The sequence below is a fragment of the Pygocentrus nattereri genome, chromosome 7 (assembly GCF_015220715.1).
Source record: "Pygocentrus nattereri isolate fPygNat1 chromosome 7, fPygNat1.pri, whole genome shotgun sequence".
NCBI lineage: Eukaryota > Metazoa > Chordata > Actinopteri > Characiformes > Serrasalmidae > Pygocentrus > Pygocentrus nattereri.
In genome coordinates this window covers 3872006-3925000 of record NC_051217.1, presented here as the reverse complement: position 1 = coordinate 3925000, position 52995 = coordinate 3872006, and the positions used below count along the sequence as shown (strand labels likewise).

Here is a 52995-nt window from a genome sequence, read left to right as displayed (position 1 = left end):
TCAGTGAGGTTTGTTGGGGGCAGGGAGGGGGAGGGGTGTTTATGTACCGTATGTTTATACAGATGATGGAGATAGCGCTTTGTCGCATATTAGTCGACACGATTCCCAACGTAATAGTCCCTGAGAGGCTCTTGAATGGAGTCGTTCGCCCCAACTCACCCCGTGCGCTCACCCGCCCTCAGAAACTTTCTTATTAATGGGCCCATCTCCCAAATTCTCTCACATTCCCTCTTTCACCCCATCCAAGCCCATTCCCGCTATCCCTCTCAAATAAACTTACAAAGAAAGAGAAATTAACAGAGCAGAGGTTTTTCTCCCTGTCGTCCCCCCCTCCTCCCTCCCTTTCTAGATAGTGGAAGAGGGAATAAGAGAGAGGGAGAGCGAGAGAGAGAGAGAGAGAGAAAGAGAGAGTGTTGGGGGAGAGAGAAAAAGATAGAGACAGAGGGAGGGAGAGAAAGAGAGAGAGAGAGAAAAAAAACATAATTTATCTGTGTATTATCAAGAAAGGCAGACACTTTAATCAGTCAGCTATGAAGTCAGTATTTCCATTCTTATCTGTCGCAGGAGTGGAAATGGAGAGCAGATAGCGCGCTGGGAGCCCATCGGTGGGCAGGAATGATAATGGGGGAGAGAGGGCTGGCTATTGGACCGCTGTGTCAGCTCTATCTGCACCCATTATCAAGGGCCTTATCGGCGCTGCCATCAGCCAAGCTGTAATGGGGCCAGTTCAACTTTCCACATTATCATACCGCCAAGACCTGGTTCAGTGAGGCTAGAGGTCTGACTGGAGACAGAGGGAAAGAGGGTGGAGGGGGGAGAGAGAGAGAGAGAGAGAGAGAAAGAGAGAGAGAGGGAGAGGGAGAGAGAGAGAGATGGGGGGTAGGCAGAGAGGGAGTGGGGGAGAAAGAGTGAGATAGTAAGAGATAGAAAGAGGAGAGACTGCTGGAGCAACGGAAAGCGGGTCAGATATAGAAGAAGAGAGAAGGGAAACAGAGTAGGACATTGAGGGAGAGGGGAAGAGAGGAAGAGGGGAAGGGCACAAAGCACGAAAGCAAAAAAAAAAAAAAAAGGAGTACCCATGATCCTCTCTTTCTTAGAGCCAGAGGGCAGGACATGCAAACAGCCAGGCCAAAAAGGCCAGAGTCTTCACCAATTAAAGTGCTGCCATCAATATTCCACCAAATACAGCGTGGCTGAAAATCTAATCATTAACAACAATCTTAATGAAACTGAATTGCATTGTTTTTCTGTCATTTCATTTCTTGATTGATCAGAACATGAGCAGAGGTCACGACCTTTGATCAATGCAGGATCTTTTTCTTCTTTTGAAAATCTGAAGAGCAGCGTGTACTGCACGTTCTGTAGCTGTAGAGGAGACAGAAGATTCTGTTTCAGAAGAAGCAAGAAGCAGAAGGTAGAATTAAAGCAGTCATATCAAATATACTCCCTGAATTTTATTTTCTTCTGAGGTCCACTTATTCAGTTTGAGTAGATTTATACGCCATAAACAAACCTAATTCATTTCTCATGACCATTTTCCAACTTCTCATTACAATTATCTCCCTTAGAATTAGGCTGTCCCTTCAAGATTGTCCCTTCAAGATTGATGCATGCAAATGATCTCTGTTCTGTATGGCTGTATTGTGCCCAAATTACAAAAGCAGTCCAGGTTGAAATACTCCTCATAACTAATGTGAATGGGCAAACTAAGCTATAGAACGTACAACGTTCTGTTACAGCACCACAAACAATGAATGCAAAGCAGGCTGATTCTGCAGTTCAGTTTCAAGGGTACGCTTTGAAAGAGGGATGCGCAGAATCTTACCTGGATTAGAAATATGGAAAAATGGTGCATTATCTTTAGGGTTACAAATGGAGTAAAATTAATAACATGCAAAACGTTTAGCATAGTAGCCCCATGTTGCCTAATGTTCTCCTCTTCTAGAGTACAATTAATACTTTATCAAGCCTATATTGAAATATAGGTCTTATCTAAGCAACTGCCGGACGCAAATCATTTTCTTAAGTAATTACTGGCCAATACTGATACAATTTCAATATCATTGTGCATCACTACTTTGAGGCCTTAATAATGTTTACATACTACTTAAACTCTCATTTCAAAAAGGTAAAGGTTTTGATGATATATGCCCTTTAAGTTAAAAACTAAAACACAATATTCATTCATATCTCATCCACAAACCCTACACAAAAGCAGGTTCATGGCCTGATTTAGTTTGTGATCCTCAAGTGCTAAGGCACAATGTACATAGCACCCCATTAACACTGGACAACACGCTATTCAAATGTGTAATTTGTAGTCCTACATTTCAATTGCGATGGCACAGTTTTCATGCTGATGCAGCTCCATTACTATTTGCTTGGCTAGCTATGTGTTTGCTGTACTGGGCACCAAAACACTTCAGCCAATTTAGGCAACACTCTCCAGGAAGTGAATCATGCCAAAAACTAGTGAAACAGACCAATATGTCAACATCAAGTCTTTGCTGCAAAACATACTATATGGGATGTTACCATGTTATGGTTGGTGTCATTTCACATCTTCTTTGGTTTAAAAAAAAAAAAAAAAAATTACACCTTCCTAAGCCTCGACCTCTGAGTGACATGATTACTAAATCAATTCCAGATCTTTATACAGAGACAGTGGGCCTATACCCACTTATTCTGGACACTATCACAGACAGGCTATCAGTAACACATTGCTCATATGGTTTACACAAGGTATCAAAACCCAAAGCTGAGATCACTCCAAACCCACAGCACAGTGTGGAGTGACTCACTGTGCACACATCTAAGCCCAGGATAGGAGAAAGGGGAGGGTAGTGATGGGGAGCCAGCCCCTGGCTCTCTATCTCCCCATTCTGTGGCCGGCCAAGTGGAGTGTGTGAGAGCAGAAAGAGGAGACACTTTGGTCTAGACCACCTCTGTTAAGGGGAGCTCCCTGGAGGCAGTCTAACCTCTCCTCTTTCTCAGGCCTTTGTCCCAGTCGCCCTGCTGTTCTTATCTCTCCTCTCTCTTGCCTCCTCTTCTAAACCAGGCCCAGCGCTCTCTGCCTACCACAGCTCTCCCTCTTTAGCACCCAGCCAGGCCTGCTTTAGTTAAGTCAGAGAGTGCCCATGCCAAGAGGAAGAAAGACAAGTGTCAGCATCACATTTTGCAAGAAGTCCAACTGTTTGGTTGACGCGCCATACCTGTGTGACAGTCTCTGGAACGTTCTCCCCCTTTCACACCATTGTAGATCGTCACTCATTCACACTGTTCCATAATGCCCCTCTCGTTCACTCCGCCTAGAATGTACCCCCTTCACTCTTCTAGAACGTGCTCCTCCATTCACAACGTTCTAGAATGTCCCTATCATTCACAGTGTTCTAGACTGTTCTCCTCATTCACAAGGTTCTAAAATATCATCCTTTCCGCCAACATTAAACTGCTCTATAATTCTGTCATTTACACTGTTCTAGAACTGAGTAGAAATCTAATGGAGAAACCATTCACACTGTTCAATAGTACAAAGGTATCTACCAACATTAAAAGTCAGTGTTTGTTAAGCAATACTGGGTCACAGTGCCATGTCTGTATGTCATGTCATGTCCACATTTCACTGGACTACTACGCTCAATGTGGTGCTAGCTTCTGCTTTGTATTTTCTCTTTCTTTTTTTTATGAAAGTTATTGTCATTTCATAATTGCCTAGTTTTGATTAGCAACAACAACAACACAGATCAGCTTGGTATAGTTTTAAACTAAATTCAACATCATATTCTGACTCTAAGTAAAATGTACTACAATCTGTCATTGGCCTGAAAGTGTTTTTGCCATTGCTCTTCAAGACTTGTCCAACAGAGCATGGATATATCAATTCCTCTTTCTCATAACAACATAACTTACACGTCTTGTTTCACAGTAGTTAACAAATGACTCATACAATGCGATTAACTGAAAAATAAGCCTGTGGTCTAAGGAGTTAAACATACACTTTCAAATAAGAACCACACCTCCACCCATGTGACACTGGTCAGGCAGTAAGCACAGGTAAGGTTCTGCACTGTACTTTACAGCCGCACTCTGCAGCTGTAAAAGGGTAGGTCAGCGAGGACTGTTTGCCCACAGAAGGCCTTTTTACACCCTGGAATACAGAGCTGAGCACAGTAGGAGAAAATGGCCTCTTATCACCTGTTTGTGTGTGTGTTGGAAGGAGAGGTGGTGATGGGGGGAAAGGAGGCTGGGACTGTCATAACAATGACGCACACACCATCCATGAGGCAGCAGACTGCACACATCCACCCACATACACCACAAACCACATGGCCTTCAGACTATACCTGTACCCATATGAACATCTACACTCACCGGCCACTTTATTAGGTGCACCTGTTCAATTGATAACACAAATAGCTCATCAGCCAATCACACGGCCGCAACTCAATGCATTTAGGCCTGTAGAGGTGGTCAAGACGACTTGCTGAAGTGCAGACCGAGCATCAGAACGGGGAAGAAAGGTGATTTAACTTTGAACGTGGTGTGGTTGTTGGTGCCAGACAGGCTGGACTGAGTATTTCAGAAACTGCTGATCTACTGGGATTTTCACGCACAACCATCTCTAGGGTTCACAGAGAACGGCCCGAAAAAGAGGGAATATCCAGTGAGCGGCAGCTGTGTGGACGAAAATGCCTTGTTGGTGTGAGAGGTCAGAGGAGAATGGGCAGACTGGTTCCAGATGATAGAAAGGCAACAGTAACTCAAATAACCAACCAGAATCTCTGAGGAATGTTTCCAACACCTTGCTGAAAGTGTGCCACGAAGAATTAAGACAGTTCTGAAGGCAAAAGGGGGTCCAACCTTTTACTAGCAAGGTGTACCTAATAAAGTGGCCAGTGAGTGTATTTGTTATTATTACGCTGTAAAATCATACATAATGTCCCTGACGTAGAGCACCAGCATTAAATCTTATTGCTCGGTTATAAGTGTAAAATCCCTTTTTAAAGAACATCTCGCTCCTTTTCAAGCAAATAGCTGCACATAAAATCAAGACATCTATTCAAAACAGTGCCACTCCCAAATCCTCCTGACCATGTTCCACTGCCACATGAAATTGATCCCCCCACACCCCCAAACACGGCAATTAAGCACATCAAATAGAAGAACATGACATCAAACTAAGCATAGAAATCGGCCAATCTAATCAACCCTGTTAACCGTGATCCCATCAAATATGGCTCCTCCACATGGACACATTATCATATCTCCAGTCTCCATAAAGACTAACTCATTAACTACAACCAACTCCATTATAAACAGTGCATTAAATCATCTCCATTATCCGGCCTTCATCAAAACAGAACCCTCCCACTATGGAAACTTCACCTCTGTTTCTAATGAAAACACCACACCAAATCTCTCCTCTCCATATGATTCCATGTGACAGCAGCATATCATGATTACTCTCATTGCCTTTCTTTGTTTTGTTTTTTTTGATGCAGGAACGCTGGGGGCTACAAGCTCCCTGCTAGCACTTATATTTCCTGCCGATCCGAGTCTACATCTCCACTCGTATCTGACAGTGTGCTGAAACTTTCTGTCTCTATTTTCAGAATACTAATGGAGTGTCGAGTGTAACATCCAAAGGCAAGGATTGGTAAAACCTGAAGTTCAGGCAAGCTGACACAGAAAACTAGAGAAGAAACCCGAGAGTCACACAGAGTGACACTACTTACCAGGTGTGCTTTGCATGTACATTACTGAGGAGTTATAAAATAAAACGCAGCCTGGCTGATAGCTATGTGTGCACAGTGGGGAATAAAACAGGGACAAGTATGTCATCACTTTTATGAGTATTGCCAGCGAGTTTTAGTTGCAACAGTAAGTAAGGTTTGCACAAATGGAGTGTAGGCCATTTCTATTTTGGGACTGCAATTTTAAGAAGAAATTACTTTGAGGCAGTACAACTGGAAATGAAATGTATCCTTCCCGACATTAAGGCTATAAAACGCGCTAAACACAACAAAGCCTGCACCGCCTTTGTTTAAACCCTACCAGAAACAAGTAACCCCAATGTTAGGAGTGCTGAGGGGGCAGGAGAGTTTGTATGTGTGAGGTTGTTCCTCATAATTCATTCTGGCTTGTCCCCTGTGTAAATAGCAGGAAGAAGTAATAACTCTTCACAACACCACATAGCTTCTCGTCTGTCACTGTGGCAACATCCAGGCACTTCCTAAGCAGTAAATTTTCATTCGTAGGCAGTTTAATGTGACCACTTCGTTACCCCACAGTGAAGAAAACTGAAAAAATGATCAACAACCAGTCAACTCAACCAGCCAAAACTGAGCAACCAAATCAGCCCAGTCAATTAACAAATCAACAGTAAATCCATTAACGCCTGCTCACTCCAGGAGAACACTGAGCAAAAGTGATGACACCTCTTACAAAGGAACTTTTGCATAATTTAATCACTGAGATGTAAACAAAGTAACTTAGAATGGTTTGATGTGAAATGGAGCGTTGTAGTGATTGTAGCCAGGGGTCAAAATGTATATGACACAAATATAGCCATTTTATTTACTATCCAAAATGACCAGTGAACCTATATGTGAGTTTTTATATGCAGTGTTAATAATAGTAAAATAGTCACAAACCCAAGGAGATAAGTTTTTTTTTTTTTACTTTATTTTTTATACTTTATCTTTTTTCCCTCCAATACAATGCATGCATCTCATCGATTTGAATATATATATATATATATATATATATATATATATATATATATACATACATATATACATATACATATATACATATATATATATATATATATATACATATATATATATATATATATATATATATATATATATATATATATATATATACATACATACACATATATATATATATATATATATATATATATATATATATATATATATATATATATATATAGTTCAATCACTTCAAATGTCTGGTTCCTATCACCACCAGTGTAAATAATTCTGACTTGACGAGTTTTTCTACATCATCACATTTCATATGAAATCACTCTGAATGACTGTGTTCACATGCGCATAATGTCATTTTGTAGAGATTATAGGAAAAATTATGGAAGTCCCCTTTAAACTGAAGTTAGGATTAAAACTCCAGGTTGGGTATCAAACTCCATCCAGAAGGTCGATACTGAGATGACCTTGGTGAATAACCTAATGTATAGATTTTCTGCTGAAAGCAGCAGAGTGAAGGATAAAATATCCAGACAGTGAACTTAGCTACAGTAAATCTGGCGATTATACCCTCTCAGTTGGCTCCTGCAGAAATTTCTCACGTATCTCCTACACACACCACAAAACAGGTCCAAAGTAAAATGTAATAAAAGTATTTAAATCAAAAGGATAACTCCTAATTTCCTGGTTTTGTATACACGTTTATTCTATGCCAACTATCAGGTGAATCTCCTCAGGCCCATCTGCAGCAGTAAAGGAAGCTTGCACCTGCAGCATGTCACTGAGCACTCAACAGAAAGGTATTTAGAAAAGGATGATAGTTATCTATCAAAAAGTCCTTTCTAGGAAAAACACAAGTCATATGCTGAGAATGTATTTTCTTCCTCCCACCTCAATTTCAGAGTATGAAAGCTATGCAGCCGCTTTATAATTATTAGCCTGCTGGTTTCCCACAGCTTGTCTGTCTCTTTTTAAATAAAGAAATCAGTAACCATCTGTAATCGTATTCTTTCAAGACAATCTTCTGCTAGTGTTTATGCTACGCTACAATGCTTCTTCAATGTCCAAAGACTTAAGAAATGTATCACTCAGTATCTAATAACTCGCAGCAAATCAACATTAGAGCCCACACTGCTGACGCCATGTTCTCATTTCCTTTTTAATTTCTATACATGGCTAAGAGCTGGGTATTTTTTCTTTTACTTTACACTAAAAAAAAAAAAAAGCTCTCCACAGATAATCATCGAGGAACAAAAAAATCCCCCACATCTCAATGCTATCTTATACAGGATCTACAGTGAGTAATATGTGGAATTAGTTTTAATTAAATTAATCGACTATGATGGTTGTTAGGAGAAAAACACAAAGGGGCGGGGAGAGGGGAGGGGTGCGAGTGAGGGAAAGAGGAGGAAGGGGAGAAATGCATTCACACCTATCATCTAATTATACAACAGCATTAATCACATTAGGGCTGGAACTGATTGCCAGGGTCCAGGGCCCTGCTGCTTCTATGTGTCGCTTTGTTATTGCAGCAGAGTCTTAGCTCCTGCCTGCTCTGGCCTGATAACAACTCTTATCACACTTGGCAATCTCTATCTGCACCGGAGATCAGGCCCCAGGGCTTATCAAAAGTTCACATCGAGCTAAAAGCAGAACAAAGAAAAAAAAAAAACACAACACACACACACACACACACATATCACACACACACAAAGGCAAAAGCCACCAAGAAGCTATGCAGGGTGTGTGTGTGTGTGTGTGTGAGTGAGAGACGTATGTTAATGTTTATGTATGTGAAACTGTGTGAGGGTGTGTGCACATACCAAACTGTGAGTTTGTATTTGTGTGTAGAGAACACTGACTATTAACTTCTAGATCTTCAGCTGGGGTCATAAATGTCCCAACTTAGTCAAAAACAAGGGACAAAAAAAAAAAAAAAAAAACACATGCTGATTTTTGCCTTCACCCCTGTGGGATTCTAGTGGTATATAAGCAGTAAACTAACAACAGTTCACATGAAAAGTTTTTTGAAAGTTCTAGATTAAATGCAGACATGCTATGTTTTACTTGAAACTTGTAACAGATAAACTGACATATATTTTACCTCCTAGCTGTTTTACTGTGACTTCAGTAAAGAGCAGAAACATAAAGCTACCACTGTTTTCCAATTCTAAGAACCAACTGAAACACGATGGTTAGGACACCCCTCAGTCAGTGATGTATCTAGGACTTCCAGCCATTTTTCCCCTCACTAATTTTCTCACAAGTTTTTTTTTCCCTTAGAAAACTGGAGATTTTACTATCAGTTCCTATTTATGTTAATGGTCTTCATTTCAGCTCCTAAAGTCCAAATCAGCAAGAGAGCTCAATGGGCAGTATCTAAAAAAAAATCGATTTGATCATTGTCCACTGTGTGTTTGAAGAGCGTTTGCTGGGCATTTGCTTCCAATCAAAATTTCGGTGTATTAATATAATATTCGCAGAGTTTAAATACAACAATCATGATAATTACATTAAAGGGCACATATTGTGGAAAACTGATTTTTTTCCACATTATTTCTGTGATGTCACAAGAACCAACTCATTTAAATCAATTCATCTATTCAGCCTACAACAGTTTAACGCTACCCATTCATACTAAAGTTCTTAAGAGTGTTTCAGCTCTGAGTGTTTTTGAATGAGGCACAATACAGACAGGCCAATCAGAACAAAGCTCATTTAATATATTAATGTTGAAGACATGGTAACAAAAACAGCCTGTTTAATTCTAAGAAACAAAGAGGTTGGAACATGACCCTGTGTAATTGAATTATGACTGCTTTTGGTGCAAAGCTATAAGTGGACCGGAAAAAAAATAACAAGAAAAATGTAGGGCATGGGCCTTTCAAAAAAAATGAACTAGAAGTAAGTTTTGTCTTTTTTATTACACAAAAAACATGAGGCCCCACTGTATATCTGTGAGGGTGTGCACACATACTCAACTATACATATACATACTCATATATATATGTATGTATGTATGTATGTATGTGTGTGTGTGTGTGTGTGTGTGTGTGTGTGTGAGGGTGTTTATACTTGACTATGTGTGTGTGCATGTTTTCTTTTGTCCAGTATGATGCTTTTGTCAGGATATTAGATTAACCCCCAGGTCAGGTGACCCTTTGAAAAAAAGCTGAACCTGACAGCAGCAAACACCAGAGAACAGCTTCAGCAGGGAAAAAAAAAAAAAAAAAAAAAAAAAAAAGGAACTGCAGATATGATCACATGTCCACACTTTTAAAAGAGCAACTTGAACAGTGTCTGCGAGGTGGTCACTCAAATGAGTGCAAATGTCTGACCACCGGGAGCTCGGTCAGCGCTCAAGTCAAATGTGCTTGGGCTGCTGACGTCAAACAGCGTGACCCCATGCATAATGCACAGTGACCTCAGAGCCGCTTGAATGATGTCAGGCGGCGCAGAGCTATCTCTGGTATCTCTCACCATCTCCACGCTCTTATCATAGCACCCATCTGCACGGCTGCCTTATCAGCCCCCACAATCTCAGTGAGGGAGCTGCTTTTAAAACCCAGAATACATCCATCTATCGTTTCTGTATTCCTGCCTCTCTCCCCGAGCCCTTATCGCTTCTGCCATCCTATTCTGCTCTTATCTGCTCCTCTCTCTCTCTCTCTCTCTCCCTCTCTCTTTTTTTTTTAACTTATCTGAAGATACACCCAGCCAGTCCCAAACAACAACACAAACATGACAAAGATGAGAATGCAGCAGCCAAATGTAATTATAATGCCAATTCCATCCACGCAATCGCTTCCATCTGTCTCACGCCGGCGCTATCGGCACAGAGATCGCCGCCTCACTTATCTCGTCTCCCATCTCAACCGCCAAAATACAAGGCCTGGGATCCAGCCCCGTTGGGCCGCACAGCTAATCTCTCAATCAGGGAGGGATGGGCTAATCTATCGGAGCGATCTTCACCATTGGGAGAATGACGCACAAAAGGCACACACAAATATTTCCTCTGAACACAGACTTCCATGATACCGTATACTTGCAGCTGAAGGCCTGGATGGCAAAATCCCCCCAGGAGAGGTGTCACAAAACAGAGCACTCGCACATTAATAACGCCTGGGTGCTTTTCTATATGTATCTGCAAAGGACCGCCATGAACCAAACAGTGCCATGACATCACAGGGCTACTCTTTCTGCTGTGGATTTGAGGAGACATTCTGGTACAGGCCTAAGTGACCATGATATAGGTAGAAGGAACTGCATTGTTTCCCATCCCCTAAAAGATGATCTAATGTATGCTTTAACCAGGCCTTTCCAGCCTGCCATAACTACCACACTAGCATCTGAAAAATGTATAGGGCCCATCCTATGTGCAAGAGCTTTTCAGCCAATCCATCTCCAACCCTTGTCCAACACATTTTGTAGGAGAAATATTTGACAGCATAAGTGTAATTAGACCTTAATGGGCTTGGCCTAAAGTATTCGTGTTTAGATAATCTAGAACTCAAGAAATGATTCAATCTCAGAATAAACCTATAATAAATAACACTTGCGTCGCCTGATCATATCTTACGTAGCTCCTTTCTATGGAAAGATTTCTGTAAAGCTAGTGATTACCTTTCTACAGGCAAGCACAGGCCACAAGTGCTTTTTCTGCTTGACCTGAAATAGGTGTTCAGATAGCACAGCAAACACAGATAATATTAGGTAGCTGTCACTGGGTGAGAAAACAGGGAGTTGCTTAAAAAAGCAGTGCTGGGCTGAATAAGACATGAACATCTCAATTAAGAGCAGCACTTGAGGTTATTGGCATGACTGCCCAATAATGCAGCTTCGCAGCCGCTTAAACAAATCGTGCTACCGCCCTTTACGCTCAGTGGTATATGCTAATGTTGCCTTATCAGACCATTTTTCTTTCCTTTTCAAGAGTCGCTTTCTGCCTTTGACTCACATTAATATTTATTTTTGAGCAGCCCTTTCAAACTCAACCTCCAAGATATTGCTACTGCGCTTATCACATCAAAGCATCTCTTCTGGATGAAGAACTGAAACAGCGCCTGGCACCAGAGCAAAACGACTTTTCAGCACTGCTGATTCTTTTGAGGGAGAAGGAGAGAGAGGGGGTGGAGAGAAAGACAGAGATGGGGGGGGGTCGAGAGAGAGAAGGTGAAGAGAGAGAGAGAGAGAGAGAGAGAGAGAGAGAGAGACAGGGAGAGACAGACAGAGGGAGAGAAATGGGGAGAGGGGGAGAGAGAGCAAGAACTAGAGGTCTAGAGACAGACAGGGTGGTGCTGTGGTACTACATTTTATTTTTATAACAGAACTGTATCAGCTGCTGGATCAGAGATTTGTTGATAGACCTTCGCATACTTCTAAACAGGAAGAACTTGTCAGCCTCAAGCCAGTCAGCCGTAAGCGTGTATATGAAGAGGTGGTGCTGCAAGCGGCGCCTCTACATTATAGAGTTAAAAGCGGAGATGGGGGGAGGATCCAATTGTAATCCGCTATCAGGCAGCGAGATCAGCAGGGCGCTATCTCACGGCCCATCTCTGGAGAGAGAACTGAAAAGCCGGGGGAAAATGCAACGCCAGCCTCGCTGCAGCCACAGACAGAAAACAAATAAAAAAAGATCCAATTTTAATCCTTATCTCGCATGAGATCGGATCCCTTGTTTATCTGAACTCACATCAGCTTTCTTGTTTTTTTTTTTTTTTTCTTTTTTTCAGAGAACAGCGACGTTTCCACAACAGAGTTAAACAGGAAACCACGGCTACACTTTTCAACCGGCGATGGAAAGGTTGAAAAAGAGAGAAAATACGGTTTACTGCACCCACCACCATCGGTAAACTCGCGCAGGGTCAAGTTAGACACATCACTGTATTTACACTCCGCGTAATTAAAGCTGCCGGGTGTGAAAAATGAAAGCTCATTAGCTCACTCCGGTGTTATTTATGAAACTAGGCTACGGTGTGTTTTTTTGAAGCTTGTCATTATTATTATTATTATTATTTATTATTATTATTTATTATTATTATTTTAATTCGACGGTTTAAAACTCGTTCCCAGACGCAACCGGCTCTGCAAACCGACTTTATTAATACGCCTGCATGTTTTTTCACATTTCCTTCTACTTTTCTTCAAACGATCAAGCTGTGCGCGAGCGTGTTGAAGCGAGGAGCGCGCGCGCTCGTATGCGCACGCGGCCACGCTCGCGCCTATCGGAACGACTCAACGGTTTCCAAGAAACGTTCGCGAGCGACGCGGCGGCGGCGGCGGCCGAATGACAACACGCTACCGACGTTAGCAAGTTTCTTGACGTTGCCATGGTACCGGCTGCCGCTGAAGTAGCACCGAGAGAGGAACTGAAAACTTTGCTCTTACGTTTGATCTGGCGGGGCTTGCTCTGCTTTCTTCGGGACATGGCCGTCCGTCCCCCCCTTGGTTGCCGGTCCAGCGGGCGCGGAGCGAAATCGGTTCGCGGAGAACTAGCAGCACTGGAACACGGCTCGCCGTCCGTCCGGAGAAACCGGCATGACCCGTGCTCTGGCGCTGTTCGCCGGAGAGGAGCTACCTGTAGCCGTGAGCGAGCTTCAGTCAGTCAGGCTACTTCTCGACGGGAGCCCGGAGGAACCGTCTTCGTTTTCCGCTCACTCGCCGCGCGACGCTGCCTCGCTGCCACGACCTGAAGAACTGACTGTTCTCCGGCGCTGCCGGAACGTGTGACTGGCCGGAGAAACGCGAAGCTACAGCCTTTATTTTTGTTGTTGTTTGTGAACACGAACTCGCCGCTACGCTCCAGAGAGGGCAGTTCTCAATGGGCGCTCGCTCGACAAGCTCGTGAGGCAGTGGAGCTGATCGGCGGGGCCACGCCCCCGACACGCCCCCTGCGTGATGATGCCACGGCGCTGCTGAGCAGCTGCAGCCCCCCAAAAAACAAATGCTTAAATATTCCTCACAAAATCGGGCACATTCTGTGTGGCTGCTTTGCATTGCGCTTCTTTTTAGACGTGAACTTCTCTTCTTCTCTACTGTTATTAATATTATTGCAGGCCTACACCGATCAGCCATAACATTAAAACATGCTCCTGCCCTCATTGTCCATTTGATCAACTCCACTTTCTAGATGCGTTCGCTCTGTGCTTCTCTGCAGCGACCGTGTGGAATGAGTGGCTCAGACACAGACGAGTGTGTAGTCCGTTAACCAAAAATATCCAGACAACAGCATCCTGATGAAGGACTAGAAGATGGCTAACACAAACTGTGCAGCCACAGATGAGCTATCATCTACTAACAAGGCCTAACAGAGTGGACAGTGAGTGGACACAGTGTTTGAACACTGCAGCAGCTCTGCTGTGCCTGATCCACTCGCTCCAGGACACACACACACTAACACCCCACAAGGCCAGTGTTACTGCAGTGCTGAGAATGATCCACCAGCCAAATGATACCTGCTCTGTGGTGGTCCTATAGGGGTCCTGAAGAACACCACTGAAGAACAGGGTAAAAGTATGCAGAAACAGATGGAAGAAAGGAGGAAGAAAGGAGATTTTAATGTCATGGCTGTGTATTATGGAGTGATAGCTGTGTTGGTCCAGCGTTTACAATAGGGCTGGGCAATATGGCAATGAAAAAATACAATACTGCAAGACATTTTCATGATACATGATATGTGACATGATTACATTTTCCTGAGGTTTGATGAGTTGGAGCAGAAAAAAATAGTGTAATATTAAAAAAAAATCAAAAACTATGAATGCAATGACTTTTATTCAACATTTCACACTGCGCTGCTCTAAATCCAATTTGAAAAGACTAATTATGCTCTCATTGCAACAAAACATGCAGTTGGTTTATGTTCTTTACATACTGACAAAATCCACGATATGCTCAGAAAATCTTATTGTAACAACGTAATGATGACAATAGATATTTCATATTACCCCTAATGTATGTTTTTTTCCTGGGGATTTTGAAATGGTTTCAGCCTCCTAGTGACTATAGTTCCCCAGGAAAGGTTTATCAGAAGGTTTATGTCTTTATTTTCCTTTTTAATTTCACTTTTTCAATTTTCTGTACAGTTCAATCGCTGCAGTGTAAACAACGTGATTCAGGGTGGTTTGATGTGAAATGGTTCGTTGTAGAGCAGCCTACAGACTCTGACTTCTTTACAGTGGTAGTGACTGGACCAGTAAACCTGGGTTTTAAATGTAATGTTGACTAGGGAAATTCATGATAAATCTATAAAAAATATGTTACTTCTTCTGAGGACTATTTGCCTTGTAACACCCTGCATGTACCTCCACTCCATAAATGGCTCTTAAAAATACATTTCAGGCCATAATCTAATCTCAAAACTATCACAAACAATGTTTCAGGAGTCAGGCCTGTGTATTCATAATCATTTCTTGTAATAGCTTTCTGTGAGGGATGCTTTTAGAGGCATTAAACTCTTCAGACTCTATCACCACTACTGTAAACGATTCTGGCTCCAGAACAGAACATTTCATCGAACCACTCTGAATGACTTTGTTTACATCTTAACATTTTACGTCCTTTCCATTTTAATCGTTATAGCTAATCCCGAGAATCTGACCATTCTTTGTGCCGCTAAAGACAGTTTACAAAGAAAATGTTTAGAAATGAGTGGACGTCAGTGTTATTACTGCAAAGGATGTAGTAAACAGTTTGGACTGATTTGGTAACTTTGGTGTGCACATTCATCTCTCAGACCAACACACAAACTCACTACTTCCATCTAGTGACCAAGACAGAGTTCTCCCCACTCTGAAAGCAACATTCTCACCACAAATATATGATATCTTTGTGAGAGTTATAGGACCAACCTCAAACAAACAGATATGTAGTGCAGATTTCTGGTGTTGTCCTCTCAGTAAGGACAGTTTAATCTGATTGCCTGATTGCTGATATCGCTCACAGAAGACGCATCACAAACACATCCTGTTCTTCTCTTGATTAAACAGGACAGCGTCAGCTGACTAAGATGTGTTTTTCACAACTACACACGGTAAACAGAAGCTTTTCGTGGCATTGTCAACAAATGTTATCAATATTTAATTCCAAGTAAAATCAGCGTTCCTTTTCGCTGTGTTGCATCGACAGCATTGATTAAGTCTCTTACATGTATGGCTGAATGTATGAGTCGTTTTTATAATCACAATTTAAGTGATCATTTTTAAAATCGTGGCCTGTATCATCAAAAATGTTATCATACGTTCTAAGTGGGGAAATTTAATCTAATAACACAGAGCCTTTGAACTGCCTGTAGATAAGTTAGAGCGATCCAACCAAACCTTCATACATCGTGACATCGCAACCACAAATTTACTGCGGTCTGGCACGTTGCATTCAAGTGTGAAGTCTCACGCATATAAAAGTGTACATTCTAGTCTTCTTGGCCACAAGAAGCAGACATGAACTATGTTATAGAAAAAAAAATCCCAGTTTAAATCATAGTGAAAATATTACTCAGAAAAATCGCAATTAGACATTTTCCCCAAATCGTTTCACTTTAATTTGGGCCTATTTATATGATTGGCCATGATTTGCATTTGTTTTCGTCCTACCCAAGTAATAATTGTTTAAATGAAAAAAAATACTCTATAGATTTTATGAAGCAATAGATTTATTCTATTAAGATTTAACTGTTTTTCATATCAAAGACTTTGATTCTCAGAGTCGCCTGCTTCTCATTTGATCATTTGAGGCTGCATTACATTAGGACGCCACTAGAAGGCATTCTGCTTATAAATTACTGAGGCCCAGATACATCTACATGCTCCAAAAACACTCAATGCCATCTCGTTTTCAGTGGTTATCCTCATAAACATTAAAAATATCAGGACGTTTCGTTAAAATGACTAAGACGTAATGTTTTCTAAAGTTTTAATTCAATGCTTTGGTTAACTTTCTTTGAGTTTACAAAACATTAAAGAGATTCATGAGTTAAAAGCAATACAAACTCATTCTTTCTAATATGAAAAAAAACAACAGATAACTCTCAGTAAGTAGAAACATATGAACACAGCAGTAATGAGCATAAGGTAAAAATGATCTACTAAATTTTTATGAATATTATATGACTATAAATGATGTGGTAAAGTATGTTTACTAATTAGGGACATGCTTTGAGGCTCATATGAATGACCATTATGGAAATTTCTGATATCTGTATACAGCCTGTGAAGCATACAATGAAACGCCGGACCAAGTGACATATTTTGCTGCTTTTTGCAGTGTAAAGAAGTAGGTCTAAACGCAACCTCTGCAGCCAACTATTCAAAGAAAATAGCATTTTCCTGCAAATGTAAATGCAGTTATTTATGTTTGATTAACTTGAAAACAAAAAAAAGTAGTAATTGTGGCATGTGCAAATGTTTGGACACTCTGCTAAGTCAGTACTTAGAGATTTCACTGCTTTCAAAGCTTCAGCCTGCTTCTTGAAATAGTTCATGCTGATTTTTAAGCTATGTTTTGGATCACTGTCCTGCTGTAGAAGCCAGACTCTTTTTAGCTTTTCGGTTTTCTGCTTCCAAGTTAATTGATGTTTAGTGGAATCCATTTTTCCATCTATCTGTGAAAAGTCCCCTGAGCCACTGGCTGCCTTGCAATATTACTCCAATATAAAGCAGCTGGCAAGGTGTTCTTTTCATCAAATACTGATTCTTTATTTCTGGATGGATGGATGGATGGATGGATGGATTAATGGATGGATGGATGGATGGATGGATGGATTAACATTTGTAAAATTTCAGTTTGTTGCACGTGTCTACTTCATCACTTAAAACATCAACAAAAAATTGGTTAGAGGTGCCCAAACTTATGTACACAACTGTCTAAAATGCGATGATTTTTTTCTAAATAAATAAATAAACACAGAATATATAAGCCTCTGCTGCATAAGTAATCTTAACATAACTTTATCTACCTGAGTATATTCGATTTTTGACCTTCATGTTTACAAGAGTAATATGAGATCAACCTGTCCCTCCTTTTACTCACAGGATTTCTGCACTTCTTTCACCACTGCATACAGTATGTACTACTAGACGAAGCTTATCAAACATCGGTTAGCCATAACTTTGGGTGGGGCAATGCTGATAAGGAGAGCATGAAGCCACTACAAGGACATGAGCAGAGCTATACAGCAAAGCTCTTTGATCCAGTGCTTCTTCTGTAATACATCAGAGACTTTACTACATATCCCACTCTCGACAGTGTTTTAAATCTTGTACATTTTATTATCGCTGCTGTCGTGAACAAAACCTTGTATCTCCACTTTTGTCGTTTTTCATTGTTGACTTAATTTGAAAGTATCCATGGTCCTTTACATTGTGTGTAAATTTTATGATGAATGGACCAACAGAAATGACCCAAAATGACTGGGAAAGAAGTCTGGTTCCATTGACTTCCATTAAAAGCAAGGTATGTTTTTTCCTTTTCCTGTAAAGTTACCATTTTGGAGATACAAGGTTTTGATCCGACAACAGCGATACGTACTTAAATCTTACCAATGTTCATGTTATAATTCAGGGTAACTACTTCACTGAATTGTTTATATTAGTTGCTTATTGCTCCTAGCAATAAGAGTATAAACAACAAAAGTGAACCTCAGCTGATGAGACTGACCTTTACAGCTGTTGAGTGTTAAGCACAGTGATACATCACAGGAAACAAAGAACGTCTATGGACGTCCAAAATGTGTTCAAAAATAGTCGGTCAGTCGGGGACAATTTATGAGCGTCAATAGACGTCCACAATCCATTTGAAATAGCCAGTTTATTGGTGACCTGTTAATTACGTCCAGAGATGTCCAAAATCTGTTTTAAAAAGTCACATCTCTTTAATATTGTCAATAGACGTTTCAGTATAACACAATAATAATGATAAGGATCATGATAATAACAGCACTAGTCCACTGCTTCTAGCCTACTGTTACAACAACAACTACTACTAATAGTAATAATAATCATAATAATAATAACAAGAACAACAAAAACAACAATAATAATAGTAAGACGAAGAAGTTCTGTTTGCAACTGCATTTCCACCTCCGGAATGATACATCCATTTCCGGATGTATCAAATGGTTTAAAAAAGACGGGCTATCCATCTGAACTGCCACCAATCAATGCCCCTTTGGAAGGTTCTTGTTTGAGAAAGTCTTCAGCAAGCCCCCCAGCATACGGTGTTACTGTCAGCATTGATCCAGTAGTAAACTAAACGCTAGCTGACCGTTTTAGTTTGAACTTTTGACATATACAAGTCAGTAAGCTTACAACGAATCTTTAAATATTTGTATTATCATTTGTTTATGAATAGAGGGTATATGTTAGCCAGCCAGCTAGCTAGCTAGTATTTTATACAAGTGCAGAAGCTGCCTTGCTAAAGTTAGCTGGTGCTAGAAAAAAGCTGTGTTAACTACGTGAAACAGCGGTCGGTGGTGCACATCATTAACATAGATTTAAAGATTTGCCTGTATTGGCTGAATATAGTGAATTTAAAGCTTATTAAGGAAGGTAACAGTCATTTTATTTCCCTCAATTCAGTGTCATTGATGGTGAAGGTCCTCATAACAGCTAAGCTCACTAGCTAACGCTCTTGGTTCATCACAACACACGTTTTCTGACGTTAGCTGTTTTTGTTGTATTTGCTAATAACTTCTTAGAAACACAATCATTCTAGTTAAATGCTAATGTGAATTGTAACTGTAGGTTGTGTATTTGGTTAACCAGTGGTTGGTTGGTGTAGTGGTTAACACCGCTGCCTTCTACACTGTAAACTGAGGTTCAATCCCCCACCAGGGCAAGCACCCTACACTATACCAATAAGAGTCCTTGGGCAAGACTCCTAACACCACCTTGGCCTCCCTGTGAAAAATGACCAAATTGTAAGTCGCTCTGGATAAGAGCGCCAGCCAAATGCTGTAAATGTGTTTAGCACTTCATATAACATGTTAAAATTGGATTTTTGCACAGGCTCATATGTAAAAGTTAGTCATTAGCTTTAATGGCACATTAGGACACAACTGAGCAGCAGGATAGAGTAGCCTAACTTCATACCAGTGTAACACACACTAACACATCACTGCCATGTCCATGTCACTGCCTGGCCAAGAATGGTCTACCTGTCAAATAACAACTGGCCAACGCTGGCCTGATGGTGGTGCCTTTCCATCAAAGGATAACAGGTGGACGATTGACCAGTTTGGGTGGGGCTCGTCTCTCTGACTGCACACGATGCTCGCTGTCATGTGGTCCTCTGTGCATGCGCATAGCTTTGGATCAGATTACATGCAGTGTGCATATAGCATAGATACATTGCTACCTAGATGTTGTGTTGCCTGTTCTCTCTGAGGCAGTATGTCTGCATGGCCGCACTGTTGGAGCGGTCAAGATCCACTCATGAACAAATTCACTTGTATTGAGAAATAATGAGTTCTCATGATTAAATCGACAATAACTCCCTTATTACTCAACCCATTTTTACCAAATTTGTTTGGTGTGAGTGTGTGTGTGATTGTGTGTGTCTGTCTGTCTGCCCTTCGATGGACTGGCGACATGTCCAGGGTGTAACCTGCCTTCCGCCCGATGACCGCTGGGATAGGCTCCAGCAGCCGCCCGCGACCCTGAGGGAGAAGCGGCTCAGAAAATACACATAAAAATAAAATAAACCCCCAAAACACAAAGTTGGCTTCTTCTTCGTGTTTTCCCGTTCCACCTTGAATGGTGCAGTAGTCACTTTCTGGTGCCGGAAGCTGCACCATTTAAGGTGGAACGGGAAAATTCGAACAAGAAGCTGGCAAATAAGAAGCTGACTTCGGGTTCGTGTAAGAAGGTGCTAATGCTAATCTACAATGAATATCTACAGGGATTAAGGAATGCTATAACTTACCTAACTAAGCATTATTGTCATTGTCGATAAATAACAACTGTATAAAGTTAACACCCCTGAACAGACTATTAAATGAGATAACTATAATTTGAAACTAGAGGAAAAACAATCACACCAGCAGGTTTTCTGTCTCACCAACCACACGGCCATATCTACACATAAGCATCACACAAACATGAGTGTATTTGTATGCCACGTAAAATGACAGAGCGGGGTCAGCGGATGCTGAGGGGCATAGTGCACAGAGGTCACCAACTTTCTGCAGAGTCAATCACTGCAGACCTCCAAACTTCATGTGGCCTTCAGATCAACTCATGAACAGTGTAGAGAGCTTCATGGAATGGGTTTCCATGGCCGAGCAGCTGTATCCAAGCCTTACATCACCAAGCGCAATGCAAAGCGTGGAACGCAGTGGTGTAAAGCGACACCACTGGACTCTAGAGCAGTGGAGATGATGAATCACGCTTCTCCATCTGGCAATCCGACTGACAGGTCTGGGTTTGGTAATTGGAAGGATAACGGTAATTGTCTGACTGCATTGTGCCATGTGATGTGCGCATGTGAGAGCCCTTTATAAAGTTTCAAGACTTTCCTTATAATGTTCCTTACCACAGTCATAATGTTTCATCTATATCGAACATTTTCATAAAAGTCAAGATCCATTCATGAATCTTTGTTTTTAAGTTTGCATGTCTGGTGTTCAAACAACAGGTGAACGTTCCTAGAATTCTCCATTTCTAGTGACAATAAAGGTACTCAGGTCTTTGTAATTACAATCAGTGCTCTTTTTTTGAAGTTTTTTGGTTAAACTAATACAGAAAGTGACACAAAATAAATACAGTGTGTGTTGCAGTCTGGAATCGCTACAATGGGTCAGTATGATACTTCTAGTTTGATGTTCCAGTTTATATTGGTCAAGGTTATGAGATAAAAATACAAAGAAAACACAAAAAAAAGGATGGATTGATTTTTTAGTTCAGCTTTTCTGAGAAACACATTGTTGCATGTTTGGGCAGTAAGGAGTTCTCCGATAAATGAAGGAGAGGCGCTTCACAGCCTGAGCAGAACTCCTCAGGTTTGCTTTTCTTCAGAGGGTTCACTGTATGTTTTAGCAGCTGTGACCTACTGCCCCGCACACTTAGACTTTTATTCATCCTGCACAAAGCTTCATGACTGTGTCGAGAAAAAGGGCAGGGCTGCACAAAATGAAATAAGACTTTGTGCAAAGTAAGACTTTAGTAAAGCAGCAGAGATTTTACTGTAGCCGTAGCATACTTACATAATCCTCTTTTTCTCCCAACGCTGCCCTTTGTCCCACATCTAACTTCCCTGTCTCACTTTTAAACGGAACCCTCTGTGTTAAGACAACTAAGCCTCAATATGGTATATATGTCAAATTATATTATAAAACATAAAATTTGATTTATAAACACAGCACAGTATTTTATTTCTTTGTAAAAATAGAAGAAAGCCCTCTGTTAGTAAGTTATCAATTGTGTTGCAGCACCAGACTGTTGCTCTCTCTCTTGTCCTTTGAGCAAAGAACAGCAAGCTAAGCTAACTATCGAATTTAAACCCTCTGAGGGCATTTTCCCGATTTATGCATATATTTTTAAAAATTCTCCTGTAATGGCTCTTGCATATAATATGATACCAATGTTTCATATCAAAATGCTCTGTTATTCAGCAGCTGTAAACTCACGTGTGTGTGGACAGAATGAAGAATGAAGTGTTTCCTGTGTGGTGGACCAGTACGTAGTGATTTCCTGAATGTCCATTGGTCAGTTTCATGCAAAATGTAGACGGACACACAAATCCACCAGTTACACGCAATGAGAGGCAGATGATGTGTATTTTAACCCCTCTCCATAGCCTCATAACTGCAGATGTGAGTCACAGGTGATCTTGTGATAAGAAGGAATGGAGAGTGTGATTTAGGAAATGTTTGAAGTGTTTTGCTGTGCTGTATTATTGCCAATAAAAACGATAAATTGGTTTTCTCCAAGAACCCTTAGCATGATTAATGTGTTCTTGTATTGTTTCTATGTCAAGCTTGTCTCAGTAGAAAAACCCGCTTCATAGAACTGCTTTCAGAAAGGTTCTATACCATCTACAGCACATTCTCCATCAATCTGAGGAACCCTTTAATCATGCAAAGGGTTCTAAGTGTTCATGGTTTTATATAGAACCATTTTCTTTGCTAAAGAGCCCTCATTTTTAAGTGTGAGAGATGGGCTAGGTTGTAACCTACCTCTGTGAAAATTCAGGTTTCGTCCTGAAATTCAATTCAGTCCCGGGACAGTAGAAGATGTGATGTAGTCAAAAAGCTGTACTGAGAAGACAAGGACTGTACAGTCTGTACGGTCATGTCATCCATTGATTGGATTTTGCTTTGCTTACATTAAAGGAAAGTACATTCACTGTATACACAGATGAGGAGAGGTTTATTTTTTGAGTTTAGGAGGACCAGGTTAAAGGGCACTGTACATATGGATGTACATATGTGAATGTGCGTGTGTGTGTGTGCATGGTTCATGACTACGCATATGTGAATGCGTATGTGTGTGTGTGAGAGAGAGAGAGAGAGAGAGAGAGAGAGAGAGAGAGAGAGAGAGTTAGGGGAGTATTTATGTGCCGGTCTGTTGGGTCTTTCTCAGTCTTTCGCTGAAGATCTGCAACGATGAGAGGAGTTCTGCTCATCTTGTGGCTGACCATTGCCTCTGTTTGGACAGCACCTGCGCAGACAGGCAAGAGTACATGTGTTTGAGCTGTTTTTTGTGGTTTTATGCATGGCATTTGAGAGGAATAAGCACTTATTGTTGATCTTTAATTTTGAGTTGGCTTGCCAAGCAAAGCCTCATTAAACATTTCACAACAGCGGTTTAAAAATCTCTCGGGGTATCTTGAGTGTTTAAAAAATGTACTTTAAACCCTCCACATTTTTTCTTTTAAACTAACTATAATTGCGTGGTTGTAATGATGTTTACCGACAAAAACTTTCAGACCTGTATTCAAATTATTATTGTATTAAGATGCTTTTTCACTATGAACAGAGGACTACAAGAAACACTCTAACACTCTGTTGCCGTAATGTTTTCAGCTGTACGCTAATTCCCTGTTAAATCTTGCTATAGTGTATGCATTTGCCCTTTTTCAACACTCTTTGTCCACCAAATTAATACTGTCTGCCTAAGACCCTTTTCAGTAAGTACAGTTCAGTCTTAAGGCTCTTAAGCGATTAATGCTTTCCCTGCTGTGTGCAGACTCTGGTCCTGTGGTGGTTCTGAAGCATGGCAGTTTGCGTGGTCAGTATGTGACAGTGAAAGGCTCTGAGAAAGCAGTGGAGCAGTACCTGGGCATTCCTTTTGCCCAGCCACCCGTAGGGCCTCTCCGTCTTTCTGCACCGAAACCTGCTGAGCCCTGGGAGGGAGAGAGAGATGCCACTCAGCACCCTCCTCTGTGAGTGCAGCCTGCCATGCTATCACTAGTCTCAGAAGCGTGGCTTTGTTTATGTCGTCACAGCTGCATAAAAACCTTGTATCTACAATTCTGTCATTTTATTTTACATTATTTGTACAGGCTCTCTGCCCTTTACATTAGTTTTTGAAATTATATTGACAATTATATTGACAAATGAACCGACATATACTGTGCAAAATTACTTCGGAAAATTATTTTACATTCAAATTTAAGAACATTTTTCTCTTTACTTGTCCTTTGAAGCACCATGTCTAACCCACTTTCTCAAAGCACTCAAAACGGCACTTGCTCTACCATGTGACAGTATGCTTTGTGCTACATTTTTGGGGGAAAAGACTTTTACTTTCTAGGTCAGACTAGAGAAAAACTGGATTAATTGTGACGCACCCAACCCTATTAGATGTCTCATATATTTGGCTGTCATGTTAATCTTCAGTCCCAGTTTGTGATTTTTCTTTCTCCATCTCTTGACATGGCAGGTGTCTTCAAGATCTAGACGTTATGGAATCTGTGTCAAAAATCATGGCCTTAAGCTTCATTCCCCCCACAGTCTCAGAAGATTGTCTGTACCTAAACGTGTACACTCCCTCTCAACGCTCAGCAGCAGAGAAGTTACCTGTAAGTAATAATTCTCATTATATTAACCTATCTAGTCGAACAGCAGACTGTTGCATTAGGCACTCAGAGGTCGAAGAAGGCACATAACATGTACTGTTCCCACACAGTAGATAATGGCTGTTGACACTGTCTGTACTTTGCCCTTTGTGCCTTTCTAAGAGGCTAATGGAGTATGGATCAATTTCACAACGCGCTGTGTCTGTTCAGTAGTGCTCTCTTCACCCATCTCAGCCGAGCAGCACCATCAGTCATCAGAGAGACCAAGGGATGCATTATTTGATCAAATAGTTACCGTACTTCTATGCAAGTTTAAGAAAATGACTTCACAGCACGTGGCAGAGTACTCAAAGAGCTTAGAGTCCACGACAGTGAGCTTAGCAGAGATAGGAAAAGCTGTGAATTGCACGCTGATCACTGATCTGTGATAATTGTCTCCAAACTTTTCTTATTATTCATGAACACAAGAAGTATGAAATACAATAGACAGTGGACAGGCTATTTGAGGTTGTCATGTTCATAGAAAAAGATAAGCCTCTCAGAAAATTGTTTAAATCCAAATGCAGCACTCAAATGGAATTTCAATGGACGTCAGTAGGGATTCACTCCCAATTCCTGTTCTTTGCTTGCCAATGTTGAATTTTACTATCAAGAAGCTTTTTTGGTCTATTTGCTGGAAAACATTCAAAGCAACTGATTTTTGTACTCTGCTGCTAACCTAGAGAGACCTACCACCTGCTCCAAGTCCTCAGTTAAGTAACAAAGGTCAAACCTCTGACAGCTCTAACTGTTATATAATCACAGGTCATGTTCTGGATCCATGGAGGGGGCCTGTACATGGGGGGAGCCATCCAGTATGATGGATCAGTACTGGCAGCCTATGAGAACATTGTTGTTGTTGTCATTCAGTATAGGCTGGGCATATTGGGATACTTCAGGTATGATCCATGGAAAATCACTTCATTGAGTAATACTGATCGCTGATGGAGACACTTGCATACTACATTTTATGATTAACAGTCATTTTTTACTAACAATGAGCCACATTCATCAATATCTTAAAAATGTTCTTAAATTTGCTCTTGAAAAGGTCCTAAAAACTCATGATGTGTTCTTAAAGACTTAGGACCCAAAAGATTTGTGACGTGCTAAATTCCAACTTGTGCCCACCTCTATTAATGTGCTGTATTGTACTGAAAACCCTATCATATTAGGATATGGGTGGGAAATATGACCATATTTATCATTATTGTGATCAATTGTGGCATATTTTGTCAAAATATGCTTTTCTGTGGAAATAAGTACTTAAAGAAAACTGATCAAATACAAAGATAGCATAACTGGGGCTGTTTAATTTGATTCAACACTAAATAATAATCATTGTAAATTACGTGATGCATACAGTCATATGCAAAGGATTGAACACTTCTAGTCAAACATCATGCTTTGTTGAATTTCCAAGTTAACACAGCTGCAACAGGGCACACGTTTAAATGTAGCATTTTTCTGCAAATGTCAGTGCACAATTTCTCTTTCTTTGCTGAATTTAACATATCAGGAAAAAAATGAAACATAAAATATAAAATAACTTTTGTGTTAACCTAGTTTTACTTAGAAAGTTAACAAAATATATCATTTGACCAGGACGCCATAACATTTGCATTCAACTGTGTTGAAAATGTCTTGAGGTACTGTGATTTTACAGTCTCGCCACATCATCCACCCCAATAGCAGCTACAGTGTGTTATTTTGTCTGTATGTTTGATGCTTCAGCACTGGAGATGAGCATGCCAGAGGCAACTGGGGCTTCCTGGATCAAGTTTTAGCACTGCAGTGGGTGCAGCAGAACATTGAGAGTTTTGGAGGAGATCCTAATTCTGTCACTATTGCAGGAGAGTCTGCTGGAGGAATCAGTACCTCTATGTTGGTAAGTGCCATTTAGTACCACAGTACTACTATACGGTACTATAGTACTACAGTACACAGTACTACTTTACTTTTTCTAAAGCAGTGTGTTTTCATTTTTGCTTGAGACAGGTTTTAATGTGAATTAGAATATAACGTGTGCTTATTACTTTAGTCCCCCTAGAACATTTTAATATCTGTCTACATTTAGTGCTGAAAGAATCGATATTTCCTTTCTCAGTGGGAAACTCTGGACACTTTGCCTCTGATTTCAATGAGAGAAATTTCAATATATTAAAATATAAGCCTTAATATAAGCCTTAATATCTGAGTAATAAGCCTGGAGTTTAAATGGTTAACAGTAATATGGTTATGAGTAAAGGTCAATAGTTATGGAGCACAAATGGGCCAATTACTAATGACCTAATTAGTGGAATTAATAATACATTTGCACTAGATGGAAGTTTTTGTCATTTTGATTAATATTTCTGTTTCAGACCCTGTCCCCATTGGCCAAAGGTCTGTTTCACCGAACAATCTTTCAGAGTGGCGCAGCTACGCTGGGAACATACTCAACAAAACACCCCATGGTCTTTGCCAAGGTATTCGGTCAAAGGCGTGATATCCTACATTTTCCTTGTATTTTATTCATTTTTCCTTGAGGCTCGCTTGTAACTTTTATGTGAGTTAAAGAACCAAACACAGTCACAATTCATTTCTATGTGACCATTTCCCAGCCTCTGGCTGGAATTGACCAGGCTGTTTTTGTCACTGTGCCTTTAAGACTAACTTATGTACTACACTGTGTACTCATTTATGAAACTGCTATAGGCCAAAAAGGCAAATATACACTATATGGACAAAAGTATTGGGATGCCTATACATTACAACTACAGGAGCTTTTATGATATCCCATTCTAAATCCATGGACATTAATGTGGAGTTGGTGAGCTTTATACAAGACTTTGGAGTGTCTGTGGGAATTTTTGCCCATTCATCCAGAAGAACATTGGTGAGGTTAGATATTGATGTTGGGAGAGGCCCTGGCAATTAATCTCCATTCTGGTTCATCCTGAAATTGTCACATTCCAGTCAAGTTCTTCCACACCAAACTCACCCAACCACGCCTTTATGGACCTTGCTTTGTGCACTGGGGCACAGTCATGCTGGAACAGAAAAGAGCCTTCCACAAACTGTTCCCACAAAATTATAAGCATACAATTGTTCAAAATGTATCAGTCTGCTGATGGCCTTCAGTGGATTGGACTGCATTAGGATTTGCCTTCAGTGGATTTAAGGCGCCTAGGTCAAACCCTGAAGAACAACCCCATAGCATTATCCCTCCTCCACCAAACTCAGAGTTATCCATCAGACTGCCAGATAGAGAAGCGTGATTTGGGACTCCATACAATAAGTTTCCACTGCTCCAGAGTCTAGTGATAGTGGGCTTTACTCCACTCCATCTGAGGCTTGCCATTTTGCTTGGTGATGTGAGGCTTACATGCAGCTGCTCAGCCATGGAACCCATGCCATGAAGCTCCTGGCACACAGCTTTTGTGGTGCTGTTACTGCCAGAGCAGGTTTGAAACTCTGGTTATTGCTCTGTAACTTTACATGGTCTTGGAGTTGCTGTGGTTCATAAATGCTTCAACTTTTCCACTCAAGGCTCATGGTGGAATATCTAGGAGGGTAGAAATTTCAGTGGGCGAATTCAGTGAGCTCTTTAGAATGACCTATTCTTTCACAAATGTTTGTAAAGCAGACTGCACGGCTAGGTACTTGATTTTGTACACCTGTGGCAACAGGACTGAATGAAACACCTGAATTCAGTGATTAACAAGCTTCCCAAATGTATGACTATTGTCTGACTACAATATTGGCTAATTTTGCAGCTTAATTTACATATATGAAGTGTATTGACTGGGGAGTAAATGGTATGTTTTTAAACTTTAACATAGCTTACAGACTACCTCAAACTCTTTTATTTTAAAAACAGTAAAAAAGATTTGGTTTTCCATGATATGGGCTTTTTTAAAAATCCAAATAAAACAGTGAAAGGTTTTAAAGGCTTTAAGGCATTTCTGTGGTGATTTACACCACATGTGGCTTTAGTGGTAAAACAAATCACAAACCACATGTACCACTGGGTGGATAGTGACTCAGAATATGTGTGAAATTTCTTATTATTGCCAGATAGTTCATTTGACTATCCTTCGCTGTAATAAGGATGGTGTTTATGGCGTATAATTATGGTGAGCAACTCTCATAAAATGGATGCTTTGTACTTTTGTTTGTGTATGTGTGTGTAGGTGGTGGCAAACGTTACAGAATGTGATTCCAGCTCTACAGAGCTGCTGGTCTCATGTATGAGAGAAAAAACAGAAGAGGATTTCATAAAGGCAACCAAAAAGGTGAGATTCATTATATTTATACATGTTTATTACAACCCCAATTCCAGTGAAGTTGGGACGTTGTGTAAAACATAAATAAGAACAGAATACGATGATTTGCAAATCCTTTTCAAACAATATTCAATTGAATACACTACAAAGACAAGATATTTAATGTTCAAACGGATAAACAGGTGAGTGTCATGATTGGGTATAAAGGGAGCATCCCTGAAAGTCGTTCACAAGCAAGGACGGGGCGAGGTTCACCACTTTGTGAACAACTGTGTGAGCAAATAGTCCGACAGTTTAAGAACAACGTTTCTCAACGTGCAACTGCAAGGAATTTAGGGATTTCATCATCTACAGTCATAATACATACATATCATACATACATACATAATATGATCAAAAGATTCAGAGAATCTGGAGAAATCTCTGAAAGTAAGCGGCAAGGCAGAAAACCAACATTGAATGCCCGTGACCTTTGACCCCTCAGACGGCGCTGCATTAAAAACCCACATCATTCTGTAACGGATATTCCCACATGGGCTCAGGAACACTTCAGAAAACCACTGTCAGTGAACTCAGTTCGTCACTCCATCTACAAGTGCAAGTTAAAACTCTGCCATGCAAAGCGAAGCCACATATCAACACCACCCAGACATGGGTAACTTGCACATCTGTGAAGGCCCCATTAATGCTGAAAGGTACATACAGGTTTTAGAGCAACATCTGCTGCCATCCAAGCAGCGTCTTTTTCAGGGACGTCCTGCTTATTTCAGCAAGACAATGCCAAGCCACATTCTGCACGTGTTACAACAGCGTGGCTTCATAGTAAAAGAGTGCGGGTACTAGACTGGCCTGCCTGCCGTCCAGACTGGTCTCCCATTGAAAATGTGTGGCGCATTATGAAGCGCAAAATACGACAACGGAGACCCCGGACTGTTGAGCAGTTGAAGCTGTACATCAAGCAAGAATGGGAAAGAATTCCACCTACAAAGCTTCAACAATCAGTGTCCTCAGTTCCCAGACGCTTACTGAATGTTGTTAAAAGGAAAGGTGATGTAGCACAGTGGTAAACACGCCCCTGTCCCAACTTCTTTGGAACGTGTTGCAGGCATCAAATTCAAAATGAGTGAATATTTGCAAAAAACAAAAGTTGATCCATTTGAACATTAAATATATATATATATATATATATATATATATATATATATATATATATATATACAAATATTTGTAGTGTATTCAATTGAATATAGGTTTGCAAAGATTTGCAAATAATTTAAATCTGTTTTTATTTATGTTTTACTTCAACTTCATTGGAATTGGGGTTGTACATATTACATATTCTCCTTGTAACTGTAATCTGGCTGTAATCATACACTTTTCTTTGTATAGCTGGAATTGTAGAAGATATCACTGTCTATAAGGAAGCAACTTATAATAATTGATGCAATTCCCTACAGCAAAAAATCTTCCTGGGAGCCACAGTGGATGGGGTGTTCCTGAAAGATGTAGCAGAGGAAATTTTGAAGAGCAAAAATTTTCTGAAAGTTCCAGTGCTTTTAGGGGTAACAAACCATGAATTTGGATGGATTCTCCCTCTGGTAAGCAAAAGTGACAAAATAACAAAATGATCAAATTCTCAGCGCTGTGGTCATTTGTGGTGGTGGTTGTTCGTTTTTATTTTTTAACAACTATGTGTTTGTTTCAGACTTTCGCTCCTCCAGGGTGGGACAAAGGGATGGACAGACAGGAGGTGGCTGCAGTTATGGGACAGTTTTTTCCAGAAGAGGTAAATTACCACTCAAGCTCCCCACTAAATAAATTGCCTGTATTCGCATTGGCTCAAGCAAATTAATATTTTGGAAAATGTCTCCCTCTGCTGAACATAAAACTCACTACATTATCAAGAACATTGTGACTAAAGAGAAAAAAAAAGACCCTGGCCTGTGATGTCACAGTAATAATACTAAGAATGCTAATATTAATAACAACAACAATAGTTGTTAAAGTACTATATTTATATATTTATCTTATTTAATATCTAATCTTGTGTAGGTCTCAGGAGTCAATGACCTCATAATAGACGAATATCTAAAAGATGCAAAAACTCCAGAGGATGTAAGAGATGGCTTCACTGAGATGATGGGGGATCTTTTCATGGTGATACCTGTCATAAAAGTGGCAGGATATCATAGAGGTAAGGTTGTGAAAGAGAAGCTTTCCCAACCTGCAGTTTGAAGTGTGAAAAAGTCTTTAAACAGCCTTTTATCGCCCTACAGATGCTGGAGCACACGTGTATATGTATGAGTTCCAGCATCGACCGAATCTTTTTAAAGACATCCGACCTAGCTTCGTGAAGGCGGATCATGCTGATGATGTTGGATTTGTGTTCGGAGCCTGTTTTTGGAGTGGCCAAATCAAAATGATAGGTACACGCTTACTGTAATTCATTCAGGAATGCTTGTAAGTAAACAAGTAAAAAAGACCTAAAGGTAACTTAAACCACATTTTTCTAAATATATCATTTGAAAAGGTGATGTTTGAGCACACGATGGAATCAGTAATTGTAGCAATGATAGAGATAATGAGGATGACCGTGGCATTTCAGACATGATGATGATGAAGGCAGTGCTGGCATTGGCATAATCATGATGAAGATGGTTCGCGCTTTTCTCTCCAGGCACATTCACTGAAGAGGAAAATCAACTGTGTAAAACCATGATGGGATACTGGGGAAACTTCGTTCGCACAGGGTGAGCACGTACTACAAAAAATATAGCTCAGGTCACGTCACCACAGAAACCATCTGCTATCATAATTTGGTCAGGGGCTGAAACTGAAGGCTCTTAATTCATTGCCAGTGAGGCTACAGGTACACAGTAAACTGCCACGAACAGAACTGTCGGAAGGCAAACTAAGGCAGGCCTGCTTCCAACAATAAAAGAACAATACATGGGACACATCATTTCCCTTGGTTTGCACAGTAAATGTACCAGAAATAGAGCACTAGCTGAATTTCACATAGGCCCAGTATTAACTCCATTCTTTTTACCTACAGCTCACCAAATGGACCTGGCTTGGTAAACTGGCCCACTTACGACCAGTCCAATAAGTATCTGAACCTGGAACTGCAGCAGACAGCTGGACAAGGACTGAGACTAGACAAACTGCATTTCTTAAACGTTGAGCTGCTTCAGAAGCTCAGTGCACTACGTGCAACCTGAACAGCTGTTCTCCTTTACCCAATGTACCAGTGATGTTTTTTTTACTAGAATGATAATAGAAATGTTGTTTTTCTAAACACTGGTTTTCTAAACATATGTATGATCATAAATAGACCTCTCTGAATTCCTGCATCTGAGTCGTTTTCCTTTGTTATGGTGGGGGGGATAGAGAGAGAGAGAGAGAGAGAGAGAGAGAGAGAGAACAGGGAGACCTAGTGAGAGAGAGAGGCCTAATGAGCAGAGGGGACATGGAGAGAGAGAGGGAGCAAGATAAAGATATGCAGAAGACAGAGAGTTAAACGGGAGAACGCTAAAGAGATGAGAGGCTGGAGAGATGCGCCGAGAAGAACGATAAACGGAGAGGAAGAGAAGAGAAAGGGGGTCGAGAGGTAGAGAGGCAGAGAAAAAAAAACGAGACGGAGAGAATTACGATGGGAATCAATAGGCCACCTCCCCCTTCCATCGTCGTGCCAGCCGAGAGTTGCGCAGTTTCGCGTTTGAGTCACGTGCTTTCCCCCCGACGTCATTGGATTCCCCTCCTAGTCCACTCGCGCGTGCGCGTTACCTCTGACAGCAGCGAGAGGAGTAAGACTCGGGAGCGCGCAGAGAGCGGAGAGCGCGTAGTTCAGCCTGGGACCTCCTCTGGTGAGTTACAGCTAATAAAACCCTCCCGAGCCGCCCGCGCAAACGCAGATACGCTCATAGTGTCTGCGGTTTCTGAATGAATCTCTGTGGCGCGCGAGCAGATGCGTTAACAGCACATGCTTCCCGGTTCAGCGCCAGTCTCCTGTCGTGTTGGTGCCTTTCGGTGCGGTCAGCACGTCACCCAGGGTCATTTATCACCTGGCACACTGCAGTCTCGTCGTACACGGTCACTCTTCTTTCATTCATTATGCCCGTGGTATCCGTAACGCAGCTTCAGCTGGTCTGTCCAGCCAGTCAGCTCTCAGATGCCTGACTGCGCAGCGTGTGTTGTTTACACTGTGAAGTGGGAGGGAGAGCTTTCATTTTAGCCAGCTCGCTGAAGAGCCAGGCTAAATGAAACCCAGCAGCTCAAGGTTTGTTTGTTTTCAGTTTTTCAGAGGTTTTAAAAACACAAAAAGAGTTTTAAGACAGCCCAAATTGCGGCTGCATGCATGGACGTGATTACATAAGACGTCTGAGCGTGGCTGTTGCTCGACCAATTCATCTTTCAACCCGTCAGCTGTTGAGAGAAACGAGTTGCTGCTGCATGTGTGAGGAGGGTGCTTGAGTTGTTCAGTCATTCCTGAGGAGAAAGTAGTCCAGCGCAGGCAGGTGCTGAGGTCAGTAAAAAACACAGTCACAAACAACAAAAGCTCGTTGTCCCCAGGCTCGGTCGTGAACGCTGACTTTGGTGAAGCTGCTTCTGGGCTGTTATATATATATATATAGCTTTTCCTCTCTGCATGCTTCCTTCGTGGCCACAGTTCTTCATTTGCTTTCGCATTTGAGCTCTGAGGTCGAAAGGGAAATGGTGTGGCACATGTCCAAATACTCTGCTTGTTGTTGCTGGTCAAACATTGCATCTGAACTTGTAAAGCTGGGTGCTGATCCAGGATCAGATCCCTCCTTTGTTCTCAGTGACCTCACTGACAAGAACAGATCATGATCAGCACTCCTACAATCCTGAGATGCTTCAGGCCCAGATCTCAGCGATCACAATTTTGTTACCGTTGTGCGTGTAAGCTGTCATTTGGCAAATCTCCAGTTTTACACACATTTAGATTTGGAATACGTTCAGTCTCCATACCTTATATAAATACCTTGTCTTGTGGATTACATGCGAATGTCATTGCTGCTGCCGTCAGGTAGATCTTGATAAGAAAGCAGAGCTGTTTGTAACATCAGTGCAGGAATTGTGGATGGAGAGGGAGGGCTGTTTTCTGACAAGGCCTACGTGTACTGTCATATTCACCTCCTTCATGTCATAATCCTGGAATTTTATGCATGAAAATGTCAGAGCGTGATCCTAGATCAGCAGTCTTATTCACAGTTGCCTGGTACACAAGGGCCTTTGTACCTGCAGACATTTGAAAGTTCTGAAACCGATTGCATACGTACTGCTAGTGTTGCCTTGTTGCTGTAACACCTGAGCAGATGTGTAGGTGTAGACCGACTGTGGTAATATTGTTTAATCTTTTAAATGCCTTTCTTTTTTGCACTGTGGGCCTTTATTTAAATGGCTTCAGTGTCAGGGTAGGGCATAGTTGGGTGCATTGTTCTATGGGCCTAGCCCTAGACTAACTCAGACATGCTGAAGAGAATAAAGGGCTGTACAAAAGTGTTAAGTATCTAAGACAAGTGAAGGCATTTATTTGGGCAGTAAGCCTTTATTTCTACAAAGGCTGTGACATTAGTATAAATAAAAAAAATTCATGCATTCAGATTTTAGATTTGTGAGTATAAGCTTAACCATTTCCAAAGCTCTCCTCGAGGAAGCCCAGCGTTTACCGTTACCATCCAGTGCCTGATCTGTTTAAGCAGTTTTTCATTACATTGAATCAAGTGATAGAACTGGAACAAATCCATGAAATGGCTGGAGTGTGCCAAGAAAACAGAAACAAACCTGTGGGTTTTCGAATTATATTCTTCTAATCAACCCATTAATGACCTTCTAAAAAGTTTAATTTCTGGCCAAAAAAAAACAAACACTTGAATAGTTTGAACGGTTTGAATTTTTTTCTTAATTTATCTTAAATCGTGTTCTCTGGTCCTAGCCGATGTGCCCAGCTGCAGGAGTGATCAGGCTTATCCTGAAGCTCTGTTGATTTGGCCCTCCAAGACCTGAGCTTAACGCCCGTGTTCTAAAATATGGACCTATAATTTAAAGTGACTGCACCTTCAATCTTCAGATCTAGAGGACATTGAAGGTCAGTTTTTCAGGGCTGGATTAATCTTAGTCTTGGCCTGAAATGTAAAGACGATGGTCATTTAACATTAAGGACCACTTTCCCAGACCCAACTTAAGCCTAAGTCTAAACTAAATGGACACAATGCCCTAGACAATAATTTATATTTTCAATTTTATGTGAATGTTTTTAGACATTGTGCACTACAGTTTGCAAGATAATGCCATATTTGTTTTTCCATGTAGATGATTTATTCATTTTTAACTGGAAGTGTTCAAATTATTGCATACGATTTTGTGTGTGTGTGTGTGTGTGTGTGTGTGTGTGTGTGTGTGTGTGTGTGTGTGTGTGTGTGTGTGTGTGTGTGTGTGTGAGAACGTGTCATTTTACTAGTTAAAATATGTTCTTTTTGATGAAATGAAAACATTCATGTTAAGTTTGCTGATGAAACTCTAGAACAGGAGATTACTTAAAATCAACATGAATAGCAACTGAAGTCCACTTCTAATGGCTCACTTGATACTGGCAACAGGAGGCCTCTGTTAGGGTTGGTCTTGGCCCATCCTGTATAAGAATGCTATCTCAAGCCTGATTTGGAATGTGTGAGGAATCAGGGGGACAGATAGAACTGGAATGCTGGCTGGACAGCAGCTCCCTCAGCCTTGGCAGAATGCTTCAGACTCCAGAGGCTGGAGATGTGAGAAAGCAGCAGATCTGTTTCCTCAGCCTATTCAGTTGCAAGACAGTGATGCAAAGCACTGTGTTCACAGAAAGGAAAGCATTCTCACATCTCTGAGCACAAGAGTAATGACACTGTGGAACAATTTAGGCAGTTGTGCACCTCGTTATAGTTTATATAGGCTACGCTGCATAGCAGGATGTGATCTGTGCAACATGCAGAGTTAAAAGATTTTCTGAAATGTCTCAATCCTCTGACACTCTGATGACGGGAGATGGGTTATATTTCCTCAGGGAGAATGAAAGAACATGTTGCATAACGGTGCACATGTATCACACTCAGATAAACCTCTACTTGGACATTTTTTTCACAGCATAAGCACATTCTCTGTCGTCGTTCAAAACCATGAGAAGTCTCACACCTGCTGTCAGTTCCTGTAGGCTTTTCTCTGTGGTTAAATATAATCTACCTCTTCTTTTATAGGCTTCAGCATCGGTTGCACCATCTTTGTCTTTATGGTAATTATATATTATTCCTAGCAGTGAAATGAATTTAAAATCATTGTATGAATCCCCTGCAGTAAGTATGGTGGGGCTCTAAGCAGTATGTCTGAAGCACGTTTGAATGCATCGCTTATTTTATCCCCTTTTGACCACCCCAGCCTTGTTCGTTGGAAAGACACAGACCAATTTACCCGACCCTCAACCCCTCCCACCCCCTGCCTTCGCCCCAGGGCCATTATGTCCCTCTCATTCTCTCTGCACCCATTTATTCTCTTTTTTCTCTCCACGCTGCTTTACTCTCCATCTACCTCCCTGCTTTGATCTCTCTTGCCTAAGACACACAGATCAGGCACACGCAGTCACTCCTGCTCTGTAGCCTCTCATCACGGGGGCTGACAGCACCAGTGCCAGAGCACCAGCACAGGGGGGCGTTTTTGATGGACAGGGAGAGAGGGAGGATGGTGGAGAATAGGGGGGTACAGGGGGGCTGTTTTCCAGTTCAGGGAAGCAGAATAACTCAGCCTCTGAATAACAGCAGTAATAATAATAATATTAAAGGAGTAGAAATGCATCAGTGCCTCCCATTACATTTTGCAGTTACATTTTTTAAAAATAATTCTGAATTGTACAAAAATAATCAAACTGTTATGAGCTCAGAGGTTTATATGAATAATAATAGTAATTGCATAATAATAATTGTCCTGGAGAAAATACTCATGATTTGGCGTCTTAAGCAGTTCCCAGATGGTTGTTCATGTGTACCAAACTATTGTACATGTTATTCCATGGTGGTTGCTACAGTGTTTCTAAGTGGTTGCTAGGTTGTTGTTATGGTTCTCCAGATGGTTGCTCAGATATTGCCAAATTTGTTACTATGGTATGTTAGGTGGTGCTCACCGGTTGCTATGGTATCCTAGGTGGTTGCTAGGGTGTTGCTAAGTGTTTGCTGTGGTTTTCCAGGTAGTTGCTAGAATGTTGCTAGATGGTAAAGTTGAAGTTATTCAAAAAAGTTGAATCTAAGAGTTTTCCAGGTAGTTGCTAGAATGTTGCTAGATGGTAAAGTTGAAGTTATTCAAAAAAGTTGAATCTAAGATAATCTAATATCTAATAGGCTGTCGTGATATAATGGGGTGGGTGCTGGGTCCTATGGGGGACATCATCGTTTAACTATCATTGTACAAAAACTGTATGTTCAAGCAAATGTTTGTGGCACACCATCCCTAATCAGATTGAATATTCTGGTGTTAAAATGGTGTCAATATCTTGAAAACTGCGAGATGAGTTACCTGAAAAAATGTAGCCGAAGAGGAAATAATAGAAGATTTGTAACCCATGATCATTAGTAATAATGGGGGTAAGTACATTGAATAGGCACTTTCAGAATCATGCATCACAACATACATCAATTATTATCAATTCATCATTTATCAAAATCAGTTATTGCATTCAATGTGTAGTTTTTTGTACCACCAAGAGCCGAATTTATTATGATGACATTTAATAGTAGCAGTAATATTTAATGTAGCTATATTGTGGATGTAATGGATTTAATGTAGCTATATTGCTATAATACAATTCTTGAGGTATATAATAATAATAAGAAGAAGAATAAGAAGAAGAAAAAGAAAAAGTCATGATGTGTTGTTTTCATTATCTACATTCTACTACTTTATAAATAGTTCCTCTAGTCATATTTAATTTTTAAAAAAATTAATAAGTAGTCAGAATCATTACAAAAAATTTAATACAACAACATGTTTTACTTTGTATAGTGCTGTTCTCAAATTCAAGGTCACTTCATAGTGCTGAGTGCTGCAGTTTATGGGGAGAGAGTGAAGGTGTTCTCTCCGAGGGGCGTTCATGCGTGGGCATCATGAGTCCGAGAGGAGTGATTTCGCACGCCAACTGCAGTGTGATAGGAGTGTCAGAATCAACAGAAACATGCCTCCTGCTTACTGGGGAAGGCAAAATAATGGGCTGCTGGGGAAGCAGAATGTGTAACAGCCTGTACTAGTTTGGTTTTAGCCACACTGGGGATATTCCTTGTTTTAATGTAGTGATTCCCCTTAGTTTCATCTACGGTGGAAAATAAAAATGGGCCAAAGTGAGGCTCTCTGCAATCAATGCAAAAAATTAGACATCATAGCATAGCTTTCCAAGTGCCCTCAAACCTTTTCCTTGGTCACTTTGTAAGCACGAGTGTGTTTGTGCCTGTGAGTGCCTGCATCAGCCAAGTCACGCTTCAGCAATACTGCATTACATAACCATCCTACCAGTCTTAATGCCATCATCAGGATCCCAGGCAGTCTGTGTGGATATGCTTTCACAGCTTCACTCTGAGGGAATGATTATGTTAGAAAACCTTTGTTTTTTGTTTTTGTGTAGAGTGTCACACTTGGTGAAGCCAAGAACTATTCGAGCACAATTACTGTTTGATCTGCTTTGCATGAGACTGAAACAGATGCTGTGGCAGATTAACTTGGCAGTCACAGCGCTAATACAGAAAACGGATGGCATTCTTTCATGGACGAATGACTTAACTGTCCGCACATTATTCATAAGCTCTTATCAATATGTTTAAGTATGGGAATGTGTCTGTCTTAAAGAAGAGCACTGCATGCTGTAGCTGTGCAGCAGCACTTGTGCCATTGTAGAGAATAAGCAGGACCAGAGGACCAGACAGACAATTGTATTTACAATTCATTTTCGTATTTAGTTATAAAGGCATTTGGAAATTCGACTGGAAAACATAATGGAACAAACACTGTTGTCTGCTTATGTACCACAGTCATAGTAACCATTGCTTTTGCAATGACATTGGGAAATCTGCAAGATTTCATACTGAGACGTCCTATTAAGAGGCTTTGTCTGCAAACATGCTCGGCATTGCCTCATGTCTTAGTCATCCTGCAAAAGCACAGACAAAAGGTTTGTAGAGAAAAGATGGAATAATAGGAAAACAAATGGAAAAACAGGAGACTTTTTCATTTATTTTTTGTAATATTTGTTTTATTTTGCAATTAATCCTCTGTATGGCTACATTACGAATGTTTGCCTCTTCCTCTCTTAGGTCCAGCTGCTGTGTGAAGAGACCACAGTGGTAGAGGAGACCCCAGACCGCATCTGCTGGGTTATTAGTTGAGGTGTACCCAACTGCATTCCTGCATTTCCCCCAACTGTACTGCCCTCTGGCACCACTATGGAGGGGGCTGCAGTGGAAAACCTCATAGATTTTGATATGCCTTCCAGTACAGAAGGGACAGCACCCTCTGCTGTTGGTCCTCCCAGCGGCACTGACTTTTTCTCAGGTGAGCCTCTTGTCCCAGAGCCAGCAAATGCAGCCCGTATAAAGCTCCCGGAGCCCATTGCCCCTACACCAGCTGTACGTGAGTCAGCAGAGGGTGATGACAGTGATGCCACAGAGTCTGCAGACAGTGAAAATGAGGCCATAGACTCGCCCTCCCACCATTCGCGATCCCGCCGGTCATCTTCCTCATCCAGTCACAGTGCCGAGGACCCAGATGTGACAGAACGACGAGAATTCATGAAAGCCTACGTAGAGAAGTTGTTTCATGGAAGGTGAGACAGTGTGCTTTCCTAGCCAAGATGTGCCATATATATCATGCATCAAAGCCACTGTTTGCCAGCCCAGGTGGTGGAGTTGCACACCTGTAATTCTTAAGTTTAAGTAAGTATGTTAGGGCAGGGAAAGCGGGTTTAATCCAGAACCAGGACTAGGAACCACTGATCTACACACTTGTTAGAGTTGTGCTGTGGAAGATTTGTATCCTTAAAGAGCTTCTTAATGGATGGTTCCTTAACAGATCATTTTTCCAACTATAACATGCGGGTATGATGAACCTTTTTCAAGGTTAGAGAACCTCTGCATGTTGTCAAAACAATTGTTCCACAGAGCCAAGAACTATTTAATAACCTTTACTTTTAACACTGTAAGGATTTTCGAACTGATCTGGTGTTGGTGTGTGTTTGTGTTAAAAACATATTGACATGCTGGGGACCTGCTTCCAGCTAAGAGATCATGCCCTGTTTAGCTAATATATATATATATATAGTATTAAAGGGCGCCATATCCTGGAAAAGTGAATTTGACTCACTTTCTTGAAATTAAAGTTTAATTAAAGTTTAAAAATGTACCGTTCAATCCCCAGTCCACATAGCTTATGTATGGAAACTAAGCTACAAAAACAACCCACTTCAAATTCCATGTATTAGTAAAATTGCAAAAAACAAACACATTTACACACATCTGCTTGTGAAGCTTACAGGCGCTTAGTCCCACCCATTAATGGTGAATGGAGTGTTGCAGTCTGGGCTGCTTTTTGAATGAGTCTGAAAGGCACAGTACTAAAAGCAACCTGCTTAATTCTAAGCGGTAAAGAAAAGTTGGAAAACGGTCATATAAGGTGAATTATGACTATTTTGGCACAATTGGACTTCAGTGGAAAATATAAAATACATGAAAAGTGTAGGATATGAGCTTGTTAAAATATAGTTATGTTCATCAGTGTGATCAACAGTGAGAGATGGCCAGTATATTAATGTTATCCAGGTGCATTTTGTTATTGAGCGTATCATGGATAGCATCAGCACTTATGTTCATGTTTTAAGCAGGACTTTTTTGTTTTTCAGCTCCAAATACATCTATATTACAGCAATAATCCAGAAACTGCAGAGCCTTAAGTAGCTGCTTCTGTCAGTTACTGGGCACTCTGCCCACCCCTAGTAATCATGGGTTGTGGTCTATATTGGTTAGCCATTGAAGTGAACTAAACCGCCCACTTAATTCCTCTCTCTGTCTCTTTCTATCTCAGGGAGGACTTTGACCAGGAGGAGAAAGCACGCTTTGGCGAGTTGTGCAGCGGAGAGAATGGCAAAGGCAGGGAGTGGTTCGCAAAATACGTCAGTGTTCAGGTATGAGAGGAGAAAAGCTCTTTAACCGCAACCAGTGTCTGGACATTTATCCCCAGTGTATACACACAGTACATCAGAGCACTTGACGAGTAAACTAGGTCCAGCAGAGTATACAATATCAATACACTGTCCCTATTGGTCTCTATTAGCACCTGTTAAAAGCAGCTCTTTGGCCTCAGAGCAAGAGAATGATATATGATATGGTCAGGGACATATGGCATACATTAATATGATGATGTTACATCTTGCTTTTTCACAGCGCTGCAACTCTAAATGTGTGAGCGAACAGACGTTCTATAGGCTGGTGCAGTCCTTTGCGGTCGTCCTTTTTGAGTAAGTGTAAAGTCAAGATTCAAAATTTCAGTAAAATTTAATACTGACAACATTGCCTGGAAAAAACTTAATAACACCACCTTCTCTTCCTTTTTTTAATTTTTGCTGAGATTGTGCTGTAATTGACCAAATGTCATGGTGAATATTCTTACAGAGAAAATGAAATTGCAAGAGCATGTGATTTCACAAGTCATTTGCATTCTGCCCCTCGTTACCTGAATGCCAAGCCTACATCCTCCTATTAACCCATGCTTCTGTCATGATTAATGGAAGTGAACCATGTCATTTTGAAATGTCAGGAGCCATAAATGCCTCTCTAGGCTTCTCGGGCTTCTCTAATGAGGCCTTCAGACTACACATATTTTTGTAGAGTCTGAATCAGACTAAGGAAGGAAATATGACATTGCCATCACCTCTCAGTCAGTTTGTCCTGGCTTAGAGTCTGATGATCTAACTGAGTGGACAGAGGTTTTGTTTGTGTTTCATTGGGACATGGGCCCAAGTAGTCACGTAGCATTCTTGGAAATCATTCCACAACTTAATTTCCTGAAGACTTCCTGTAGAGTCAATATTTGTATGCGTGTGTGTTACCAGTACAGTCTGAATATGCACTGTGAGTGTGTCATGACCTCCAACTGGCCTCTGTTTTGTCTGATTGACAGATGCTACCAGATGGATGACTATAGCCCTGCCAAGCACTTAATGACCATGTGCTTCACTTACTACTACATCGGTAAGACCTGGGCAATCATTCTAAATGCAAATGTTTTTAAATTTAAATGTGTTATGTTAATTTAATCTTGACTTCAGACATGTAGTCTGCCAGACCTTTGATGTTTGTCATTGGCCTATCTTATTATTCTCTCTTCCGCATGAAATTTTATATCATGATTACACTTTCTGGTGCTATGCAGAGAAGCACGAGTTTCCCAAATCATTTTTATTTACTCAGAAGTATTTCTGTACTGCTGTTGCCCACTAGAACCTGGACATTGTAGTTGTATTAATGTCTATTGTAAATGGTGTGACACAAATAAAATTTAATTCAACTAAATATAACAGATTAATTAAACCTATAGGTTTATTTTGGTAATTTTTAAAAAAGTCTTCAGCTCTTCAGTCTAGCTCAAGCTCCTCTCCTATTTCATCTCTTCTCTGCTTTATTTAAGTTGTTTGTGCAAACGTGTGTGTTTTTATTTGTGTGTGTATGTATTAATTCCCAATCTTCCAGGGAAGTTACAGCTGTCACCCTCGGAGCTCCTGGAGAAGCCGAGTGCAGGTATAGACTCGTACCTGCGCAGTGGGAAGGTCTGGCTCTCAGGCAAGAAGGACATCGCTGAGAGAATGCTGAAAAACACAACAGCTAAGACCGATATGAAGAGTTTCTTTGGAGGCCTAGAGAGCAAACTGAGGGGTCCCTCCACCCGCAAGAATGAGTGAGGAACTCTGCTCTCCCCTCAGGCTTTAGCTACATATATTAAGGCCATACCTTTCTGAAATAGCAATCTCAAATAGACTTATGTGATTTCTGACACTGTATAATGTACTGTTTCGTATAAAGTTGAACAAACGAATAAGCCGTATTGACACTAAATCCTACTTTTTGCAGTTATGTTTTTACCTATCTAGCTATTTAGCTAGCTACTGGTCACACTTAAATATTCAAAATAATGATGTGCACCATTATATAATAGCCTAAATTTAAAGCCCTGTTTGCACCCCTGATAAGCATTGTAGCTCCAGTCGTTTGTATTAATCCAAACAACTCTTCTAAATGTGCAGTGCAGATGTATTGTGCATTAATACGTGAAATTCAGGAACAGACAACAATGTGCAAAAAAAATTATTCTGTATAATTTTTTTTTACCTGTTATTAATACTTTAGTCTTCATGGTTTAATGTAGATATTATCCATTGGAAGCTATTGGATATCATAGTAATATAACGTCTCATTGTAAGTGTACTTTGTTCAGGTTTACATTTGAATTGCTTTATGTAGGCTACAGGTACCAGACATTTGTCCCCATCGCTTGTCAGAACAAATTTGCATCGGTGATTAGCTTTGTACCTTCTGTGTAAGACTGGAGAAGCAAACCGAGCACCAAACATGTCTCTAAACAATTGAGTGAGGAGACTACTGTGTACATTTCTCTGATCACATTTAGACTCACCCTTCGTGTCTGTTTCTTTTGCCCACAGAGAGGCAGAGAGTCCAGCAGAAGGAAAACCAAAAACACCAGGTAAATTTTTTTTTTAAGTTTTCAGTAACAGTGGCAGCAATGAGAGGAAGACCATTAGTCTGCATTCCTCTACATTCACATTTCTTAGTATGTAGGTGTGTGTGCTTGAGATTCGAACCTGCAAGCTTCTTGTTTCTGGTTCCCAGATCCACAGAGCTGTGCTTGTGTTTTGAATGTTTACTGACTGTCCTTTAGCACTGCCTTTCTTGCTTGATTGATCTTCAGTCTGCCTCTCAATGTATCAAGCAATGAGCAGTCACTGGCTGTAAACACAGCTTTCCTCAAAAGCAATGCCGCGAGCATGTCACAGCGTGCCCTGAGCTATATTCAAGTCTGCATGTTTTCTCCAGCACTGCTATGTTTCTCATGAGTGGGAGAATGTGTGTGAATGTGTATGGTTGTCTGCTACAGCATCTCCACCTGCATCACCAGAAAAGAAAGAAGGAGAGAAGATTTACTTGTATACGCACCTCAAGCAGCAGCCAATTTGGTGGGTGGTTGTTTATTGATTGTAACATTTATTTTTATTTTTTTTATTAAAGCTGTTTTCTAATTGGAATGTCTAATTCCAGAATTGCCATGCAGTCCTGTTTGTGGCACTTGATGCACTAAATGAGGAATGCAACTATTTCACAATATATTCTATGGCCCTGCATAAAACAGTACAATGTCATTGCAGCCTCTGATCATAGTTATGTGAACATTATCCTGACACATACCGAAAAATTACTGCTGACTCTCTGGAAATGATGTGCTTTTTTGTGTTCAAAGGCACACCTTGAGGTTTTGGAATGCTGCATTTTTTGATGCGGTGCACTGTGAGAGGAACAAGAGGTCCCCTACCACAAGGTAAGAGTGGTGAAAAAGATGACATTGTGTTTTGAGTCATGTTTCTTTGAGTGTATCATACTCAAAAAGTATCATTTGTGGAATATACCCTGAGTTGCTAGTCTATTAGGTACAGCTACCTTGTATGTACACTCTATTTTATGAGGTACACCTAACATACCATATACAATAGGTGCACATTTTCAGCACAGCAGTGAAAGTAACATGATGGGGCCTTGTGTTGAGTGTTGTGCTTATACGAGTGAAAGTGCAGGTGCAGTGGCTAGTCAATCATTTTAAACCTACTAAGTGCAACTGTGCAAAAGTCAGAGACTACTCTTCATTTATTTAAATTCCAGTCAAAATGCTACTAAGTATAAGTTAAAGAATTAAATAATGTAATATATATATATATATATATATATATATATATATATATATATATATATATATATATATCATCAGTGTTAGAAGTTGGTTGGTTGGCTGCTTCTCACGATTCAGGTAAATCCAAACACATTTGACGATCTTGAAATCTGGACTCTGGACTACTCTGGGCTTCTTGATAATTGAGCTAGTGAAGGGCTTGGTAGTTGATGAGCTGGTTCAGGTCTGTTAGAGAAAGTTGTTTGAAACCTTCAGTGACCCTTCAGAGTTGGAACTGGAGAATTGTGAAATCAGCTGGGTGTGACTCTAAATACATTTCAGATCATGTGATTAAAGCTGTTTGTGAAAGAGTGTGAAAGAGCAAGGGTGTGAGACTGCCTTTGTCAAAAGTGTTTAGTAAGTTTTGGCAAATCATATAAACTACTTGATAAACTGCCTGGGTGAGAAAGCGTGTGTGTGTGTGTGTGTGTGTGTGTGTGTGTGTGTGTGTGTGTGTGTGTGTGTGTGTGTGCGAGAGAATATTCACACTTCAGTGTTCTGTAAGATGCTTAAAATGAAACATCCTGATGTGATATTGATAAACATGAGATTTACCGTGCTCTCCAAGCTCTATGTACCTGTGGTAGACACTGCTGCACCAATCTGTTCATCGGCCTCTATCTCCTTCTCTCTCTCTCTCTCTCTCTGCATGTCACTCTAACCCTTTGTCTCCTTGTGCCTCGCTGCCTCACACAGGACGGCTGAGGAGGAGAAAGACAAGAGGTGTGTCGTTCATTCTGTCTGCTGGCCTAGACACCACTAGACAGGAAAGAGCTAGAGAATAACTGAAAAAAGAAAGCAATAGAACACAATTAAGCTACAGCAGAAAGAGATCGGGACAGGGAAAAGGTGTTGTGTCCTTTGACCATGTCAGAAGAAAAGTCTAAACAGCAAAAAAATGATATCGTGGCAAAAAAGTCTTAAGTGTCATCAGTATGCTAGAGAAATTGTGTTGTTCTATTGCATGAAAGTACAAAATTAACTGCCTTTAACATGAGTTTCTCCGAATCAGATCACTTAAAACAAGGAAAAATGTCCGGAAAGAAGTTAAATAATCCTGTTATATTTAGAAAAATATCTATTCATCCGTCCATCCGAACATGCATGCATAAATACACTGACCAGCCACTTCATTGAGCCACATTCTCAGCACTGCAGTAACACTGACATGGTGGTGGCGTGTTAGTGTTTGTTGTGCTTGTACAAGTGGATCAGACGCAGCAGTGCTGCTGGAGTTTTAAACACTGTGTCTAGTCACTGTCCACTCTATTAGACACACCTTGTCAGCTCACCTTGTAGATGTGAAATCAGAGATGATAGCTCATCTGCTGCTGCACAGTTTGTGTTGGTAATCCTCTGGTGCTTAAGCAGTTACAGGACCCTGTCCACAGGATGCTTTTGGCTGGATAATTTTAATTTCTTGTCTATTCTCAGTCCAGCAGCGACACTGAGGTATTTAAAACTCCAACCGCACTTTTGTGTCTGATCCCCTCGTACCAGCACAAACACTCCACCACCCAAAGAATAACTGCTCTGTGGTGGCGCTGGGAGGGTAACAATTGAAGAAGCGGGTGAAAGGGTGCTAAAAATGTATGCAGAGAAAAAGATGAACTACAATCTGTTACTGCAGTGCAGCTGTTTGGTAAGTAGAGATAATAAAATGTACAACGAGTGTAGAAATAAGGAGGTGTGCTTAATTAAATGCCATTAAATGGCAAAAACGTAAAAAACTAATTTTCAAAGATACCATTTTTTGCGGAGTGCCAGTGCAACACCTTACTTCATTATGAAATTGTTGTATGTTGTAGGATTAGTAGATTAGTTAGCTTATTACGTGACCTTTGTACTCTTGTGCACTTGACCTTATTTTGTATTTTGTCTTATTCCTTTGACAAAGTATCTTGCTGGTTTCAGATGTTATTTCTTGGAATAAGCTAAATCTGTCACTTTTACTACATAAAATTGCTTTAAGCAAGTAAATAAGTCTAGAAATAAGTGAAATAATCTTATAACATTCTTACAACTATCTCAAAATAAGCAATATTAAATATTTAAACTAGACTTAAGGTGATTTCACTGGCTAGGATATCATTTTTTTTTTTGCAGCGCTTGGTCTTACACGGTTCGGCAGAGTAATGTTGGGTGCATTTACAGCTGCATAGTCATCCTGCACTGTATCTGTATGCGGCGCACGAGTCTGACAGGAAGTTGCGTGAGAGGCTGATAACAAATTCGCTGAGCTTTTAAAAACAGAGGAAACCATACCCAGAGCAGCCCCACAAAAACCTTTAGTGTACTTACAGGTTACACTGCCCTTTGTCCAGTCCACATCATGTGATTTTCACATAATCTCAAATATATGTGTCTGTAAATTTACATAAGGTGGTGACAGCAGAACTGGGCAACTACTTTTTCCTCTACCTTTAAACTTCCAAAAGAAGTCTCAGCCTTATTCCATACGGAGCTCCTACACAACTACTAGGTCGATTATAAATGTTTGCCGTGCCCTGACGGTTCATTGGTTTATTAGGCCTAGATGGAATATTCGGATATAAATTTCTATAGCAAAGTTGTATATTTTGAGACCGACATCTAGTGTCTGCTTCTGTCAAAATATTATTGGCCTTTATATGGGCCTTTAAGTCACTCATTTAAACTGCACCTGGTTTGGTCTTGCATGGTGTTGCACAATGAATGCAGCAAAATGCATTTGGAAAATTATGTTGGGTATTAAAGGAACACATCAGTAGTTTCCCTCCGTCCTGAGGTGGTTTCTGAGTAGTAGTGTCTGGGTTTCTCCGTCATGTCACACTGCTCTCAGTGTGCTGATATCTCTGTACACTTTATATCTTTATTATGTGGATCATGCACTCACTTATGATTGCATGCCTGGAATGCACCGTGCCAGTCATTTGCATGCTGAGTGTTCTTTCTCTTTGTAAGAATATCCCTTCTACTGTTGGATCCTGTTACTTGATTGTGAACTACATGTCGCAGACCAAACATAAAACCTCCATGAGACTGCCACTACAAAGCAACAATTTCATGATCTGGAGACACATTAGAAACAAGGGACTATCAACACCAAAAAGAAAGCAAAAGCTGTTTGTTCACTCTTTTTGAAGTGAAATTGAATAGCTTCTTATTGCATCAAAAGAAAAAAGATATTGCAATGTGTCATTTGTTATTCTTTATCTAGCACCTTGTTTTATTTCAGGACATATGGCATGTCGTAATGAACATATGTGGTGGAGGAATTCTGCCATTGCTATGTGGTGTTCATTTATTTTTCTTTTGCTGATTACAATTTGCATTATGTTCCTTGTTAACCATGACTACAGCTAGCCACATGGGTTTAATTGATAGATGCTCTGCATACTATGCTGAATTGTGTGTATGCATGAGTGCTAATGTCATGCTACATTAGCATGTCTTTGTCTGTACTTTGGCAAGGCTGCCCGTTGTGCATTATTTTGTTTGTTTTACCATCCTGCTCTTTACTTCCTAGTAAATGATGTTTAAGATAAAGAAAAAGCTCTTGGAGTGGTCCCTGAGCTTTGTTAGTCTCCCACTTTGTTTGAACCCATAAAATCAGTGAAACTGAGAATGACCTGACCTCCAACCTTGAGCTTTGACCTCTGTCGTCAACCGTTTCAGGGAAAAGTGGTGTCACATGACCCAGGAAGAGAAAGATGACAGCTCTCGGATTGATGAAAACATCACCTTTGGACAGCTGGGGTGAGTGACATCATTGTAGTGGCTGCATGTTGTTGACAGAGGTCAAAGTTAATAATACATATGTTTCAATTGGAATTTTTGTTTTGCCTCACAAACGTATTGTTGTAAATTGTTTTAAGGATATCTCTGTGTTCCCTCTCAAAGTCAGGCCCTCTGTTAAAGACGCATGCTTAAATGGTTCTTTGCATCGTGAAATGATTCTCTCATTCATGGAGAATGTGTTGCCTGTGGTTCTATAGAGAAACTTTTAGAAAAGAGTTTTATATAGCACCAAAAAGGGTTCTGCTGTAGACTAACCATGCCAGTCTCTCATTGCATACTATCCCGCGAGTTAAGGTTCATTTAAACAGACAAGCTGTTACAGATATATAAATGGGTTGCTAACGCAACATGTAAACAAACTGGAGAGGAGAGAAAGAAAGTTATGCATTTTCTTTCATCTGTGCTTTTATGATGCAGCTGATGATAAGGCATTCCTTCACTGTTGCTGGGGACACATCCGGACACTTTAGCGTTCACTTGATAAATGTTGTGGTCACGTGCATCCAAGATCACCTCCAAACGGGGTTTGAGTGATTGGATCACAATTGGAGACCACATTTGGACCACATGCACACCTGTCCTCTTTTAATCATATCACCCAAAACATGTGTTAAGGCCAGGTGTGAATAGGGACTTTATGTCAGGATTGCGATGATGATGTTGCTGGTGTTTGTTTTCGTAGGACCTTCACCCATAATATGCTGGCGTTTGGCTTGAGTAAGAAACTCTGCAATGACTTCCTGAAGAAGCAAGCAGTTATTGGAAATTTGAATGAAGGTACAATCACATCCTGTTTTGTTCCCCAACAAGTCTTTAAAAAGAAGGCGCATGAGGTTCCCTTATGAGTGTGAATAGTTCAAAATTGTCCATGATTATATAATGATATAATAGATGTGATATGATAGATGTATTTACAGCAAAAATGCTGTTTAAAGTGGTGTTTGTTCTCTTACCCCTTTCTCTTTTTTAGAGCAATACAAGTTGCTGAGTGACCATATTGAGCAGATGGCTGTGGAGTGAGCAGCAGCTACAGAGCGCACCTGTTCCACATTCAGTCCAGCCTCCCTCGTCAGCTCCATAATACACAATACTGTTCGGCTTCAGCTGCGAGCTCCATATGATATCGTATAGAGTTCTGCTGCAAACCTACTGTATTTTCATCCAGAAACCTACAACACAGAAAACAGTTCAACAGCTATGGTTGATAAAGAACCTATAACGGCAGAAACGTTCCACTGTGTCGTTTTATTCCAGTGATGCGCAGGATAGATCAACATGTGCCTACTCTGGTGCAGTGTCACAGCGATTATATAAGTCAGAATATATATCAATATCTGATGAAACAGCCGTATTGTTGATGTTTCTTTTAAACGCAATAAATGTACAGTATATACTATACCCAAAAACTTACATATCACAGTTCAGATAATATGCAGAAAGTGTCCTTTACATAAGTGAAACGAAGCTGAAAAAAACCACAAACCCCATCTCACCTATGACGTTCGTCTTGTCAGATGAACGCAGCTTAGCTGATTTCTCCTTTTTTCCCCCATTCCGCTGATTTGTTGCATGCACATTTCGACAGAGCTGAAATGTAAAATTCTTTTCGGTCTTTTAGTCTTTTCAATTTTTCCTGAGTAGCTTTCTTGATGTTGCCACAGCATAAAGAATTCTGCTGTATTGTGACAGACTGTCGAGTCCTTTTAAGCGTTTCTAAGCTCATCATAGTCTGTCACTTTATGAAATGTGACCCTATATCCTTCAAGTACGAAACAGTATTAATATTTTAGTGTTATACATGTCTCCTACATGTGGTGTGCGAGCCTCCAAGGAGAACGTTGTAACCCAAGTCTGTTCAAAGTGCCTTTGATGATTCCCCCCCCTTTCCTCGTGTAGTGTTGAAGATGTAAGCCTTCACGTCCACGTGATATCCTCCCATTTACTGTATGGCTGTTTAGGATTTCAGAGACAAGCAGTGGTGTAGTTAGAACTGCATTTCTCTGTATGCTGTATGTGCACTCCAGCTGTTTGTGTTTGCGGTGTTTACATATTGTGATTATCGTTCATTTGTGCTAGATTAGGTCAGGGCAGGCTATCGTAATGTACGATCAGCATGACCTTCTACAACAGCTGTTTTTCGTGTTACGCTGTGGTGTTGTCTGGTCTTCAGCATGCATGTATGTAAATGGTGTCCTGTTAGCATGGTGAATAGAAGAACATTGCAAAGTGTAGTGTAGTTACATTTCGAGCCAACAGAGGGCAATCATGCTACTCCACTTAGACAGCTGAGCCATGGAGGAGATTGTTGACCACCAAGTGGGATATTCTGGAAGATTTATGGAATTATTGAAGTCTCCTCACGTGAGGACAGGGCAAAGTTAATATATTCTGTTTGTAAATACAGAGTTTATATCACTACTGTAAGGCATTTGATGCTGTTGTGCAACATGAGTTGGTTCAAAGGGATTATGGGATTGTTAACTGTTCATTTATACAGTGTTTGTGATGTCACATGGTGTGCATGGTCATAAGGATGCGCTGCATCCATTTTACTGGTAAAATATGTGCTTTGCAAATCATGAAGTCATTTTTAATGTAGTGTATTTAAATGTGAATCAGTTGGATGTAGTGTCTGAGTTACATTCCCCCAAAGTGCCCTCTGATTCCCTACTGGGATGTACCACTTAGAACATGTTACCCAATCCCATTATGTGTATATTGTTTTTGTAATAAAAGATACCTAAAATCTGTGGTGAACCATAATTATTAGTGCTGGACTTTCAGTTCAGATCATAAATGTCAAAACAGTGGAAAAACATCTCTGCAGTAATGCTAATTTCTGCTGGCATCTTGTGGGTTTCTAGTCATTTTTTATAAGCTCTAATGCTAAGCTAATTCACGTAACCATTTTTTGGTCGTTTGGACACTTAAAGGTTGTAAAAGATGTTCCACCATTTATTTGAAGCTTATAACAGACATTTTCACATATATTTTACCATTCTTGCCTTATTTTACCCTTTTCGCTGGCTTCTTCAGTAAAGAGCACTAGCGCAGAACTCTCAATGTTTTCCATTTCTGAAAACCACTGGTTAGACTGCTGCTCTCATTCAGTCGAGTGACATGTCTAGAACTTCCAAAAGGCCTAGAGTGCCATTTCTTTCTAATAAAAATAGTGTCACCCAAAATTATAAAAACCACAATATTGGTTGTTTCCATAGTCAGTTCCTACTTGTGTTAGTTTTTACATTTACATTTATGGCATTTGGCTGACGCTCTTGTCCAATTTGATCATTTTACACAGGTAGGCCAAGGTGGTGTTAGGAGTCTTGCCCAAGGACTCTTATTGGTATAGTGTAGGGTGTAGTTGTTAGGCCTTCAGTTCTGCTCCAGAAGTCCTAACCAATTGGAGAACTTGCTTGGTTGTGTCTACCTAGATACCCATGAGGAAAAAGGTGGGATAATGCAGGGTTCAACCATTTTACGCTTTTGTTTCCAAACAAAACTTGATGAAATAAGTAGTTTTAGGGGAGTATTAGAAAACCTGCAGACTTTAAATAGGTCTTATACCAAAATTTGTTCACTCCTGGTTATATTATGGGTGTAATGTCTGCACATTTTAATGCACATTTACTGTTTGTTTGATTAACATATTAGAAAAACATCTGAACAAAAAAATAAATAATGTAGCCTGTGCTGAAGTCATGACATGGTTTACATCTATTTTATTTTCCAGTATGTTAAACTCAGGAATTAAATTGATAGTTTGCACTATAAACAACAAATGCTAGATTTTAGTCCTTTCCCTGAAGAGGATGTGTTATCTTAGCATGTTGATTATAATAAATTTACGTGAACTTGTATACATACTTCAGGCCTGCTGTGAAGGCCCAGAAGCCCCCCAAAATCTCCATCCTGCCTAAAATCACTCCAGTTTAAAAATCCAGTACATTTTTTTTAAATCTGAATATTTTTTTCCGTAGTGAAATCCATGGTCTTTCAGCAGAAGTTCATTTATCAGTATTTTCTTAGTCATGTGTAAACACGGGATGATGCTGTCTGTCTCAGCATGTGCATTTGTGTTTTCATGTGTCCCTGAGTATGACCAGGCCGAGGCAGCTCAATGTGGGAGCGTT

General features: G+C 40.5%; 3 protein-coding genes across 7 annotated transcripts in view; 2 read left to right on the top strand and 1 right to left on the bottom strand.

Moving 5' to 3' along the window:
* zfpm1 (zinc finger protein, FOG family member 1) overlaps positions 1–13565 on the bottom strand; it is an 87803-nt gene extending 74238 nt beyond the window's left edge. For both annotated transcript variants that reach the window (XM_017691001.2, XM_017691008.2), the window contains exon 1: positions 13119–13565. In XM_017691001.2, coding sequence (XP_017546490.1) covers positions 13119–13158 — 40 coding nt within the window. In that variant the 5' untranslated portion in view covers positions 13159–13565. The remainder of the gene's footprint in view (positions 1–13118) is intronic.
* Positions 13566–23254: 9689 nt separating this feature from the next.
* ces3 (carboxylesterase 3) lies at positions 23255–32403 on the top strand. The gene is made up of 13 exons (XM_017691032.2): positions 23255–23395; positions 23912–24107; positions 24608–24746; positions 25548–25681; positions 26517–26670; positions 27146–27250; positions 28958–29059; positions 30508–30648; positions 30756–30836; positions 31103–31244; positions 31327–31476; positions 31728–31800; positions 32106–32403. The coding sequence occupies exons 1-13, from the start codon at positions 23329–23331 to the stop codon at positions 32269–32271; spliced, it is 1650 nt and encodes a 549-aa protein (XP_017546521.1). The 5' UTR covers positions 23255–23328; the 3' UTR covers positions 32272–32403.
* A 366-nt stretch (positions 32404–32769) lies between these two features.
* Positions 32770–51625, top strand: kiaa0513 (KIAA0513 ortholog). 4 transcript variants are annotated; one of them, XM_017691046.2, is made up of 13 exons: positions 32770–32916; positions 39394–39902; positions 41156–41255; positions 41515–41588; positions 42251–42321; positions 42820–43024; positions 43788–43828; positions 44240–44318; positions 44600–44677; positions 45779–45805; positions 48740–48820; positions 49545–49639; positions 49833–49882. In XM_017691046.2, exons 2-13 carry the CDS (start codon positions 39523–39525, stop codon positions 49880–49882), a joined length of 1281 nt encoding a protein of 426 aa, XP_017546535.2. In that variant the 5' UTR covers positions 32770–32916; positions 39394–39522. The 4 variants fall into 4 exon arrangements, with proteins under 4 accessions (XP_017546535.2, XP_017546543.2, XP_037395821.1 ...); XM_017691054.2 differs by lacking the exon at positions 32770–32916 and adding an exon at positions 33190–33329; XM_037539924.1 differs by lacking the exon at positions 32770–32916 and having other exon boundaries at positions 39523–39902; positions 49833–51625.
* Positions 51626–52995: the final 1370 nt, after the last annotated feature.

Bases quoted from the DNA above. Each gene is read 5' to 3' on its own strand.
- kiaa0513 (XM_037539924.1), top strand. From the start codon at position 39,523: ATGGAGGGGGCTGCAGTGGAAAACCTCATAGATTTTGATATGCCTTCC. The intron at 43,025-43,787 runs GTGAGGAACTCT...TTTTGCCCACAG, and splicing joins CCCTCCACCCGCAAGAATGA to AGAGGCAGAGAGTCCAGCAG. The intron at 43,829-44,239 runs GTAAATTTTTTT...TGTCTGCTACAG, and splicing joins AGGAAAACCAAAAACACCAG to CATCTCCACCTGCATCACCA.
- ces3 (XM_017691032.2), top strand. From the start codon at position 23,329: ATGAGAGGAGTTCTGCTCATCTTGTGGCTGACCATTGCCTCTGTTTGG. The intron at 26,671-27,145 runs GTAAGTGCCATT...TTTCTGTTTCAG, and splicing joins GAATCAGTACCTCTATGTTG to ACCCTGTCCCCATTGGCCAA. The intron at 30,649-30,755 runs GTAAGCAAAAGT...TGTTTGTTTCAG, and splicing joins TTGGATGGATTCTCCCTCTG to ACTTTCGCTCCTCCAGGGTG.